Raw genomic sequence first — 72,089 nt, 5'->3', positions numbered from 1 at the left:
TGGAGGGAGAAATTCTGCAATAAACTGTCTAAAAAAAGCAAAGAGCTTCCCATTCCTAGAAATCGTTAATCATAAATTTGGTGACTGCTGTTGGAGATATTTTGGAGAGATGATGAGGTAGGATTGTAAGGCTCATAGGTTTATATGGTCTTATCCAATTGGGAGGTTTTTATGATTTTAAATTATGTGAAAAGATTGACATGTTAGACCATAGGGTCCATTGAATTTTCAATGACATACACATGGGCTGGTACCCATGTAATGCTGGCACCCAGTGTTTTACATTATCATTAGTTGGGTTTGGGTTCAGCATGACGGCATCTTCAGAAAAGCTTGTGCTAAATTTATTCTTCAACTTAAAAACTTCAGTTGCTGTTCTTCAGTCTATTTTTCTTTTTGTGGGATGTCAAACTCTGGATTTGAAGAAAAGTTGTTTAAGTTTAAACGTTGGGGATAGTGTCAAATGTGAAAATTCTTTGAAGAACATCTTATGATTCTTATGAACCATTTTGGAATCACAGATCTGTTCAGACCCTACCCAGAAAAGTGCACACTGAATTTTATAGGCTCAGGTGATTCACCCCAGAGTTAGAATACTTGTAAGGAAATATGTATACTTTCCAAAGTCTCACATTTTCACTTCTTAGGGACTGCCAGAACACACCAATTACTCCTCAAGTCATTCTCACGAGGCTCTGAATCTCTGTCTGCAAATTAAATACCTTAACAGAAGTAATAAATACCCTCTCCCATCCAACAAGAACTATGTTTACACTGAAAATCATGTCAGAATTGAAAAGGAGTTCATAAAGCCATAAAAACAATAGAAGAAATCACAAAGTAAGCCAGTGGATGACTATATAAAAATCAAAGACTGTTCATCAAAGAACACTATAAACAAGATTAAAAGGAAATGAGAAATTGGGGGAAAATAATTGCAATAAGCATCTAGTATACTTTTTAGCTTTTGGAAATTAAAACAAAGGTTAAAAACCAATGTAACAAATGGTAAGAGTGTGGGAAAATACCATTCTTTCTACAGCAGTTATTAAGTGATTACAGTATGGCAGACACGGAGGATTTTGGTACAGGAAAACACCCCTGTCCTCGAGGGGCTTAATTCCCAGTAAATGAAATACAAATAACCAGATAAGATTTGAAAAATGCCTAACTTCACCTCATCATCAAAGAAATATGCAAAATTATTGAGAAACAACTTTGGCCTGTCATTTATCAGAGACAAATAGTAATAATGCCAAGGGTTATTGAGGAGATGGGGAACAAATGCTCTTATCCATTCCAGGTAGGAAGTTCCACGGTGGTAGCTTTTTGGAAAGTATTTTTGCAGCATATATTAAAAGTTTTAAAAACTGGGTGATCTTTGATCTATTTCTTTCTCTTCTATAAACATGTTCTGAAAAAGTAGTTAAAAACTCAAATACCTATATTCAAAGTCCACCACTGCAGTATTAGTTATAACCTCAAAAAAACTGGGAGTAATCTACATTTAAAACATTTAAAAATGTATACCATGGCCCAATATATGTTAAAATAATGTATATGCTTAGGAAAAAACAATATATAAAATACTGTGATTTTCATTTTATTTTTTATTTCTAAATTTTCTATATATATTATTTTTCTAATAAAATATTATTATGATAAAATATTAGCAATAATTATCTCAGGCTGCTGAATTTGGGATGATTTTTATTTTCTTCTAAAAAATTACATATTTGCTTCCCAAATTCTCTATACTAAGCATTTTTATATTCTTTATAAATTCAGAGAAGAAATAAGCATTATTTAAAAACATATCTTGAAAGCAAGAATATGTTCAAATGCCCATCAAATTATAATAATTCTATGGAAGCAAGGATGAACTTATTCAGGTAGAAAAGACACTGGGTACAACCAGATGTCTTTAGAACCTGTAGTTATTTGCTTGATAACATTTATGGGATTTTGATTCATTTAAAAAGAAGATAGAATTGAGTATTATTCTTTGAACTTTCAAATATTCTTAAAATATACTACAATTTTTTGAAGTTTCAAAATTAGTTTACAGAGGTCCAAGTTTTACATTAAGCACTTGCAACATTTATCAAATATTGTTCTCATAGATTCATAGTAAGACATTTGAGACCACATTAAGTCTTTTTGTCTCATTTATTTATATTTTTTCACATTAAATCTTTGTTTTTTTTTCAGGAATAGAATTTAGTAATTCACCACTTACATATAACACCCAGTGCTCATCCCAGTACGTGCCCTCCTTAATGCCCATTGGCCATTTAGCCCATCCCTGCCACCCAACACCCCGTCAGCAACCCTCAGTTTATATATATATATATATATAGTCATATATATATAGTCATATGTATGTATAGTCATATGTATATATAGTCATATATATAGTCATATAGTCATATATATAGTCATATTGTCATATATATATATAGTCATATATATAGTCATATATATATATATATAAAATCTTCTTTATTCACATTAAATCTTAAGAAGTGCAAATCAGATGCCTTTTAGAAAACCCTAGCTAAAACCTAAGTAAAGGCAAAATGTCTGCAAGCATTTTAATACACAAGTCATATGCCAGTGCTTTATTGCTACATTCAAAGTAAAAAAAAATGAAAAGGAGAAGTTTAAAGAGATTTGTAAGGTATCTCAATCACAAGTCTTTTCATGGTTTATATGAGAAATCTTCCTATATGTTAACATTTAGATATATATCTTTCCATGCCCGTATATGACTATGGGTATAAATATATGTGTATATATGTGTGAATGCATATATTTATACCCATAGTCATATATAGGCATGGCAACTTCAAAAAAATATATATATATACACAACACATACACACAGACACCCCAACATCCCTTCAAAGTATTCTTTATCTTCTTTCCTTTCTGATTTATTTATTCACTCAGTTGTTACCTGGACACCTGTTACGTGATAGCTACTGAAGTTTCACCAGTACTAAGATGAGTTAGATTTGTTCTGGTTGGAGGAGCTTACAAGTGTAGTGGGTAAGACAAGTACATAAATGCTATTACTGGTTATGCTACATATAATAGAGGACACCACAGAGTAGTATGTAAGTACCCACAAAGAAATGATTAATTTGTCTTACTTTGGGAGTAGGAGTGTAAAGAAATGACATTTACATTGGGTCTGAAGAACAAGAGTTTCTTAGGTGGAGAGCAAAAGGGTATTCTAGGTAGCAGGAATGGCACATAAAAAAGCCTGGATAAGTGAATGTATATCCTATGTATATGACCAAATTTTAAGGTAAGTAGAGGGGAATGACCATTAGGATTCAATTGTGACGGGCTTTGTAGACCAGGCTATATTTAAGTCTCAATCACAGTCACCTGGGACATGACCATTATCAAACCCTTCAGGGTTAAGGGTCATTTTGTCATCTGTCTGATCCAGTTATCCCAGAAGCTTCCATTTGGGAATGCAAATAAGGCCTCCTCTGTGCAGAAAGCAATCCTCCATTCCTGCTGAGGAAGTGCTTTACCCAAACTTACTTATCTTTTCAGGTATACATTCTTCAGAAACAAATAGTAAACAACACCCACAGTGCTTTCACAAGACCTTCTCATTTGCAATGACCCAGGAAACCCAGCTTTGTTAATAAGCAGTGAACACCTACTCAGGCTGGCAACTGGGTCAAAATGTTAATTACTCTCCAATAGCCACATTTTTTTTTCTCTCTTCATTTGCTTTTTCACCTCCTCAGAGACTTTAATCAAGTTTGAATTTTCCTTACTGCTGAGACTAGTGTAGTGTTAAAAATAAGTTAGCCCTTTGCCTGTCTCCTGGGCACCTATAATCTCAGGCGTCATTAGATTCTCTCCCTTTCCAAGTTAATTATATTCAGTGTGAGCTTGAATTTTCAAATCCATCTGGTTTCTCCATCTCTGGAGATAGTTTATTTATATCTACTATTTTAAATAGAAAAGAGATGGAACAACAGTTTCCTCATAGTCTAAGCATTTTGAGTTTGATGCAACAGCCATTTCCTTTAGAATAAAATCAATGGGGAAGAATTTATTTCACAGCATCTCTGTGTCTAAGCACTGATAAAAAACTGTCCAGTAGGACTAAGGTTTGTCTCTGTTATTGTCTCCTCTAGGCACTCATCACAATTTATAATTATATATGTATTTCTGTGTTCACATTTGTGATGCTAACCAGACCATAAACTCTGTAAGGGCAGGAAAATGTTTTGTTCATCAATCCATAACTGAAACTTAATATACTATATGGAATATGCTAGATGCTCAATAAATCTTTATAGAATAAAGGAAGAAAGGAAGGAATCATAATTCATAATTATTCATAATAATTGTAATACTTTAGAGGCTTACAACTTTTTTTAATCACCAAGGCCATTTTATTTATTCATTTATTTATTTTTACATTTATTTATTTATTTTTGAGATAGAGAGAGACAGACACAAGTGGGGGATGGGCAGAGAGAGAAGGATACACAGAATCCGAAGCAGGCTCTAGGCTCTGAGCTGCCAGCACAGAGCCCGACATGGGGCGCGAACTCACGAACCGCGAGATCATGACCTGAGCTGAAGTCGGACACTCAACCGACTGAGCCACCCAGGCGCCCCATCCAAGGCCATTTTATTAATTTTTACCTTCATGGATGCTATTTCAGTTACCTATTGCTGTGGAACAAATTGCCCCAAAGCTTATGACTTAAATAACAATTTATAATTTTTCCCAATTCCCAGTTGGTTGGGTGGTTCCTCTGTTGCTTTTACCTGGGTCACTCAAGTGACTGAATGCTGGACAGTCAGCTGAACCGTAAGGTCCAAGATAGTCTCAGCCACATCTGGGAGTTGGTGTTGGCTACCAGCTGGAGTGCCTCAGTTCTCTTCCACATAGTTTCTCATCCTCTGGTAGGCTAGACTGGCTTTATAACATGGTGTCTTACGGCAGGGTTCGAGAGGGCACAGGTAGATGCTGCAAGTGCTCGTGAGAGCCTACACTTTGGAACTTACACAATGTCACTTCTGCTAGTCTGTTGGTCAAAGGCAGTCACAAGATCAACCTAGCTTAAAGGGATGGAGAAATAGACTGTACTTCTCAACAGGAGAGGTTGTAAAATATGGTTCATGTGTTTTTCAATTTCTAGAGTATTTAAAAGTGATGATGATAATGAAGATGATGATGGTACTAAAAGTACTAAATATTTACACTAACTAGTGTTCTAAGTGCACTGTTTACGGCTCACATGAAAAAGTGTGAATTAGGTGATATGATCATTCTCAGTTTATAGATGGGGAACTGAGGGTTAGAACAGTTAAAGAACTTGCTCAAAGTATTACAGCTAGTAAGCAGAAATTTAGGGATGCAAACACAGGTTGATTAACTTTATAGCCTATAGTTTCTCCCCCCTTCCCTTTCTCTGAACTCTTAATGAAATAATTAGTCCCTGCTGTCTGTGTTATGTCTTTCCATGTCAACATCAATCCTGACTTAAGTAACCAGAGATGATTGTTTTCAGTGGGTTGCCAATAAACAATAGAGTTGAATAAATAAGTTGATGTGTTAGCTACTACTGTTAGCACTGTTAGCTACTAATGGTAGCCTGATTTTCATAATTGCTAAAAGAATGGGTTCAGCCTTTTTTATTTTTAAAATTGATTTAAGAACAGACAGGCAGAAACTCTATTTAATGAATACAGATTGCAGCTGGTCTTCCTCCTGGATTATCATTTCAGCTGGTAAATTTCCCATAGGCTAGAAATCTCAAAACAATTCCTCTTCTTCAGTCTGCATAACCAACTTTATTTTTGGAAAGTTTCTCCTGTCTGTCTCCTCCTTTGCATTTCCATTGGACATAACTCCTTACAGCTCAAAGTGGGGTCTGTGCACTAGCAATATTGGCTCAACTGGGAACTTATTAGATATGCTGAACCTCAGACTGCACCTAGAACTGCTAAATCAGAATCCACATTTTTTAAAAAAGAGAGAAGGCAAATAAAATTAGAAATGAAAGAGGAGAGGTGCCTAGGGGGCTCAGTTGGTTGAGTGTCCTCTTGATTTCGGCTCAGGTCATGATTCCAAGTAATGATCTCAGGTCGTGGGATCAAGCCCCACATTGGGCTCCATGCTGAGCCTGCTTGGGATTCTCTCTCTCTCTCCCTCTGCCCCTCTCTCCTGCTCAAGCTCTCTCTCTCTCTCTCTAAAATAGAAAATGAAAAAAAAATTTAGAAATGCAAGGAGACGTTACAAATGATATCACAAAAATACAAAGAATCATAAGAACAATGAATATGAACGATCATATGCAAACAAATTAGGTAACCTAAAAGAAATTGCTAGAAACATGCAACCTATCAAGACTGAATCAAGAGAAATATAAAGCCTAAACAGACCATTGATGAGTAAAGAGACCGAGTCAATAAACAAAACAAAAAACAAACAAGCAAAAAATTCCTAACAAGGAAAAGCCCAGAACCAAATGGCTTTACTGGTGAATTCCACCAAACATTCAAAGAAGAATTAATATCAATCATCCTTAAAACAGAAGAGGAGAGAATATTTCCAAACTTATTTTATGAGGCCAGTATCCTCAGATACCAAAGATACAATAAGAAAAGTACAGGCCAATATTTCTAATAAAATTACATGCAAAAGTCCTCAATAAAATTCTAACAAACTGAATTTAACAGCACATTAAAAGGATCATGTACCATGATCAAATGGGATTTATCCCTGGGATTCAAGGATGGCTCAACACATATAAATTGATTGATGTGATATACTAAATTAACAGAATGAAAGATAAAAACCACAGGATCATTTCAATAGATACAGAAAAAGCATCTGATAATATTCAACATCCATTCAAAATAAAAACTCTAAACAAAATAGGTTTATAAGGAACTTACTGCAACACACTGAAGCCCATATATGAAAGGCTGTCAGCTAACATCATACTCAATGGTGAAAAACTAAAAGCTTTTCTTTTGAGATTTAGTAAGAGACAAGGATGCCTACTCTTGTCACTTCTATTCAACATATTACTTAAAGTCCTAGCCAGAGTAATTAGACAAGAAAATGAAATAAAAAAACACCAAATTGGAAAGGAAGAAGGAAAATTAATCACTATTTGTAAATGACATGATAATATATATATATACACGCGTGCATATATATATATGTGTGTGTATATATATATATACATATATATATATATATATGCAGAAAACCCTGACTAAGCAAAAAATTGTTACAACTAATAAATAAATTTAATAAAGTTGCAGAATATAAAATCAACATACAAAAATCAGTGGCATTTCTATACACTAAGAATAAGCCATCTGAAAAGGAAATTAATAAAATGATCTCATTTGCAATACCAACTAAAGGAATAAAATAGGAATACATTTAATCAAAGAGGTAAAGGGCTTATGCACTGAAAATATAAAATATGGATAAGTGATAATAAAGAAAACACAGATAAATAGAAATATATCCTTCATACATGGATTGGAAATAATATTGCTAAAATGTCCATACTACCCAAAGTGATCTATACATTCAGTGCAATCTCTATCAAAATCCCAATGGAATTCTTTTCAGAAATAGAAAAAAGAACTCTAAAATTCACCTGGAAATACAAATGACCCCAAATAGCCAAGGAAACATTGGGCGAGAAGAACAAAGCTGGAGGCATCATACATCCTGATTTCAAAATATATTTAAAAAGCTACAGTAATTAAAACAGTGCAGTACTTGCATAAGACAGACATGCAAACCAATGAAATGGGATATAGAAAGTCCAGAAATAAATCCATGCACTTTTGGCCAACTGATCTTTGACAAGGGTGCCACAAACGCACAATGAAGAAACAATAGTCTCTTTAATAGTGTTGGAAAAACTGAATATCCACATGCAGAAGGAAATTGGACTCATCCCACACCATGTAAAAAGTGAGATAATTGGTACAAAGTCAACTCAGTATGGATTAAGGGCTTAATGTAAGATCTGACATGTAAAACTACAAGAAGAAAACATAAGGAAAAATCTTCTTGACTTTGGTCTTGGAATTGATTTCATGGATATGACACCAAATACACAGGTAACCAAAACAAAAATAGACAAGTGGGATTGCATCAAAGTAAAAAGCTCCTGCACAGCAAGGGAAACAATAAATGGAGTCAATAAAGATCTTATAGGATGGGAGGAAATATTTTCAAACCATAAATCTTATGAGGGGTTAACATCTAAAATATATAAGGAACTCAATCAAATAGCTCAATAGCACGAAAACAAATAACCTAATTAAAACTGGGGCAAAGGATCTGAATAGACATTTCTCTGAAGAAGATACACAAATGGACAACAGGTGGGGAAAAAGCTGCTCAACTTCACCAGTCATCAGGGAAATGCAAATTGAAACCACAATTTCATATCTGTTAGAATACCTATCATCACAGAGACAAAAGATAAGCATTGGCAAGGATGTGGAGAAAGAGAACCTTTGTGAGAATGTAAATCAGTGTAGCCATTATGGAAAATGGTATGGTGGTTCTTCAAAAAATTAAAAATAGAGCTAGCATGTGATTTAGTGATCCCACGTCTTTTAAGAAAATTTTCTTTAATATTTATTTCTGAGAGAGAGACAGACAGACAGACAGACAGAGCATGAGTGGAGGAGGGGTAGAGAGAGAAGGGACACAGAATCCCAGGCAGGCTCTGGGATCTGAGCTGTCAGTACAGAACCTGGCATGGGGCTTGAACTCATGAATGGTGAGATAATGACCTGAGCCAAAGTCGGACGCTCAACCAACTGAGTCACCTAGGCGCCCCAGTGATCTCACTTCTGAGTATATGTCCAAAATAAATGAAATACTATCTTGAAGAGATATATGCACTTGCATGTTTATTGCAGCATTATTCCCAGTAATCAATACAGAAACAACCTAAATGTCCATCAACAGATGTATGGATAAAGAAAATGTGATACACACAGATCACACACACACGCGCGCACACACACACACACACACACACACACTATTCAGCCTTTAAAAAGAAGAAAATCCTTTCATTTGCGATAGCATAGATGAACTTGGAGGACCTTATGCCAACTGGAATAAGCCAGATGCAGAAGGATACATACTGCATGGTCTCATTTATGTAGAACTTAAAATAGTCAAATGCATAGAAGCAATGAATGACATGGTGATTGCCAGGGGCCAGGAGGAAGGGTGAATGGGGAAGATGTTGGTCAGAGTACAAAGTTTCAAGGTGAGTAAGTTCTGGAGATCTAATGTACAGTATGCTGATTATATTAACAATACTGTGTTGTATACCTGAAGCTTTCTAAGTGGGTAGATCTTAAGTGTTCTCACCAATAAATAAATAAATAAATAAATAAATAAATAAATAAATAAAATGAGTATGTTAATTAACTTGATTGTGGTAATCATTTCACAGTGTATACATATATCAAAACATCAAGTTGTACACCTTAAAAAATACTATCCCTATTCGTCAGTTATACTTTAATATAGCTGAGAAAAGATCCTCTTTTATTCAGTTTAGAAAGCTCTTATACTGTTCTTCCTTTCTGATTGTATACTCTAATAAACTGTTGCCTGCTGCTCATTTTATTTTGTGCCCACCTCTTCATTCTTTGAAGTGGGAATACAACAAATCCTAGGTATTAAGGTAAAAAAAATCCTGCAACAGTACAGTTTATTTCAAAATCATTTGTATATTTTTTTCTCAATCCTGTGTGTGAAAAAAAGTAAAACATTTTGTGAGGTATTTAGTTAATTTTGATCCTTCTATATGATTCATTTATGTATTTGGATTTAGGCATTTATTAGTAGGGAGGAAGTCAGTTGGTAGAGACTTGTTTCATTGAATGATAGAGATGGGTACATTTAATTTTAGAAGAAAATGCAACGATGAGTTGTCAGTGTATTTTTTCCTCAATTCAGTGATGTGCACTTTACCCACATGTTAGTTTTTATTTTTTTTATTATTATTATTATTTTTTTTAATTTTTTCAACGTTTTTTATTTATTTTTGGGACAGAGAGAGACAGAGCATGAACGGGGGAGGGGCAGAGAGAGAGGGATACACAGAATCGGAAACAGGCTCCAGGCTCTGAGCTATCAGCCCAGAGCCCAACGCGGGGCTCGAGCTCATGGACCGCGAGATCGTGACCTGGCTGAAGTCGGACGCTTAACCGACTGCGCCACCCAGGCGCCCCTACATGTTAGTTTTTAAACTAATAACTAGGATGTGCCTTACTATTAATATGAATATTTAATGTTGTATTTTTGGTTCCCAAAGGAAGTTATTACATTAATTGTGCATTTTTTAAATGTTTAATTTTGAAAGAGAGAGACAGCATGACCAGAGGAGGGGGAGAGAGAAAGAGACACAGAATCCGAAGCAGGCTCCAGGCTCTGAGCTGTCAGCACAGAGCCTGATGTGAGGCTTGAACCCACAAACTATGAGATCATGACCTGAGCTGAAGTCAGATGCTTAACCAACTGAGCCATCCAGATGCCTCTAAATTCATTGTGCATTTTACCATCAATTGTACTTTAGAATTGAGAAATCACTGGAGATTGTTTTCTGGTTCACCTAAGTAGATAGAATTGATCTATAGGAAACAGAGGAGACAATGGATTTTCAATTCTTGAGACTGGGTAATGTTTTAGGCATTAAATTTTATTTTTTCCCCCCAGTGGAGCCCAGAATAATGTCTTGGCGATATTGTTATGCAAATGTATGTTAAATAATGAATATACAAACATCAAAATTCAAGATACCAATTTAGCATAGGTTTTTGGATGGACATTGCTGTATTTGAGCTAATTACTGAAAGGGCAAATGAAACAATACTATCTCTATGGGGGTGAAGTCATAAAGGATTCATAGCTATAGGATTGTTCCTAGCCTTAGGCAAAGGAGGAGGCTATCTGTACAATGAACTAAATTTTTGGTGTAGAGAGCTGTCAACAAAAAACTGGGGATAGTAAAAAAAAATATTGTTAATTTCTATATTTTGCTTTGGGCTTGTTCCATAGAACTCTGTGAATAAAGGGATGACTGGGTGCCTCAGTTGGTTAAGTTTCTGACTTTGACTCAGATCATGATCTCAGGGTGCGAGAGCCCCACATCGGGCTCCCTGCTGTCAGCATAGAGCCCACTTTAGATCCTCTGTCGACCTCTCTTTCTGCTCCTCCCCCCTCACCTCCTCACTCTCTCTCCTGCTCTCTCTCTCAAAAATATTTTAAAACCAGAACTCTGTTAAATAAATGGAAAATTAATCTCTGCCATCCTGACAAAGAAGTCAAAGCAAATTATGAAGAATCAGCTATTTTTTTTTCTAACTACAACTTTTAAAACATATGATCTTGATTTATTCACTGAACTCTCAGGAATTTGGTATAGCCATTAAGTGTTAACTTTAATTTTCTTACTAGCAGTTTTTTACTGTCCCCACAAGGGAGGGAAGTTTGGTGGCAAGAACTCAGGGCTGGTTTCTAGCAGCCCATTGGGGTTGGGTCTCTGGACACACACTGGACTGTGTTAAAAATAACTTGGTCTTTCTGGGGATTATTTTTCTCATCTGTAACATCTGATAATCTCTAAAGCATCTTTCAAGTCCAGATTCCATGACCCCTGTGACATCATAACCCATGAAAAACAGTAAATCTAGACTTCAGGTGCCTAGATTTCTGAGAATCTGGTATGATGGGTGCCTTTTAATTATTAGCCATATTTAGGGTACATTTTACTAATTCTGAGCTCTTCATGCTTTGTTCATGAGAAACTATATTAAGGAAAAATGAAATCCTTAGGAATACATACCTATTGGGATGAGCACTGGGTGTTGTATGGAAACCAATTTGACAATAAATTTCATATAAAAAAATACAAGCTGTAGGCTAGAAGTAAATTAATATTCAAGCATTCACTGATTTATATTAATTGGTCAAAATTTAAATGAGGTACCTAAAATTGAATAAGCATAGAGGAGGGATGCAGTTATGATTGTAAGTAATAACAAATACCCAAGTATTAATTAGATATGGGAAACTGATCATTATGTTGTCTTGAAAATAAACATGTATACATATCATGGGCAAAAAATACAAGACAGAGAATCTCTGTCAAACAACCTTAGCAAATTTGCGTGTGTGTGTGTGTGTGTGTGTGTGTGTATACTTATACATAGAAAAAGTATATAAAGCACAAAAATGAATTTAATAGTTACCCTTTTTATTTTGCACTTTGATTAAATGCTAAAGTTCTTTACAACTCTTAATAAATGTAAATTAAAAGAAATCACTGACCAATTTACATATTGGAATTATTTGAGACCTATTGGAAATACTATTAGAAAAAAATGTATGTTGGTTTAAAATAATTTTAATCTTTAAAATCATAATATATTTTGTATTAAAAAAGATGATGGAGATAAACTCTTCAACTATTTTTCAATTACCAAATGACAACATCTGTTGATGACCCATGGTTTTGGGTCTTCAGATGTCAGGGTTATTCACTGAACCCTGACTGTTGCACCATAGGAAAGTGAGAATAAAGGCCCCTGGAATTGTAGCCATGATACAGCTTTTTCTGAAGTTGTAAAGGAGCATCTAGGCTCTGGGTGTAGCTCTGCAGAGCTCAGTTACAGAACTAAAATGCCTCAATGTGACCTATATGTATCACGTTGTTTATGTGAACTTTCATCGAGATATGCGTTTATATATTCCCTTGTTTCAAAATGGTCTCTAAAAGATCTAGAACCAAATACATTGGGTTAAAAGTCATATGTCTTGACAATTGAGATATAAAAATGGAAATCAGAGTGTTAAAAAAATTGGTCTCTGTGACTCTTTCATGTAAAGGGTTGAGTAAAAGTGAGTTTAAGACATTCATGGAGCAAGTGATTCTATGAATTTAGATGAAGTGGGTGGGTTTATAGATTTCATCCACAAATAAAATAGCAGTGTTTACCTTTGTTGAGAATACAGGCTTTAAAATCATTTCTTTCTTTTCTTTCTGTACAAAGTGCATGTTTTATACAAACCCAAAGAAGAAAAGGTAGCTATAATGAACATCTACACATTTAAGGGCTAATTACTTTTGTACTCTTGAGCAAACATATACTGTAACCTAAAGAGAATGCATCTGAGTGTATGCCTCACATCCTGAAGAACACTATTATTAAAACGCATGTACTGCTTTCTGTAATTCATAAGCATGAGAACAAAGCTAAATGCAAAAGAATATTCTTAAACCATCAACCAATTTCTTAATCAGTTCTTTTCTTATGGCACTGTAGGAGAAAGCAAATCCTCCCCCCTCCCAAATAATTGACACTCTCCAGTATGATAGTACAGGTTGCCAAGGTGTGCTTTAAAAGTACAGAAACAGGCAGACCTGGATTTTAGCCCAGCTGTTATGAAGCTGCTCAACATCAAGCCTATCATTTAACCTTTCTGAGCCTAAGTAAATTGGGTTGATACTTACCTCATGGGTTTGTTACATGTAACCTTACATATTGCATATGTTCAATACATGGTAACTGTTATGCTAACAGATGGAGCTGATTATTGAAGGCATTAGATTGAATCATATGAAATTTTGTAGATAAAAAATGGCCAAATTTAAGACTTCATGATAAGGTTTTCCCCTCCTAGGAATCTCAAGAGCACTATTGCTGTGAAGCCAAAGTATGGATGGCAAGGCCAGATTCCTTGGTGAATTTTCAGTCAATAGTCATGGCCCTTTTATCAGTGACTAGTTTATAATATGCTGAAGTAACACCCATAACCATGGAGCTCAGGGATCTTAGACTATCCCTTTCTATACTCCCAACGTGAACAAATATTTTACATCTTACTAAAGTTAGCATTTTAAACTCATTGCATTTGAATGGTTACACTTCCATTCCATGCTACTGAGAGTCACAAATACACAGGAAGGATGGACATAAGCACACTGTTTCACCTGCTCTTTCTAATAATACCAATAACATAGACAAGCCTATCTAGACTTTTGGTGATACGTGTGCTCTCCTAAAAGCTGGATTTCAAGGTATTTTCTATATTGTTGATTTCCTTCTCAGTCACTCTCCTTTGCACTTGAGGCAGGCGTTTCCGGAAATTTCCACTCAGCACGATGTAGAGAAAAGGATTAATGCTGCTGCTGGCATAGCTGAAACAGATGGAGAGATAATAACCCACATGGAAAGCCAGCGTGGGCTGCTCCATCTGTAAGTTCACCAGTTGTATCACGTGATAGGGAGCAGCACTTAAGATAAAGACTGCCACCAGCACCAGCACCATCTTTGTCAGCTTCATCACTCGTTGCTTTGGAACACTGGGATTATAACTACAAAGGAAGCATTAGGATAGACAGAACATAAACAACCATAGAAATTATGGGGCAATGATTTCCTAAGCTTTCATTAACAGAGATGTCATGCAGTTACCATGAGCCCCCTGATGTGTTGTGATGAGAAGAACTGATCTTTCCCCAAAACACATAACTACAGTCTAATTGTGATACAATATCAGGCAAGTCCAGATTGGGAACATTCTATGGGATACCTGACCAGTACTCCTTAATACCCTCAAGGTCATGAAAAACAAGGAAAGAGCAGGAAACTCTCATAGACTAGAGGAGACTGGGGAGACATGACAACTAAATGCAATGTGGTATTCTGCATTGAATCCTGGACCAGAAAGAGGCTTTAATGAAAAAACTGGAGAAATCCAATTAAGGGTAGAGTTTAGTTAGTAGTAATGTACCAATGACATTTTCTTTGCTTGGACAAATGCATCATGGCAGGGTAGTATATTCATGGAGGAACGAAGTGAGGACTGTATAGGAACTCTGTACTATTTATGGAACTTTTCTATTAATTTAAAATTATTCCAGATAAAATTTGAAACTTCCCAAGTTTTATCATGTTATATTTAGATATTTAATAGAAATGTCCCAGGGACGTAGTTGAAGCAGATGAAAAAGCCCAGGGAATGATTAAAAAAAAAGCACGGCAACTGAAAGTCTTTGTAAGATAATGATTCTTCTGCAGCTTATCTGAGTAGGCACCATCATTCCTCTAATTATTTGCATTTTGAGGGGTAATTGGACAGTATGAGATTTGTTTCATAAGATGCTCTTTGCATTTCTGAGGAAAGTGCTGGGAACAAAGTGATCTGTTTTGGAGAATGGTCTTAAAAGGGCTCAAGCATCCTCTCCAACTGTCAGTGTCTTAATACTCCATGTGATTCCATTTCAACTGTCTTCCCAGCTCAGCTGCCTGTGATACATTTAGAAGCTAAATTATTTTTCCATAACTGTGGCTGCTTCCCTTTCCCATTCTAAATGGGAATGCAACATTACCAGAGAATTTCAGGAAGCTAAGCGGGAAAAAATGTCATGGGTCAATAAAACACCTAAACCTTTGGCACCAGAGTTTGCCACATATTTTGACTGATGGTTAAATTGATCGCCTATTTGACTTCCAGGGAAGATGGTGGGTTAGGAGAATCCTAAACTCACCTCATCTCACAGATGCACCTAGATAACACCCATATCAGTTGTAAATAACCCAGAAAATGACCCAAAACCTGGCAGAACAGACTCTACATAGTTAATCATAGAGAAGAGGCCACATCAAAAATGGTAGGAAGGGCAAAGGTGTGGTCAGGAGCAAAACTGACATGTAAGGCTGTCCACAGGAGGGCAGGAAGCTGCAAACATGAAGAAGGCAGAAGAGCAGAGCCTACACTAGACATCCTAGGCAGGGGGGATCTGAACTGGGAAGACGAATCTCCACAACATTTGGATTTAAAAACAGAGGGGCTTAACTTCACAAGTTTTTACAATCAGTGAGGCTTAATACCTGGAACTTTAAAAATCAGCAGGCTCATCTCTGGGAGAGTTAAAGGGCGGAAGGAAACTGAGTTCCCACCCCTAAAGAGACAGCACAACCACAGTCCCTTGTAGATACAGCACAGAAGCAGCAGTTTGAAAAATATCTGTGATTTATTTATTAATCTCAGAACATGTACTGGAGGGGCAGAAATCATTAGGAGACTTATCCAAGAATAAAAGAGCATGGACACCTGGGGAACCAGCATGAACACTCTCTACCTAGCTTGCCAAAAGTGTACCCCACCCCCACGTTCTCCTGCAGACCTGCCTCCTCCAATATGCCTTTGGCTGGAACCCATCCAAAGCACTGCCACAAGCTTGGCAGTGTGTAAGCAGCCCTGACAGTGGCCAGCGTCAGTCCAAAATGACTCCTGTCTGGGGTGCCCGAGTGGCTCAGTCGGTTAAGTGTCTGACTTCGGTTCAGGTCATGGTCTTGTGGTTCGTGAGTTCTAGCCCAGTATCAGGCTCTGTGCTGACAGCTTAAAGCCTGGAGCCAGCTTTGGATTCTGTGTCTCCTTCTTTCTCTGTCCCTTGACCCCTCACACTCTGTCTCTCTGTCTTCAAAAAAAAAAAACATTAAAAAATAAAACAAAAACAAAAACAAAGTGACTCTGTCCTGGAGAGAGAAGAAGATAACCACACACAGAAGTTTCACTGTGGCTCCAGCAGTGGACTGGGGGCAGACATCTGGTCTGACTATAGTCCCTGACCACCAATGAAAGCTTCTCAGGAGACAACACAGGGAGAGTCCCCTGTAGTTTGATGTTATTGCATCTCTGGCAGATGCATGGTCTGACCCAACTCAAGCCCACAATAGCCCCATACTGATCCATTAACAATACAGGACCCAACTCTGCCCACCACCGACAGAGAGCCATTGCAAATGACTGGACTGAAGTCAAATGCAGTTCAGCCATAATAGTAGGGCACATGCAACACACATAGGAGACGCCCGTGAAGCAGCAGATTCTGATGAACAGAGAACATTGCACTGCAGGGCACTATAGAACCCCTTCTTCATTAGGACATCACTTTCAAAAGCAGGAGATGTAGCTGATTTCCCCAACACATAGAAATAGACATAGAGTGCTAGACAAGATGAGAATCAGAGGAATAGATCTCAAATGAAGGAACAGGACAAAATCACAGCAAGAGAGCCAAATGAAATGGAGATAAGCAATATGCCTGATAGAGAATTTAAAGTAATGGTTATAAAGATACTCACTGGACTTGAGAAATTACTGAAATTAAAAAAAAAACAGTAGAGGGAATTAATAGCAGAATAAAGATATTTGTGCTACCAAAGTGAGTATAAAATAGTAGAATAGAGGAAACAGAATAATGGATCAGTGATCAGGAAGATGGAATAATAGAAAGCAATCAAGCTTAATAGGAGAGAGAGAGAGAAAAAGAATAATAAAAAATGAGAATAGATTAAGGGAACTCAACGACACAGTCAAGCATACAAATAACGTTTGTATTAACAGGGATCCCAGAAAGAGAAGAGAGAGAAATGGGGGCAGAAAATTTATTTAAGAGACAATAGCTGAAAATTTCTCTAATCTGAGGAAGGAAACAGACATCCAGATATAGGAGGCACAGAGGGCTCCCAACAAAATCAACCCAAGGAGATCCACACCAAGACACATAATGATTAAAATGGCAAAAACAGTGATAAAGAGAGAATTTTAAAAGCAGCAAGAGAAAAGAAAACATTTACATATAAGGAAAGTGCCATAAGGCTATCAGTTGATTTTTTAGCAGAAACCTTGCAGGCAAGAAAGGAGTGGCATGATATATCCAAAGTGCTGAAAGAAAAAGCCCCCGCAACCAAGAATGTTCTGTCCAGTGAGGCTATCATTCAGAGTAGAAGGAGAGATAAAGCATATCTCAAACAAAAGTTAAAGAAATTCATCACCTGTAAACCAACCTCATAAGAAATATTAAAGGGGATTCTTTGAGTGGAAAGGAAAAACTGAAAGTAGGAGTAAGAAAAGTAGAAAGCAGAAAGGCAGAAAAAATAAGTATATCTATAAAAATCAGCCCAGGGATACACAAAATAAAAGAATGTAAATTATAACACCATATACCTAAAATACTGGGGAGGTGGGAGTAAAAATTTAGTGCTTTTAGAATGGGTTCAAACTTAAGTGACCATCAACTTAATATAGACTGCTATATGCGTAACATGTTATATATAAACTGATGATAACCACAAATCAAAGACCCGTAATAGATGTGCAAAATTTAAAAAAGAAAGGAATCCAAGTACATCATTAAAGAAAGCCATCAAACCATGAGAGAAGAGAGCAAGAGAAGAAAGGAACAAAGAAGTACAAAAACAACCATAAAATTAGAAAATGACAGTAAGTACATACCTATCAATAATTACTTTGGATGTAAGTGGACTAAATGCTCCAAAGATAGGGTGACTGAATGGATAAATAAGTAACACCCATCTATATGTTGCATAGAAGAGACTCATTTCATTTCTACAGACACATGCAGATTGAAAGTGAAGGGATGGAAAAACATTTACCTTGCAAATGAAAGTACAAAGAAAGCTGGGGTAGCATTATTTATATCAGACAAAATAGACTTTAAAACAAAGACTGTAACTAGACACAAACAAGGACATTACATAATCATAAAGGGAACAATCCAATAAGATATAACAATTGTTAATATTTATGCACCCAACATCGAAGCACCCAAATACATAAAGCAACTATTAACAGACATAAAGGAAGTAATTGATTGGAATACACTGATAGAGGACTTTAACACCCTACTTACATCAATGGGTAGATCAGATAGAAAATCAACAAGGAAATAGTGGCTTTAAATGACATACTGGACCAGATGGAACTAAGATATATTCAGAACATTCCATTTTAAAAGAGTGGAAAACACATTCTTTTCAAGTGCACATGGAACATTCTCCAGAATAGGCCATAAAACAAGTTTCAACAAATTCAAAAAGATCAAAGTCATATCATACATCTTTTTCTAACCATATACTTATGAAACTAGAAATCAACCATAAGAAAAAACCTGGAAAGAGCTCAAATACATGGAGGTTAAATAACATGCTACTAAATAATGAGTGGGTCAATCAAGAAATCAAACAGGAAATAAAAAAATGTGGACACAAATAAAAATGATAACACAGTGGTCCCAAATCTTTGGGATACTAGGGCACTCAGCCAGTTAAGCATCTGTCTTTTGGTTTTGGCCCCAGGTCATGATCTCACAGTTTGTGATGATCACAGTTTGTGATCTCACAGTTTGTGAGCCCCATATCAGGCCCCAAGCTGACAGTGAAAGAGCCTGCTTGGGATTCTCTCCCTCTCTCTCTGTCTCTATCCCACTTTCTCTTTCTCTCTCTGTCTCTCAAACAAGTAAACGTTTTTTTTTTAAAGGGGGAAAAAAAAACCCCAAGACTTTTAAATATAGAGAACAAACTGTTGGTTGCCAGAGAGGATGTGGGTGGGGGGATGGGTGAAATAGGATTAAGAGGGGGTGATGTGTGGGAGATCTAGTGATCTTGTCTTTCCAAAATACAGTAATCTATTCTAAAGACAAAATTTAATATTTGTCTTAAAATCCAACATGTTATGTGTTCACTGACTTATTTAACTTGATATAGACAGTTTCAAGTAGAAAATAATTTAGATTTATTCATACAGTTTTACTGACAACTATTTTTAAAGTTTCTTCCCAAGTCTATTGTCTTAAGGTAAATCTTTGGTTTTATTCAGTCCTAATTAATCTCGTCCTAAATATTCAAGTATTAATGAGATTCTTTTCCTCCAAATTAAAAAATTAAGCACAAAATTAGAAAGTTATACACGGCATCTAGGATATTTACATATGTACACAACTCTTCAAAGTGTACAAACGAAACATTTAAGTAACGTTGATAACAAATATAAGAATATTCTTTTAATAGTATATTGAGTTCTGTTTAGATTTTTATGAAACTATAACATTAGTATTGCAAGATTTATCACTGGGAGGTCCTCAAATAGCTGCTTCAGAACATATCTTATTTCAGAAAATGCCTCATATAAACATTAATGCCCGTATGTCTAAATGTGGTATGTTTCAAGTGATTGTTGTTTAAATTTCTGTTGTGGATGTCTTAGGATCTCTGAATTGTTCTTTCAACAAATAAAACAAAATAGGGTAAATACTTACCATCTGGCATCCTTATTCTGTTGGTACATCTCCCAAGTATAGCATAAAATTAAAATATAGCATACCAAAATCAAAGGCAGAGGGAAAAAAAAAGTTGTTATTGTCAAATAAAGTGTATACCTGTAAAATGAGAGAGAGAGAAGACATGGCTGTTACATTCACATTGCCAGGAACTGGCTTTTACAGTTTATGAGGCATGGTTTTCTAATTTCTCAGGGCTCAGGATAAAAGTCTTTGGGGGAAAAGTTAAAGATCTTGGCTGCTTTTATGTAGAGAAGTCTTGCTCTTCATTATTTGCCAACAATGGTGCTCATCTGTTCTCTAGCCAAGCCCAGCACTACTGAGTACAAACAGGTGAGAATACATATTATTACCATTATCTTTAGTGTTATCTACAACAATACGGAACAGCAAGTAGCATTTATTATATAGTATATGCTGATCTGAGTACTTGACATATTTTAATCCATTGAATCTGTTCAATGCCTGATTACAATTGCCATTAGTATTCTCCTGTTACAGAAGAGCAAACTAAGGCACAGAGGGGTTAAGTGGCTTGCCTGAGGGTATCCAGCTAGTAAGTAGGAGAGGTGGGATTTGAATCCACAAGAGAGTTGAGTTGCACAGCCCACCATTGTAATCAAGACCCCCGATGGCCTCTCAAAGGGCCTGTTGTGAAATGAGCCAGTCTTTTCCTTGAGATCCCCTGGGGAAAATTCTCAGGTAAGCCAATTCCATTTTTGCATGGATTCCAGGTATCCTCCTGCCTGGAAGAAGCTTGGTGTTGGTGAAAGAAGGCAGCCCACACTGGGTGGGTGTGCACAGGGTGTCGCAGGGAGAGCACCTGGGAGCAGAGGGACACTGAAAGCCACACATTGGTTCCAGTCTCAGTTCACCATAAGAACTTAATTCTGGGGAGTAACAACAGAGGCTAGAACCTCAGGATTGCCCTTATGATAACCAACCAAAACCAGCAGATGCAGCTGCTGGTGCAAAACAGTCAGTCATTATTATTTCTTTGACACAGGCTGAGTCTTCTAGACATCTCAGGTTGTGCTGCTCTGTTAGACAGGTTGGGGTTCATATTAATAATCTGTCAGCCACCAGTGATTAAATACCATTTCACCTTTAGATTGGCAGATGGTTTTTGTCTGTGAGTGCTGCCAGTGCTGGTGGGAGAAAATAATGAATTAACAATCACTCCTACTGATGTTGTGGTCCTCTGGAGATTTTTGTTACTGGATTTGTAGCCTTGCAAGGGCCTCTACCTCCATCCCTCTTGGGCTGTGACTACATGATGCAGAAATGACTCACCTATTTGACAAGTGGTAGATGGGAAAAAGGAATCTTCCAAATTGACTGGAGATAATGTATGTGAAAAGCACCTAGCATAATACGTAGCCTGTAGTAGGCGGTCAAAAAATTTTAGTCATAGACTCCAAGGATATATTCAAAATTTCGAACAAAAATTTTTGACTTAATTTTTCTTTTCAAATTAAAATGTGAGAAATAAGCTGTATTGGCTGCCTTGTTAGTTACCCAGAGCTGCTGTAACAAATGACTGGGTGGCTTAAAGCAACAGAAAGTTATTGTCTCAGTTGTGGAGGTAGAAGTTAAGGGGCACCTGGGTGGCTCAGTCAATTAAGTGTCCAACTCTTCATTTTAGCTCATGGCATGATCTCACGGTTGTGAGATCAAACCTCAAGTTGGGGTCTGCTGAGCGTAGAGCCTGCTTGGGATTCTCTTTTTTCCTCTCTCCCCAACTCTCTCTCTCTCTCAAAAAAAAAAAAGTATGAAATTAAGATGTTGGCAGGGTTGGGTTTTTTTTGGAGGCTCTGAGGAAGAATCTATGCCATGCCTCTCTGGTAGTTTCTGGCAATCCTTGGTGTTATTTCCCTTGTAGACACATCACTCCAATCCCTGCCTCTGTCTTCACAGGCTCTCTCCTCTCTGTGTCTCTTCAAACCTCACTCTCCTTCTGAGGACACCAATCACTGGATTTAAGGCACACTCGAATCCAGTATGACCTCATTTAACTTGATGATATCTGCAAAGACCCTATTTCTAAATAAGGTCACATTCATAGGTACTAAGAATTAGGACTTGAATATATCTTTTGGGAGGGAGGGCAAACTTAAACCAAACTCCAGTGGCACACTGTTAAGGTTGGAATCTTGGTAACGCCTAGACCCTTTTGGAAATTTTGCCCCTCCCTTGATTTTTGCATTCCTGCTGTGTCTGGTTGCCATGGATCTTTAAAATCCATATTTAAATATACTTGTGTCCACTGAGGCTACATAATTAAACTCCAAATCTTTTTCTAAAGGTTACCCTCTCCTTAAAATCAGGCTACCAACTTGATTGTGGAAAGCAGAAAGCGAAGCGGGGAGACTGCCCCTTAGAGGATCCCCAAGGACACTGTGTGCAGCTGCCCACGTGTTGACAAGGAGGATGAAGCACTTCACAACTTAATTCAACTCTATTTTTCTTAAGTTTTAACAACCTACCGGAGTACATCGTCAGGGGATGTTAAATCAAAAGCACAACTCTCCACGCCGTCTTTAAATTTGATGACCTTCGAGTAGACCCAGACAGGCAATGCCAGAATAAAGGAAGCTGCCCAAAGGCCCAAATTGATGCGGATGGTCTTGTACCTCGTTCTCCAACTTGTAAGTCGAAATGGTTGGACGAGAGCCAAGTACCTGCAAAGCCAGTTAAGAAGGGTTTGGGAACAATCAATAAAACGCTGAGCTGCCAGGATGAAAGGTTCATGACAAGAGTAAATTATTAGTATTATTATCTTCCCTGAAGCACACCTCTATCAGGGTAAAAGAAAGTTCTATTTTTTAAGAGCTGGCTGGTACCTGTAGAGAAAACAACTCTTGACCCTGCAAGTCTGAATAAACCACTCACTGAAATAGCTGTCACTTCCCCGAACACACTGATAATGGTAAAATTCTGCCCTGTGCAAACTCTGTCTTTACAAAAGTGCTTCCCATGTAGGCTGGGTTCTGGGAAACTTTGCTTCTGAGCGGGGATTTCCTCCAGGAGAGAGGGGCCTTCTTCCCAGTAGGATTTACTGACACGGAGGCAGGAAGGAGGCAAGTGCACTGGCTGGTAGGAGAGTCCCCAGGCAGGATGAGGTTCTGGCCCATGGGGACAGACATTCTGCCCAGATGACTTTCCAGTGGGGGCCCCAGGCTCTTGGAAAGCAGTCCATGGGAATCACAGTGAGGATAAACCAACATGACTAGTGCAGACAATGCAGATTTCCAGGAATTTAGGCTGCAGGCCAAAGAGGGGAAATGGGCTAATTTCATGGGGAAGAGGTTTTCTTTCTTTTCTTTTTCCCCCCCATTTTTAATTCAGCATAATCATTAATGAAGCTTGAAGTCCTGACATATTAAATATATTTGGTTCTCCAGCAAGTCCAAGAATGTTTCAGAGCCAACTGAAAGCTAAAAGGTGAGAAACAGCCTAGACCCAGAAGGAAGGTTATCTGTGAAAGCACAGTTTTGCTGGAGGTGGGGGTGTTGGAAGGGAGTATCCATACACATCAAATAAATGTAAAACATGTTTTGGTGGTTATTTAATTTTTGTAGAGCTACTTAAGATTTCTAAAAATAAAAAAAATTGCTTGTCCCCTGTTCTTTCAATTTTGCATGAGAGGCAGAACGTTTTAAGGGACACTTAGTTAAGGGACCCCTTGGCATTCAGGGAGACGTTTGTGGCCCAGGGTACCCCAGCTGCTCCTATCCTGCACATTGCACCTTCATTACCTGTGGCTGAGGAGAGAAGGACCCCTCCCTCCCTTGTGTACAACCACGAGGTAGTGATTGTACAGCAGCCCAACCATCATTTTGTCTGGGATGAAAGGATAATGGAGTCATGGCATCAATAGATAAGGGAATCTTCTCTGGTTATATCTTCACCCCAACACCCTCCTTCTCCCACCTGAAAACCCCTCACTGGTTTTCCATCTCCTTTCAGATAAAATTCAGAATTCTTACCATTATTTGCCAAGTCTTTCTTCACCTGGCCCTGCCTGTCACTCAGGCTGCAGCTTGTTCCAGTCTCACTATGGCCTTCCTTTAAGCTCTCTCCCCTTTCAAGGCCAGGTGCATGCTGTCTTACTTGCCTGGCAGAATCTCCCTCTGTTTCCTCTTGCTCTTCCTTTGAGTCTCCATTTAATAGTCTGTGTCTCGGAGCGCCTGGGTGGCTCAGTCGGTTGAGTGTCTGTCTTCGGCTCAGGTCGTGGTCTCATGGTCTGTGGGTCTGTGGGTTTGAGCCCACATCCGGCTCTGTGTTGACAGCTCAGAGCCTGGAGCCTGCTTCAGATTTTGTCTCCCTCTCTCTCTGCCTCTCCCCAGCTTGTGTTCTTTCTCTCTCTCAATAATAAAGAAATAAACTTAAAATATTATTTAAAAAAATAGTCTGTGTGTCTCAGAGAAGCCTCCCTTGACTACTTACTCTATACAAGGGCCCATGACTATAAATGTAGATGGTGGGGGAACTCTGCTTTTCTTTCCTAGTATGTATCACTGTGTGGAAATACACATTTGCTGTGTGACTCTTCACTTAATGTCTGTCTACATCTCGGGAATGGAAGCCCCAGGAAAGCAGGAACCTTGACTATTAGTTTAATGCTCTTGTATCATTTGTATCCAGCATAGTTCCTGACCTATGGTCATACTCAATAAATATTTGTTGAATGGGGGATTTGGCTCCTGCTTACTGACTTTTGATGTTCTAGAGAATATATTTACAAAAGTAGCCATCTATGAGAGTTTAGGCAGCTTTCATCTGGAGGTATATACATTTAATATTTTGGATGTTTACAAAATTTTTTTTGTATTGATTTTTTAATGTATCTCTCTTTTTTTTATGAAATTTTTCTGTCACATTGGTTTGCATGAAACACCCAGTGCTCATCCCAACAGGTGCCCTCCTCAATGCCCATCACCCACTTTTCCCTCCCTCCCAACTTCCATCAACTCTCAGTTTATTCTCAGTTTTTAAGAGTCTCTTATGGTTTGCCTCCCTCCCTCTCTGTAACTTTTTTTCCCCCTTTCCCTCCCCTATGGTCTTCTGTTAAGTTTCTCAGGATCCACATAAGAGTGAAAACATACGGTATCTTTCTTTCTCTGTATGACTTGTTTCACTTAGCATAACACTCTCCATTTCCATCCATGTTGCTACAAAAGGCCATATTTCATTCTTTCTCATTGCCAAGTAGTATTCCACTGTGTATATAAACCACAATTGCTTTATCCATTCATCAGTTGACAGACATTTTAGGCTCTTTCCATAATTTGGCTATTGTTGAAAGTGCTGCTATAAACATTGGGGTAGAGGTGCTCATATGCATCAGCACTCCTGTAACCCTTGGGTAAATTCCTAGCAGAGCTTTGCTGGGTCATAGGGTAGATCTATTTTTAATTTTTTGAGGAACCTCCACACTGTTTTCCAGAGTGGCTGCACCAGTTTGCACTCCCACCAACAGTGCAAGAGTGTTCCTGTTTCTCCACATCCTCTCCAGCATCTGTAGTCTCCTGATTTGTTCATTTTAGCCACTCTGACTGGCGTGAGGTGGTATCTCAGTGTGGTTTTGATTTGTATTTCCCCGATGAGGAGTGACGCTGAGCATCTTTTCATGTTCCTCTTGGCTATCTGGATGTCTTCTTTAGAGAAGTGTCTATTCATGTCTTCTGCCCATTTCTTCACTGGATTATTTGTTTTTCGAGTGTGGAGTTTGGTGAGTTCTTTATAGATTTTTGGTACTAGTCCTTTGTCCGTTATGTCATTTGCAAATATCTTTTCCCATTCCATTGGTTGCCTTTTAATTTTGTTGATTGTTTCCTTTGCCATGCAGAAGTTTTTTTTTTATCTTCATGAGGTCCCAATAGTTCATTTTTGCTTTTAATTCCCTTGCCTTTGGGGATATGTCGAGTGAGAAATTGCTGCAGCTGAGGTCAGAGGTTTTTCCTGCTTTCTCCTCTAGGGTTTTGATGGTTTCCTGTCTCACATTCAGGTCCTTTATCCATTTTGAGTTTATTTTTGTGAATGGTGTAAGAAAGTGGTCTAGTTTCATCTGCATGTTGCTGTCCAGTTCTCTCAGCACCATTTGTTAAAGAGCCGGTCTTTTTTCCATTGGATGTTCTTTCCTGCTTTGTCAAAGATTAGTTGGCCATACGTTTGTGGGTCTAGTTCTGGGGTCTCTATTCTATTCCATTGGTCTATGTGTCTGTTTTTGTGCCATTACCATGCTGTCTTGATGATGACAGCTTTGTAGTAGAGGCTAACGTCTGGGATTGTGATGCCTCCCACTTTTGTCTTCCTTCTTCAATATTACTTTGGCTATTCGGGGTCTTTTGTGGTTCCATAAAAATTTTAGGATTGCTTGTTATAGCTTTGAGAAGAATGCTGGTGCAATTTTGATTGGGATTGCATTGAATGTGTAGATAGCTTTGGGTAGTATTGACATTTTAACAATATCCCTGATGAATATGGATGCAAAAATTCTCAATAAGATACTAACAAATCGAATTCAACACCATATAAAAAGAATTATTCACCATGATCAAGTGGGATTCATTCCTGGGCTGCAGGGCTGGTTGAATATTCGCAAATCAATCAATGTGATACATCACATTAATAAAAGAAAAGACAAGAATCATATGATCCTGTCAATCGATGCAGAAAAAGCATTTGACAAAATTCAGCATTCTTTCTTAATAAAAACCCTCAAGAAAGTTGGGTTAGAAGGAACATACTTAAACATCCTAAAAGGCATTTATGAAAAGACCACAGCTAATATCATCCTCAATGGGGAAAAACAGAGCTTTTTCCCTGAGATCAGGAACACGACAGGGATGTCCACTCTCACCGCTGTTGTTTCACAGAGTGTTGGAAGTTCTAGCATCAGCAATCAGACAACAAAAGGAAATCAAAGGCATCAAAATTGGCAAAGATGAAGTCAAGCTTTCACTTTTTGAAGATGACGTGATATTATACATGGAAAACAGGATAGAGTCCACCAAAAGTCTGCTAGAATTGATACATGAATTCAGCACAGTCACAGGATACAAAATTAATGTACAGAAATCAGTTTCATTCTTATATACTAATAATGAAGCAACAGAAAGACAAATAAGGAAACTGATCCCATTCACAATTGCACCAAGAATCATAAAATATCTAGGAATAAACCTAATCAAAGATGTAAAAGATCTGTATGCTGAAAACTATAGAAAGTTTATGAAGGAAATTGAAGAAGATATAAAGAAATGGAAAAAAATTCTGTGCTCATGGATTGGAAGAATAAATATGGGTATTGTTTGGAGGTAGGAACCTACTATTGAAATATTCCACACACCTGTAGTTATTATTAATCAGAGAAAGAAGGAGAGAAATTTTCAAATGCATTTTAAATTTCTGATCTGTTAAATTGGCAATGCTTGAATGGCTTAAATGTTCCCTGCTTGCATGTACATATGTATGTGCTTTCTCTCTCTCTCAAAAAATAAATAAACATTTAAAATGACTTAAATGTGTAAGTGATAAGGCTTACTCTTGGCACTGACATGGCCAATGCCATGGTTATGGCCTTGCAAAGAAAACTCCATTTCTGTTTTACAAAATCTCAGATTTTGTTGAAGTTTTATGCATTTAGTACAGTTGGAACTGTAAGAAATGCCAAGAAGGAAAAGGTTCAGTTTTACAGACTCTTAATTTCTCTCTGGCCATGTAATCTCTAGAGTGAGGACAGAGAGAAGGATAAGTATTGAAGTGCCTTACTTCTAAAATAAAATTTTAGCATACTGTGTCCATTAAACTAAAAAAGTGACATTAAGGGGTGCCTGGTGGCTCGGTCAGTTTAGTGTCAACTCTTGGTTTTGGCTTAGGTCATGATCTCATGGTCATGAAATTGAGCCCCATGTTGGGCTCTGTGCTGAGCATGGAGCCTGCTTGGGATTGTCTTTCTCTCTCTCTCTCTGCCCCTCACCACTTGCTCTCTCTCTCTCTCACTCTCTAAGTAAACATTAAAAAAAGAATGAAAAAATTAAAAAGTGACATTCATATATATGACACACATGCACATGTACACATACACTCACAGAATAGAACCGGTGAACATTAGGGAATGTATACAGTTGGTCTGTTTCAGTGCAGACCACGTCCATTCACTTTATTTGCAGTAAGAGGTTTACAGAAGAGGTACAATTTCCTTTCTTTAAAGAAAAACTCCTGCCTTCAGGGTACAGGGTATGAATAAGCTTTTATTATCTCTGAGAATGGGATTATGATTGGTAATACCTGTGCTTATGACTGGTAATACCTGTGCTTTAGATTGCTTTCTTTCAGTGGGCCTGTCCTCTGCTGAGCCCTCACCCTGTGTTGGAACACCGGCCAAGCTCACCAGGCTTTACCTAAGACATTGTCAGCAATGGCTGGCATCAGATGAACCAAACAGACCTACAATGATTTTTAAATGTGCTGTTAATTATAAATTGAGAAGCACAGTCTATATTTTGAGAATTCTTTTGCAGAAAAGCAGTAGGATATAAAAAATGCATTAAACATCACCATCATTATTCATGTCTGAATAATGATCCACTGAATGATTTCTATGAACCTCACTATTCCTTTGTTTTTTCATTTGAAAAACTGATCATCACGTCCTCACCCCAAAGACACACATGGAGTGGAAAAAGAGGCAGAGCTCAGGAAGAGGTCCTGGAAGGACCCAGGGAAATTTAACATAGCACTCAAGACTGACAGTCATTCATTTGTCAGTATTTTTTGAGCACCTATATGCCAGGCACTGTCACATAGACACTTGGGATTTATTAGTGATCAAAGACCCTGACTTCATGGAATTTACATTTGAGGGGTAGGGGAAACTGAACAATAAACAGTACACACACACATCCAAACAAAAAGCAAATTATACTATATAATATATTGGAAACAAAGGAGAAAGAAAAAGTAGATCAGAGCAAGAGGGGGTCAAGTATGCTGGGTTGGGGTTGGTATGGGAAGAAGATGGATGGAGATTTTAAGTGAGTTGTTCTCTGAGACCATACCTGTTTTGCATGTTACTGTATCTTTAGGGCTTGTTTCTATTTGGGGAATGTTGCTAAGACCTAGTCTGGAGGTCCTTGCATCTAGATAATGCAGGGACATCCTAGCTTGCCTGCTTCCTGAAGAGGTCAGATGATAAAGTTGTTATGAGCCATCTGCCATCTCTAGAGACAGCTTGGAACTGGGCTCCACCACTCCCTGGCTCCATAAGTACTCACCATCACTGTCATTTCCTCGAATAACATTAGCTTATATGGTTGGTGAATACGGCTATGGTACATTCCAGGTCACAGTCTAATGCATTTCTAATGATGTTAATTAAATATCAGCATTTGTGTTAACTCATATAATGATGAGTGTAAAAGGTGTAAAATATGGTCTTCCCGGTACTGCAATGTCTCTTCATAGCTATCCAGGAGCCCAAATTTACTTCCCAGATTCCTTCAAACTGCCAAGTGATAACAAGAGTCTGTGAGACATTGAACATACCAAAAATAGCCCTGGACAGAGAGTAAGGAGACATACTTCAGTTCTCAGTTCTGCCATTGACTTCCTGTGTGCCTTCAGAACATACCCTCACTTCTTGGGGCCTCAGTTTCCTTAATGCAAGAATGATGGGGGACACTCATTCTTGTCTCTAACATTTCATTATTTCAAGATATCTTTATCTTGCAGTGAATTAGAAATAATACTGAAGTAAAGAATGAATAGGAAAAAGATTTTAGTGTTTTAAAATTTCCATTAAAAATATAATTCTATGAAAGTTGGAAAAAATATTCTGAAGTCCTACAATGAAGTAAGCAAAGTAAGAGGAACTTTGCTGTTACAAACCAGCAGATGTTGCTTAAACTGGGATAAACATGGGAAAGCACAAGCACTTCTGAATTATGTTAAGCCATTTCAGAGTTTCATCACTTACCTGTCCACACTCATTACAGTCATGATGGAAGTACAGGCAAACTGGTTGCAAGTATCCAGGGATGTGATAATGGTGCAGAGAGGCCCCCCAAACACCCACTCTCCTCCCCGTGCCCACTGATGAATAAGAAAAGGCATTCCAATGATGTGGACCAGATCAGCCACAGCCAGGTTGCAGATATAAATGTCAGGAATAGTTTTTTTCCTGGACCTGAAAGAAAAGCAGGGAAACTGAGGATTGATATTGAAATTATGCACCTTGTTCAATTTATGCCACCTGTTACAAATTTTTAATTGTCTAAATGAATTTTAAAAGAAATTAAAGGAAAACCTACACAAATTCATGTATGAATGTCTAGTCTTGTGTGTACTTAAACATTTTGAACTATATACCTGATAACTTTCTGTGGTGGCTTAAAGATATGTCCACAAATTCTTTGATACTGCTTTCAAAAGATGGAGCCTAATCATCTCCTTTTGAGTGTGGTTAAACTTAGTAACCAACTGTTCACAAATGGAATATGGTGGAAATGACAATGTGTGACATAAGAGCATACAGGCATTATAGGCCTTCTCCTTGCTCTCTCTTGGATCACTTTCTGGGGTAGCCAGCTACCATCTTGGGAGGATACTCAAGCAACTCTGGAGAGATCCACATGGAGAGGAACTGAGGCCCCCTGCCTACAACCAGCATCAGTCTTCCAGGTATGTGAGTAGGCTACTTTGGAAGTAGATGCTTCAGCTCCCACCAAGATGACTGTTGCCTTGGAGAACAGCTAACTGCAACTTTATGAGAAACCCTGAGCCAGAGCCACCCAGCTAAGCTGCTTCTGGATTCTTGACCCTTGAAACTGTGTGGGATAAAAAATGTTGATTGTTTCAAACCACTAAGTTTTGGGGGGTAATTTCTACATAGAAACAAATTATACCAGTTCCAAGCTCCATCAGGCAAAAGGCTTACTCCTTACTTATCCCTGCCACCAAAAACAGCTGAACAGGGAAAATAAGTGGTTTGCATTATACAATGCATTTTTCCCCACTGAAGCTTAAGTCATATACTAACAGATCATTGTTAAAAAGTTTCAACCATTACTTAGAAATATTCCAATAATATCTAACCCAATGGCAAAGACTATGAATTAAGATCATGAAATCCAGACAGTGTGGAGAAGAAATCTGAAGAGTAAACTGTTAGAGGGCATGGAGAATAATCTCATGACCCCTGCTGGGGGGAGTGCATTCGATGCTGTCTAGATGTGGCTCTCTTCTCTGTAGGCAAAAGAATTTTCTAAGGGCAGAAATTTAAATTTAAAATTTAGTTGGTTCCATGGGACATCTGGGTGGCTCAGTCAGTTAAGGCTCTGACTCTTGATTTTGGCTCAGGTCATGATCTCACAGTTCATGAGATGGAGCCCCATATCGGACTCCAAGCTGATGACGCAAGAGCCTGCTTGGGATTCTCTCTCCCTCTCTCTGCCCCTCCCATATGTGTGTGCATTCTCTTGCTCTCAAAATAAATAAAATAAACATTGAAAAAATTCATTTGGTCCCTATCTTCAAGGCGTTAGGACATTCAGTAATAAAAAGGTAACATCTTTATTTGGGAGATGCTATTCATTACTTCAACGAAGATTTTATTGAGCACCAATTATGTATCAGGCATCATATTGTGCTCTGGGGCTGCAAAGCTAAATAATCTATAAACTCTAACATCAAGGAGCTTGTAGTCTAGATGTGTATAAATAAAGATCACTGCAGTGTGGTGAGAGAAAGCTAGAGCAAGCGCAAGGAGCACACAAAAGGGGCCCCTGCACCCTCCCCTGGAGACAGTCAAAGCAGATTTCTTGGCAGAAGTGGCATCTGAACTGAGGACAAATAAGACTGTACAGAGCACATAAAAATTAGCCCTAAGATTATGCCACAATTGCTAGTTCACTCTGAATACACGGCTTTGCTCTGTGGTTTGGAAGCTAATGTGTGTCTTTATTATCCATGAGCTGAAAATTCTACAGCCTGTGAACTTTATTTCTAAGCCATAAAATCCTTGTGTGAAACAAATCAGAGAGGATGCTTTCTCCAGATCCTGGCAAGCACACACTGTGTGGGAAGTTACTGCCATCGAATACTTACTCAGCAACCACACTTCGGGCATGGTTGATGACACTATAAAGCATGTTGGTTCCCTGTCCCCAGCAGGTTGGTGACTCATATCAGAAAGATCCAGAATGAGAAGAGATTTGAGGAAAAGATGTCAACCAAAAGATCAGCCAAGTGACTGTCCTTGGTCTCTCATCCTCTGTCCTCACCAGGCCACTGGCAGTGGGAGATGGGGAGGGGACAGGGGAGGAGAATAGCTCCCAGAGGTCAGGTAGAAAGAGTTCCACATTAAAAAAACAAAAAACAAAGCAAAACACCATAAAATCCCCCATAAATTTTAGCCTATAAACAGATGTTATTTCCACTTGAATTAGGATATAAACTCTAAGTGGTTGCTTAGGGTCTAATTGCAGCAATTAGATTCACAGCCCTGGCTCTTCTCTAGACAGGTACCCATCATCAACTGATAATGAATTATGTTAGTACCATTGTGGAGGACAGTGCAAGCCATTAAGTGGCAATTAAAATGAATTAAATAAAGTGTTTCTAGGTGATATTCTGTATAGAAAAGGAGAATTCTGAAGCAAATGATGATCTGGGCAAAAGATGATAGATAGGGCAATAAAAATAACACATATTATATTTATCATTGCTTTCTGTGGTAAGAGTGACAGCATAGAAATTTTAAAAAAATTAAGGAGAAATTTTAAAATTTCTACCTATACAACTTGCATTCTTTTTTTTAGGTCTAATTCATCTCCAGATTTTCTGTTGCCAGACTTCATTAAATTTCTCTCATGACTCAAACATTTAAAATAAAAAATGTAGACTAGTGATCCTTTTAGCTAACATGTTTTCCATATGGTTAACATGGCCGTATCTAATGCTCACTAATTTGGAGAATGATAAAATAAATTATGGTATTGCACAGTACCTTACAATAAATTATGTAGTTGTTACAAATCATAGTTTGTGAGAATATTTAATCAAACGGGAAACATACTGATTAAGTAAAAAAGTCCCAATTATGTATATAGCATACATTTATTTAACATTTAAATAATTTATTTCAACATTTGTTTAGAAATATGCTGGAATCATGCCAAGTGATTACAATGATTATCTACTGGATAATAGTAGTATAACTATTATTTGTGTTTAAACAGTAGTATGACTGTTAATAACATGTTTACATTTTATGGTCATAAATAACAACATATGCTATGGATTAAATAAAACACATAACACCACACATGCGGGAGGCTGCTTTGCTGATCAACTCGCTTTCAGATCCTTTTCCCACTCTTCTCCAGCTTTGTTCCTAGGTGTCCTAGCCAACTGGCTTTTGGTTGGTTTTGGCCAGTAGGAAGCACTGTTGGAGGGAAATTGGAGGGTGGGAGGAGAGGAGGGGTCAAGGCATTTTCTTATCCTTTTAAGCTATTGGCATCTCTGGCAGTGGGTGCACATCTTCCATGGCTCCATCTTCCTCCTATAGCCTCAATTCCATGATCCCAGATCCCTTTATGGCTACAGCTCCCACGAGGCAGTCTAGATTCCTGGGGTCTATAAAACTACCTATTTTCTTTTCTCCATCCAGCTCAGGGCTGGGAGAGGGGTGGTGGTGTTAGGGTGGGAGATGGTGGTAGGACATGGTAGAAGCTTCCTGATTTTTAAAAATTTTATTTTAAAATGTTTATTTATTTTGAGAGAGAGTAAGAGCTAGCAGGGGAAGGGCAGAGAGAGAGAGAGAGAGAGAGAGAGAGAGAGAGAGAATCCAAGCAGGTTCCATGCTGTCAGTGCAGAGCCTGACTCAGGGCTTGGTTCCAGGACCCTGGGATCATGACCTAAGCCGAAATCAAGAGTTGGATGCTCAACTGACTGAGCCACCCAGGTATCCCCAAAGGTTCCTGCTTTTGTGTATCTTTGGGTTGATGTCTGACATTTGACTCTAGTTGAATTAAATCCCACTTGTGGAAAAACCCCAATGGATTAGTAGTGATTTTGTGAAGCACTGTGATGAGAAGAATTCTGAATCTTTGCACGGTCACTACTTACGGGACAGATTTGTGCACAGATTAGAGATGACTGGTATGGATGGGAGAGTTTGGAATGGGAGAGTAGAATGACATACTTGCCAATGCTGCTCTAGATACATAGTGGGATACAGTTGAAAGAGAACCTAACTGGCAATTCCATTTTCATTTCTATGCCCTCCTTATGTCCTAGGAAAAGACATTCAATTCCTTTAGATTCCAGAGTTTTCTTGGCTCATTGGACCATTGCAATGAGGCTCTTCCAACAACTTTCCACGTCGGGTGAACAGATGTGGCTGAAAGGTTCTATAGCATCTGAAATATAGGATATGTGTGCAGCAAGAGGATGGTTAACTCCAACAAGAACTTACATATGGCTGACACTCTGAGAATGGCTGAGGGCTGGGTCAGAGGGAACCAGTAGTTATGATTTAAGCTGGGTAGAAAAAATGAAGGGGTCTTATTCTAACTTTTTAATCTTCCTGTCTGTTTTAGCAACTGGTATTCCACCATTAGATCATTTGTGTTCCTGGGGCACCTGGGTGGCTCAGTGGGTTGAGCGTCAGACTTTGGCTCAGGTCATGATGTCTTGTGAGTTTGAACCCTACATTGGGCTCACTGCTGTCATTGTAGAGCCTGCTTTGGATCCTCTGTCCCCCTTCTCTCTTTGCCCCTTCCCCACTCATGTGCATGTGCTCTTGCTCTCTCTCAAAAATAAATAAACATTAAAAAAAGAGTATTAGATTCTTAATATTGCTTCAGGTTAATGTACTGACCCTCTTGTAATCTCTGTATAAAATGTAGATACCACTGGGAGGGCTAAAAGTAAGGTGTTTCAGAATTCATGGTTTAGTGTGAATTCATTGACTTGACAGTGTCAGGGAATGACAGAACAAGGACTTTTTATTTATCAGGAAACAGGGCATCCCTTGGAGAGTCTCTGTCAGTAGACTGTCAGTCGACAGGTGAAAGATGTGTTCAGGAGGTGGGGGTAGGGATCTGATGGAGAAGAACATCCTCCCCTTTATGGAAGTAGCTTCCCAGGGCCCACTATGACTGTGGAGCAGAGTTGTGTAATGGGATTGTGTAACTAGTCTCCCACTGAAGAATAAAAGGGGGAAATGATTGTGTTATAATTGGCCCAGTTTCCCTCCTACATTTTCTAATCTGGCTTTCTTTTGACCTGCTGTGAATTTAAAGTGTGACCAACTAATAATGATCTGGCTTCACTACTTTATAGTCACCTTCCTAATGCACAATTTGCTTCTTACTCTTTAAAATGGCCACATAGAACCTCTTATTCTGGAAACTCCATATTTCTTAAACTTATTTTTTTTCTTATATGTTTTTAGTCTTCCTTTGGCAAAGTCAGAAGTTAGTTCATTTCTTGTTTCCTAGTATCACTAATGATCTTACTGACTTTCAGTTCTGTTCATCCTCTTCTGATACAAATATTCATCGTAAATGGAACTTCTCCTTATTTTTAGTGTAATCTTAATATTTTAATTAAGCCACCCATCTGTTAAGAAGGTAACAAATAAAAGATCATGGCAAGGCATGATGAAAATATTAATACAAATTGCCTTAAAATTTTTAGAGAGCAATTTTCCAAAAACAAAGTGTTAGATAAATTCCAAGCCAAAAAAAAATTAAAATTAATTTACTTTCAAATGATTTTTGAAAGACTAATACATTTTTGGACAGCAATTTACAATGAAAAATATTAAAGTCCTAGTAATAAAAATTAAAATTAAGTTGCTCCCAAATTTTTTTTGAAAGATTAAAAGATTCATCTTAAAAGCTCCATTAACGTATCTTCTCACATATTATCTATAAAATGGTAATGATAAGAAGAAAGGACAGATTTTTCACAACCATTGCAAATAAATTGGTCAGTATGATGGCTCAGGTTTTCTTTTTTTTTTCCAGTTAAATGATTACTTGCTTTATGTTGAGAATCTGTTTCCAGGAATTATAGCTCAAGTACTGACTTTTAGAAGAGTTCACATTCCACATTTATTCTTTTTTCCAGCTTTGTCTCCAGCTAAGTAGATAAGATCAGGCCATTGTCTATTGGTGTAATTAGAGGGGAACAAAGAATTTTTTCCAGCCCCAAATATCTCTTCAACAGCTTGTCACAGGGCCTGAAATCTAACACTGAAGAGTCTCTGCATATAAAAATTGCCTGTAAAAAATGCAACCATTTCTGTAGGGCCAACACATGATAACTTGATTTCTCACCAGTGGGGCTCTATGGATGTGAGACATCCTATATGTATCTCCGGGAGAAGACAGTAAAGATCCTGAGGGGTATGAGGGAAGATGGAAGGAGAAGTGGGCAGGAGCAACAGGCAAACAGGGGAGAGCAAGAAACATTCCCGTTTCTGACTATAAACTCTCTACTTGGCACTATTGCTTCCTTGATGCTTCCGGAGAATATCTGATTACTTCTGTTTTCCTTCCTGGAACTTAATATTTGAAGCATCTTTTTTTTTTTTTTTTCACTTGATTGTTTTTAATGTCTTGTATTATTTTTCAAATTATTTTATGTGTTTAAATCTTAGCTTTTCTACTAGTCTTTGAACTTTTTAGAGTCAGATGCTACCGCATTTCTTTGGTATTTGTATAACACTTAGTGCTGGGTTTGCAATAGGTATTAGCAATATGTATTGAGTTGAACTACTTACAGCACTTAAAAAAATATTTTAAAATGCTTGATGTTCACAAATGGCTTTACAGGATGCAATAAGAAATGCTTGAATTCATTAAGAGTAGAATGCTAATATACCAAATAAATCTTCAATTATGGATGGTGTAAATACCGTTGATGTGCTACACTTAACTGCAGAGATAATGACAATAAAAATTTGAGAGGTGCCTGGGTGGCTCCGTTGGTAAACATCTGACCCTTGATTTCGGCTCAGGTCATGATCTTGCACTTCATGAGTTCAAGCCCTGTGTCAGGCTCCACACTGCTGACAGAGCCGAACCTGCTTGGGATTCTCTCTGTCTCCCTCTCTCTCTGTCCCTTCCCTACTTGCACTCTCTCTCTCACTCTCTCTCTCTCAAAATAAGTAAATAGAGTTAAAAAAAAAAAAGGCAATCATTAAAAAAAATTTGCAAGTGGGCTGGCTGATAGGAAGCCACCTGGGGAATGTGACCAGTTATGAACTTTCTCCGGAATGGTGAAAGTCATCTGCATCACCATCCTCTGGGTTGCTTTTGCTCTTAATTGATTCTGTGATTCTTCTATGTACATAGTAAATCCAACCATCTTCCTAGTTTTGATGACTTGTTTATTTGTTTTCATTTATTTTTTAATATTTATTCGTTTTTGAAAGAGAGACAGAGCGCGAGCAGGGGAGGGGCAGAGAGAGAGGAAGATAGAATCCACAGCAGACTCCAGGCTTTGAGCTGTCAGCATAGAGCCCAGTGGAGCTCAAACTCACAAGCCTCGAGATCATGACCTGAGCTGAAGTTGGATGCTCAATGGACTGAGCCACCCAGCAGCCCCTTTTTGTTTTTATTTTTATATATATTTATAGCACCCAAGTTGGGGAGAGGGGCAGAGGGAGAGAGAGAGAGAATCTTAAACAGGTCCACACTCAGCATGGAACCCGACACGGCGCTCCATTCATGGCCCTGGGAACATGGCCTGAGCCAAAATCAAGAGTCAGATGCTCAACTAACTGAGCCACCCAGGCTCCTCTGTTTGTTTTTATTAATGTGGAGAAAATAACCTAGAATTTGGAATCCGAGTTCATGGGAATTCTGAATCTTGGGATCTGAGTTCAATGCCAGGACTGTCATTAACTGTGTGATGCTGGGCAAGTTATTTTCTCTCCTAAGTCTCTTTGCCTAAATGGGTATAGTAATTGTACTGCTATTTTGGATTAAGTGGGTTTACAACTGTGCTTTGTAAGTGTAATATGCTACACAAAAGATTGGTGTAATTATGTGTTAATATGCTGAAAACACTATTATTAAGTGGTACTCTCAAAAGTGTTTTCTTATATAGAAACATGGACAATTTTTTTTATGATGGTTATAAGCATGATTGGAGACCAGGATAATTACATTTAACATCTTATATTGATTAAAAGAAGTAAAACTTAAATGTGAAAATAATCAGGATAGCAAAAATATCAAGTAGTGATGGGGCACATGTACACTAACTCCGAATCCATGTGTCAAAACCCATAGGAAATAGGTAACCTATTCCTATTTTCCAGGCTGAACCTTATGCCCTGGGTTTGAGAGGAACAAGGAAATTACCTGAAGGAGGTGGGAGATGAGAAGCAAAGGCAGGAGGTACTAGGGAGCAGATGTCTCTCAGTTTGGCCTACATGGGGGTAGTCTACGCTGAAGGGAAGAGCCTACCATCTATGACTGCCTGAATCTTTGGGTGATCAGGGAGAGTATCTCTCTTGCTCAAATGAGTGAAATAGAGTCTCTTTCATCAACCGACCAGGGCAACTTGTTAGGATAACTCTTATTGCCAGAAAATAGAATGGTTGCATTGAAGTTTTATTCCATGCCTGGGCTCCACCTCTAGAGATTCTGAATTAGTTAGTCTAGGATGAAACTATGTATTGAAGTTTTTTTTTTTAAGTTTATTTATTTTGAGAGAGGGAGGGAATGAGGGAGAGAGAGAGAGAGAGAGAGAGAGAAAGAGAGGGAGAATGAGCAGGGGAGGGTCAGAGAGAGAGAGAATCCCAAGCAGGCTCCATGATGTCAGCATGGAGCCCGACATGGGGATTGAACCCATGAACCAGGAGATCATGATCTGAGCTGAAACCGAGTCAGATGCTTAACTGACTGAGGCACCCAGGCGCCCCTGTATTAAGATTTTTAAAAGCTCCTCAGGTGATCTGATATGGTGCTAAGATTGAGAAAATTCCCTAACCCAGCAGGAAGCATTGGCTTAGGCCTTTTCATTTTGAGTTTTACAACTCAGATGTTACTTAATACATGATGAAAATATCTGTAGAGTCCTGTTTAATTATCTTAACCAAATATTTCCAAACCAATTTCATTAAGAAAAATCCTATAGAGGGAAAGAGATTCATTTAGGGAGTATAGAATGTGCCTAAATTACAGAAAAGAATAAGAAGATCTTACCTTATTATAGTGAATACAATGAGGATGTTGCCAACCAGCCCCAGTGAACAGATAACCCCAATCATAGAAGGGAGGATAATTGTATCCACAATGCTGAGGGTTTGATAAGCAGTCTCTTTATTGCAGGATTTGTTCAAAAGTTCAGCAGAGGTGTTCCAACAGGATGAGTAAAGTGAATTCATTGTTCATGAATTTCCAGTGGTTAAACCTGTGAAGGAATAGGATGTGATTTATTTAATGAATTGTTGAGGCAGTTCTGTGAACACAGCTTTTCTTTAACTTAATTTAAAAAAATTTATTGGGGCCTTCTTTGCAACAAGAATTGATGCACCATAAGATTTCAGGTGAATATTACTACTCCCTGTCCATAATGGCCTCACAGATTACCAGAGGGGATATGTAAATAGGAAATTACAGAACAGTGTACTGTGATAGTATGCATATGTTATCATGCCTTATTGTGGTGCATTCTTTGAACATTGCTGATATTTACTCAGTATTCCCTGGTACTGGTTGTTTACAGCTGGTATCTGTTCTTATTGGTCTGTGTATCTACTCGTATTGGCTAGAACCCCTGCAATACTTAAGTTGTTAAATACATCGTCTCTGCAATAAAGTGCATGGGGAACACCAACTCTGATTATTTATGAATGGAATGCAATAAGACTTACTGAGATGATTCTTGGACTATCTGAAAGGATGAATAAGAGTTAGCTCAGTAAGGGACAATGTAGGAAGGGAAAGTACTGTAGCTAGTAGGGGATGATGTCTCAAGTCTGAGAGTTTCAAGTGTTGGTGAGGATTTGGAGCCCAGAAAAAACCCCTGCTGGTGGGAGTGTAAATTGATATACCACTGTGGAACACGGGGAGGCATTATTTATTACAGTTGAATAGAATACATATTATCCCATGACCCACAGACTTCCCCCAAGATGGGATATACCTGGAGATATATGCTTATATGTACCAGGATGAGTGCTCCTGAGTGTTCACAGAAATGTTTATTTTAAATGTCTTAAGCTGAAAATAGTCAAAATGCCCATTAACAATGGGATGGATAAATCAATTGTGATATAGTTATACAACGAAATGCTTCACAATACTAGATCACAAGTACATAGAGTAACGTGGATGAATCTAATGACTTAAGGTTAGGCAAAAGCAACACTTCATACAGTATGACTACATTTACACGGAATTTAAAAACACAGGCAAAACTAATCTATATTATTAGGGATAGATTTAATCATGGTAAAAATAGAAAGAAAAGCAAAAGAGTGATAAGTGGAAAAGTCAGAAGATGGGAGGCTTTTATGTATGGTTCTGCCAGTTATATTAACAGTAAAAATTTTAAAAATGCAGTCCAATATCTAATCATATGGTTTGAAGACAATTATCCAAATCTCTGTTCTTTCTTCTTTAGTAATTCTTACCTTATGCTTAATTTTCCTACTTTGCTTCTGTTCTCTTTTATTTTTCATCCAGTTATTTCAAACATTAAAAATCAGCTAATATAAATGTTAAATTTGATTGTGATTCTGTTATGCTGAAATTCGATGTCAAAATATATGCAAAAATCTTGCAAAAGAGCCATTTTCAGGCAAAACAGTTATATATGACTGGCTGAAGTCACTGAATAATCTCATACAGAGAAACATATTCACAGTCAGGCACCTCGTGTTGTTTTAAAAACAACAAATGTGGCTATTTGAAAAAGCCAATATGACTAATTTATTTCAGTTTTCATTCTGTTATTTAGATCATGAAAAACCAATGCTTAATAAAGATTTTGGGGGATACACAAAAATAGTGTTTAATAGGTAAAAATGAACTTTTATGACAATTGCTTTTTAAGCATTTCCACAAGGTCAATAAGGAAAATATGGATTACATATTCAGAATAATAGGTTTGGGCACATATATGCATTTTTGGAAATGATAATTTAAGTTTAAGACATAGGTAAACATTTTTCAATGAATTATGTATAGCAATATCTGTTACCTCCCAAATCATTTATGTATTTAAATATCTCTTCTCCAAATATAATCTATAGGTATATGACTCCCTAAGTTTTAGTCAACAGTCATGCTAATAAGTATGTTTCTAAGACTAATGGCCTTACGTCTAAGATTGGGAGTATAATTGATAAGGCTAAATATTATTTTTTTTAACACTTAACAAAAAAAAATTTGCTAAGTCAGAAGGCTCGCCTGTGATTGACAACTCCTAGGCTATTAAAGTTTTAACCCAAATCTCTTCAGCTCCACCTTTCCATCTCCCTGTACCTTTTCCTTTATTCATCTCCTGGCTCTTGAATTCTCTGAAGAAGATAGGAACTTCAGAGTGGGAAAAGGAGTTATCTGTAAAAGAATACGATGTGTGGAAAGAACCCTGAAAGTAAACTGTAAACTTTAATCTAAAACCTTTGTTCATGTTGTTACAAACCAGACAAGGTAAGAACCCTGTGACCTTGGCAGTTACTGTTTTTCTCCCGAGGTCGATTAAAACCTTTATTGAGCATCTCCCGTAAATGTTGCAATTTAAAGTAAAGGCAAATGGGTGTATTTGTAAAAATTCTATACAATTGAAATTTTATGAATCCTTTGGTCATATTTATAAGAAGTTTCTTGCTTTACTAATTCGCCTACTTTCCAATTTGAGAAATTCACCCATTGAATAATAAATTCCTATCAATGAAAATAACCTTCTTGTCCTTTACCTTGTCTTGTTAGCTGTGGCAGGTAGCTGCCTTCCTTCCCTCTAGGTATATGAACATGAAAAAAGGTAAACATGAAAAGCTACTGTTAACAATATTTTGTGCTTCATAAGGCTTAGAAAATACCATAATCTTATCTTTCTCATTCTTATTTCTTATTCTTATACCTTAGTAGACACTGCTTGTTGGTTAAATATACAGAAACAAAATATTAATTCACTGAACATTGATAAATATTAGCTGTTAGAAATTTTAAGCATTATTTATTTAAATTATGTTCATATTTTAAATATTGTTAATATTTACATAGGAAGTTTTTTTTACAATCTTTCATACAAAGAATCTCTCAATTCTTTTCTTTTTTTAATGTTTATTTATTTATTTATTTTTCAACGTTTATTTATTTTTTTGGGACAGAGAGAGACAGAGCATGAACTGGGGAGGGCCAGAGAGAGAGGGAGACACAGAATCGGAAACAGGCTCCAGGCTCTGAGCCATCAGCCCAGAGCCCGACGCGGGGCTCGAACTCCCGGACCGCGAGATCGTGACCTGGCTGAAGTCGGACGCTGAACCGACTGCGCCACCCAGGCGAACCCTAGTTATTTATTTTTAAAAATTTTTTAACATTTATTCATTATTGAAAGGCAGAGAGAGACAGAGCGCGAACAGGGGAGGGGCAGAGAGAGAAGGAGACACAGAATCTGAAGCAGACTCCAGCCTCCAAGCTGTCAACACAGAGCCTGACATGGGGCTCAAACCCACAAACCATGAGACCATAACCTAAGCTGGAGTTAGACACTTCACCGATTGTGCCACCCAGGTGCCCCAAGAATCTCTCAATTCTTAGGTGACATTTCATTATATCTAAGCGCCATTTTCATCCAGGACAACTCCCTCTAATGGTTATAATGAGAATCAGTGCTTTCTCTGACTTATTTCACTTAGCATAAAACTTTCTAGGTCTATCCATGTTGCAAATGGCAGGATTTCATTCTTTATCTAATATTCTATTGTACATGTATACATGTTCTTTATCCATTGATCAGTTGGTGGACATTTGGGCTCTTTCCATAATTTGGCTATTGTAGATAATGCTTTTATAAACATTGGGGTGCATTTCACTCATATATGGAATTTAATAAACAAAACAATCATAGGGGGAAAAAAGAGAGGCAAATCAAGAAGCTGACTCTTAACTATAGAGAATAAACTGATGGTTACCAGAGGGGAGGTGGGTGAGGGGATGGGTGAAATAGGAATGGGGATTCAGTAGGGCACTTGTCGTGATGAGCACTGGGTATTGTATATGTAAGTGTTGAATCACTAAATTGTGCACGTGAAACTAACATTGCACTGTATGTTAACTAACTGGAATTTAAATAAAAATTAAAAAAAGAAAACCAGTGTTAAATAAGATTAACTTAATAAATACTCCTTTGCAGAAAACTATCTACATTATCTCTATCAACCCTCATGGTACCTCTGGGGTGAACCCATCCACCCAGGTATTACATGAAAGTACTTCCCCCTTGAAATTTCTAGGCATAAAACTCTTTTTCATTTACTAAATTGCAAGTTTTGACGCTTATTTGAAATGTAACTCCAGAAAACTGGTCCTAAATAGTTGAAGACATCTTTTTGTAGGAAGATTTTCTTCTTAAGAAAAAAAAAAGGAAATTTATGCTTGTGAGGTTGGTGTTGAGAGAAGACTGACAGTGTCAGTTTAATGTATTCTGATTCACATTGTTCATCTATATACACTGACATCTTCATACATACACAATTTATTCATGATGGGTAGGACAAGCAAATGGAGGAATGAATATAAAGGAAATCAGATGTTTTTTTTAAAGAAAAAGAGTGTTAAGAAGTCTGAAAAGTGATAAGAAAACGTACATGGCAAAGAAGAGCATGATGTAGAGAATAAATCAAAAGAACAGATGATGAGTTCACTTACATTGCAGCAATATTTCACACAAGTTTTAAAAAAATCCTAATATAATAATCCTCAACTATTTTTCAATGAACATAATCATGTTGATGGGATTAAGTGGATCTAATGAGCCAGCTTTATGGCTACTTGTCTCATTACTACTTTCAAGTTAAATATCAGGAAAAAATTATATGGGGAAAAATCCTGCTAATACCTAGCAAAATTAATAAGGATGTTTCAATAGCCATAAAGCACAAAATGTAACACTTACATTTGCCTGCTATACCCCTGCTCCACACCCCCCACACTGATGAGTAAGAAATACACTATATATGTATTTTTAATGTTTATTTATTTTTGAGAGAGAGACACACAGAGTGCTAGTGGGGGAGGGTCAGAAAGGGAGGGAGACACAGAATCTGAAACAGGCTTCAGGCTCTGAGCTGTCACCACAGAGCCTGATGCGGGGCTCGAACTTACAGACTGCGAGTTCATGACCTGAGCCGAAGTCAAACGCTTAACTGATGGAGCCACCCAGGCGCCCCTCCACTTAATCTTTAATCTACAGTGAGCACCTTTGGAAACTGTTAAAAGGTAAACTGAGGCACATTAAAATTTTTTTCAAGAGTTTGAATGAACATCGATTGAAATCAAGTAACACCAAACTGAAAGTGGTTGGGAGTGCCCCATCGACAGGGACAAGGGGAAAAGTTTTTATAGAGAAGGTGCAGAAGCAACACAAGAAAATTATTTGATTGGCTTAGCTTACACTTGTCCTATTTGGGAAAGCCTAGTTGGCTGTTTGTGACTGGTTGTTCTTAAGTGTTATTTTTCTCAGATTCAAGGGCATAGACTTCAGCATAGGGTTTCATTTGCTTACATAGGGTACCAAAACATTAGGGGCACTTCGGTCTAATGGCCTCCTTGTTTAATTACTTGAACAAAACATAGTACCAGTTTTAGCTCAAAACACTTCAGACCGTAAAGAGAAGCAGAAGAAAGGGGATCACTCCCATGACCCCGTCTCTATCTGTTGACTATCTAGACAGCAGCTACAATGACCTGATCTAACCATGGCAAACCAGGCTTCGTCACCATTTACAGCTAGAAAGAAAACCTTCTAGGGATTACTCTCACTTGTCAGCTTCCCATATATCTCTAAGTGACAAAGGAAGCTGGAGAGAAGGGACTAACAGAGTTTATCCTAATGAATATACCATGAGTTGGTGATGATGATGAAAAAGTATGGTCAGATAGGCTGGGGGTATGTTTTAAACATACCTGCCTCTATATTTCTGCCTCTCATCTACTTTGAATAAGTAGAGCTGAACACTGTAATCAACGTAGCCTAAACAACTGAACTTTATGTTCAAAGTTGAATGATACAAAGGCATTTCACTTTTTGTCTCAAACATTCATACCATCTTTCATCTGAATTCTTTTTCTAGGTAACCAGAGAGAATCTTCTCTTCATTGGAATGATGAAGGAATTGGATCTCACATTTAGTGGTCTGACAGTCAGGAGCAGATGCAGATTTGTGGGTCCATTAGCTTATACAGTGGGGAGGGGTGCTCTTTAAGAAAAAAACAAGTCACAAATACAAATTTCAGTGCAAATGTTTCTTTAGAATGAGAAAAGACATGACACATTACAAATGTTAAAAAGCTAAAAATACCCTAAACACAAAATCCAGGAAAATAACATAATATTTTATTAATTGCCTAACAAGTACTTTTCTCCTACATGTTTTGGTTGCATAATCTTTAATTATCTCTTCAAATGACAACACATATGAAATATCATCTGTGTCACAGTTCAGAATCTATAGCCTTAGGAAACTATGTGATTTTGCATAAGCCTCAACTTTTTATGTCTGAATTTTTTTTTAAGTTTATTTATTTACTTAGAGAGAGACCTAGTGTGAGTGGGGGGGGGCAGAGAGAGAGAGAGAGAGAGAGAGAGAAGGAGAGAGAGAGAATCCCAAGCAGGCTCTACACCGTCAGCACAGCGCCTGATGCAAGGCTTGAACCCACAAAACCACGAGATCATGACCTGAAACGAAATTGAGAGTTGGATGCTAAACCAATTTAGCCACCCCAGCACCCCTGTCTGATGTTTTTTTTTCAGCCTAGGAAAAACCAGTTATCATCTGGTGGGCACCAACTGTGCACGGATTTGGGGCATCTCTGGTTGGCCTCAGGGCTCTAGGAGATGCAGCCACTAATGGTGGTGACTGGGTGTGGGAGGCTGGCTTCTGGAGGTGCTGCTCGTGTAGCCCAGCTGCTCCACAGCTCAGTCCTTCAAACCAGCACCTACTCATGCTTTTGTTCCAAAACACTACCCCAGGTGTGGCTGCTACAAGCCAGCCAAGGCTTTCATCTTTCATGAAGCATCACCTGTAACTCTTTGACAGCACTCCCCACCTACCTCATGTTTACCGATGCCCCTACCTGACCTCCAGCTGCCTTCAAGCTCCTGGGTCCTACCTGAGCTCACTTTCTGGCAGCTTCTTTTGCACCAGCACCTTTCAGTCTCTGCATCTGGACTGCTCAAGCCTGGCCAAGGTAAGGAGTGCTGGCTGGGATCCAAGACCTGCTGCTCAAATTTGTTTTACCTTTAATTTAAGGGATTTGCTTTCTTTGCTAGTGTTCTCGCCTCATACACTTGCTGGCCCCTTGCCACACACATTTCTTTGTCAGCTACTCACATATTCCATATCAAAAGCGATCTTAGGCTTATAGAGACCATAACGCTAATCATTAACTGACTTACTGATTTTAAGTTTAATTTCACTTTTATTATGGAGTTACATTTAGTGAACTTGGTTTGATGTAAGTAAATGCTTAACTTTTGATAAGTGATTAAGGTCTGGGATGCATTCTGACATGTTATCCCACTCATTCATGAATCACTCCAAATGTGTGAATAAAAATTAGCCTTCCTCTGCTCAAGCATTGTCTAACATTTTAATTAGCACGTTCACAATCTCCTTTGACCTTGAACTGTATAAGCTGGAAGGGAATGTTCTTTGCAGATTTCAAAACAGGTTAGAAAGTCCGGACTCTTACATTCTAGCCCTTCATTTTATAAACTCTTTAGATTCTTTGGAAAACTCCAGTTTATCATTTTGCCAGAGAAGGTTTTTTTTTTCTTTTTTTTTTAAACAATTGTTGGAAATACATTTTGAAGGAAATTTACTCTTTGCTTAGGAGGAACAGAGTATCTATGACATTGTTGGCAGTTGTAGTGTGGGATCAGCCAGAGTAGGGCTCTGTCAATACTTTCATGGGACCTAGTTTTGCTTTCATGAGCCCCTTCCTCCATAAAAACTTAAAATTATACCTTATAATTGTATTGGTATAAATACAAATATAATCCAGTTTGGATTCTATTTATTTTTCCCTTTTGAATTTATAAGAAATAAAAACATTTTCATTGGCCTGTAAAAGTTTTGTGGGCCCTGGGCATTGTGGCTTCTGTGCCTAATGGATGAGTCATTTCTACTTATCTTTACATTAAAAAAAAAATACAACAAAGTATTGACTTAGAAACTCAAAATGTCATGCTATTCCCTCAGCTTTGAATGAAGACGACTCACTTAAAAGCAAGGCTATAACCAGTCCATGGAGCCACCATGAAGCTTACTAGATGATGAGTGTAATTTATAATGCTAACATTCAGTCTTGGGCCATATCATAGGTTTATTTCTGGAAATAAATATAAACTGAATGTAAACACTTCTAATATGTGGTGAACTCAATAATTAGAGCCAAAAATTGAGTGGGCAGGGAAAAAAACACACTCTGAGAATCAACTTCAGCAGATTCCAGTGTTATGTGACAAAGGTATGGAGGTTTGTGAAGGAAGAAAGAGCAATGGGACAGCCTGTCTGATGAGCCACAACCAAAGGCAACGTTTCAGCAGCCTCAGGAAGATGACCCTCCACCTACTTGCTTGATGATGCTGGAAACTAATTTAACTGAGAATGCAGACTTTCAAATCCATAGTTAAAATATTGCTTATAATGTGAAAACTCCTGAGAAAATGAAGTATTGTACTAAATGCATGATGCAGAATTAAAGATCGCCACCTGAACTTTCTCTGAAAGCAGGTTGTGTTGAGGGGAAATGTTCTGGTTTTGCCTAGCTTTTAGAATCTAGAAGAGGCTATGGGAGCTCAAGATGGTTCGTTAGAAGCATAGGTCATCCACTGGCCTTCCCTGAAGGAAGAAGATAGCATGGTGGGGGTGGGATGGGGAAGATGCAAAGGGGGACAAGTACCCTTCTTCACAACTGATACTATAATCAGAGTAAGAGGGCAGTGGACTTTCTAAAGCAGTGTTAGAGAGTCCTGGTCTTTTGATGTTGGTTGGAGTGTAGACTGGGATAGGACTGTGGAGACGAGAAGGTGCCATGACTAAAATTAGGCCAAGAGAACCAGCAGGGCTCCTGGTACAATTGTGCAGGTTGTGCACAGCTCAAGGGTGCCACATCTAAGGGAGGGCGGTTTATTTATTTGTAGACATCATAAGTTTGTATATTTATTAAAACAGTTTTCTGGCTGATGGTAGTAGAGTACTTTGTTTTAATTAAATTGGCATATTTTGTCCCTTTTCTGACAGATGGGAAGAAGAGAGTCTCTAAATTGCAGAAAGGCACATTTTGTTTAGTATCCTTGTACCCCTTCAGGAAGTTCCTTAGCTTGAAAAAATTCCTGCATTTTGTTCTCATTGAGGACAGGAGTCCTGTTTTGTTTTGTTCCCCGCCCCCATGATTTTTTTCCTATCACATAATATAGGAGCACAGTTTACCGACGAAATTGAACTTTCCCCAAGCTTTGTGCAGTGGCAGTATTGTAGCCAATGAGGTCTATCTGAGGCGTGATTATTGCTAATTGAAATTGAACTTTCCCAAGAACCATCGTAGTCACCAGCCAAATGTGACTGTTGAGCATTTGAAATATGGCTTGTTTGGATGGAGATGCACTGTATGTGTAAAACACGCTGGATTTTTAAGACAAAGTGTGAAAAATATAAAATAGTTCCTCAATGACAAGTTTATATTGAAAATACATGGGAATGATAATTTTTAATATAATGGGTTAAGTGAAATACATTAAAATTAATTTCACCTGTTTATTTTTAGTTTTTAAATGTGCCTACTAGAGGGGCACCTGGGTGGCTCAGTCAGTTGAGCATCAGACTCTTGATTTCCGCTTAGGTTGTGAACCCAGTGCACTGGGATCGAGCCCCATGTTGGCTCTGGCTAGGCATGGAGACTGCTTGACATTCTCTGTCTCGCTCTCTCGCCCTCTTGCTCTCTCACTCTCGCTCTCTCCCCCCCGCCTTACTTCCTGTGTGTGTACTTGTGTGCTCTGTTTCTCTAAAAAATAAAAAGATTGTTAAATGTGGCTACAAGAAACTTAAGTTACATATGTGGCTTGTGTTGGTGGCTCATATTTCTGCTGTACAGAGCTCTGCCTTAGAAGGCTGACTAGAAAAAAAATCCTTGGTAATAATTTATACAATAATCATTTACATTATCTCCAATTTAGTACCCTTTAGTTAATAGTATTCTGATCCACTTCATATTATTTTTAAGAGTTACATGAGGCATAATCTTAAATAGGGTTAAAGAAGAACATTTCTGAAAAATGTATGTTTCTTCGTGGCAAAGATGTTAAGTTGAAAAGAAAAAAAATCATTTTTTTATGGCTTGGCACTTTGCCCAGATAATTACAAGCTTTTATTTGGAGAAGAGTGTTGTTTGTTCCTGAAAATCTGCTAGCGTTATTTAAGTAGCCTCATATGAACATAGTGACTCATGTTTGGTATAAGATTTTTGTTTAATTTGATCATTTCAATTTATATACTGATTATGGTTTTACAGTTGTATTATTTTGTAATAGTTTGTTTTGTAGTTTATCTATAAGATGAGAAAGTAAGCATTGTAAAAGCATACTAGCCAGGTTTACTCAACCAACTAGGGATCTTTGTTCAATAGTAGCTTCTAGATATGTGACTTTTCCTCAGCACCACAGCTTTTCCTAAGGGCATGAGTGAGATGGACCAAAGGAAGGTCAATATACTCCATTGAATCTGGACTGGTCTCATGCTAAGTAGAGATAACCTTGCCTGGGAGTATCTGGTTGCCAGGCCAGGCCAGGTCAGGCTGAGATTGAAGCTGCTTTTGTGTGGAAGTTGTGTGTGTGTGTGTGTGTGTGTGTGTGTGTGTGTGTGTGAGAGAGAGAGAGAGAGAGAGAGAGAGAGGAACTGGATGAGGAAAACAGAAGAGAGGGAGAGGGAGAGAGGGAGAGAAAGAGAACTTTCTGATATAATCTTTCTAAGGACTATCTATTAGCACCAATAAAACATCATCTATATTGGGACTTTCAGGGTTGAATCAAACCCTGGCTTGTCCTAAAAATTGGGAGTGACGTGTGTAGCAGAAATGACAATGTAGAAGAATTCTTTATTGTGTCAGTATTCAGTGTTCCACATATAGGTACTGCTCACATAAAACTAATTTCCAAAACATCAAAGAAAAGATAGGTTCATTCAGATGGTACAATCCCAGAAGGGATGCATGAAATATTTAGTATTCGTTTCTGCTTTAGGTTTTAGGATAAAAAGTTATTACGTATTTGAGTAGATGTCAAGATGGGGTTGTGAATTTAACAAAAGAAACCCTTAGATAATTTACACTTCTTTCATTGTGGTTTATATACACAATGGAGTACTACGTGGAAATGAGAAAGAATGAAATACGGCCCTTTGTAGCAACTTGGATGGAACTGGAGAGTGTTATGCTAAGTGAAATAAGCCATACAGAGGAAGACAGATACCATATGTTTTCACTCTTATGTGGATCCTGAGAAACTTAACAGAAACCCATGGGGGAGGGGAAGGAAAAAAAAAAAGAGGTTAGAGTGGGAGAGAGCCAAAGCATAAGAGACTCTTAAAAACTGAGAACAAACTGAGGGTTGATGGTTGGTGGGAGGGAAGGGAGGGTAGGTGATGGGCATTGAAGAGGGCATCTTTTGGGATGAGCACTGGGTGTTGTATGGAAACCAATTTGACAATAAATTTCATATATTAAAAAAAATTTACACTTCTTTCAAATAGGTCAAGTGCTCATAGAAGAAGAGACATTTTAGTCTGACAATCGGAAATCTACTACAGTACAACCAAGGGTCTTCCTAACTGCTGATCCTTACTTGGTCATCAAAGGTAATGCTTCATCTGCTTGTTTATTTTTATTATTGTTATTATTTTTAATTTCAAAAGTACAGACTCCCCTAAGATGTGGTCCAAATAAAAAGGTAGCAGTTCATATATCTATCACACATTATTCTATATTGAAGGCAGAAAACAAAGATATTTTATTTAACAATAAAATAATAACCATGAGCACCTAACCTCCCCATCTCAGGCACCTGAGCCCTCATCCTGGAAAGAAAAAAAAAAAAGTTGCTTGTTGCTAAAAATCTGCTAGCATTATTTAAGTAGATTCATATGAACATAGTGGTTGTTGTTGTTGTTGTTGTTGTTTGTTGTTGTTTAGCACACACTTGATTTTCATCCCCACTTTTTAAGACTTGGACCGTTCTCTCTCTAGAGTGAGTTGAATGGTGCCCCCCTGATAAGGGGTGTTTATGGGAAAGAATTCCTGATATGAACCCAGTCACAGCCTAGGAAACATTTCTGAAGCCTGAAGCCACTGACCTATTAAAATAATTTCACAAAGGATAAGAGGATTTAGAGTCTTGTGTCATGATTAAAAGTTCTGGAGCCTGAATGCCTGAGACTGAACCTGACTCTGACACTATCTGTGACCTTGGACAGGTCATTTTACTTTTCTATGCCTTAGAATTTTCATCTGTAAGTTGGGGAATAATAATAGTACCTACCTCATAAGGGTTGTTTTGAGGATTGAGTGAAATAATGCATGTAAAGCCCCATGCCAGATGTAGAGTAAGTGCTCATGAATATTAGCTATAATTTAATTCTTCTCACTGCTCTATGCCCAAGTCTTTAAAGTATTTGTGCAGAAAATGAAATTGACAACTATTTGTTTCTTTAATATATTTCCGTAACATGTTCTTAATCTGCTGCATTTCCAATGATGTGAAAATATCTGTTGTTATAGTGGCCCCCTCTTTTCTCCAAACTTTGAGGTTCTGCCTTCCTTTTGCTGTCACCATCACTGCCTCCTCTCTTACTCAGTCACACTTGCCCCTACACAAGTCCACTGTGTTGCTTTAAGATTTCAGAGGGCAAAAAGGGACTAGTCAATTAAATAAGCATCTCCTGCCCCATCACCATCTTCTGTAATTCCTTCTTCTGTGTATCTAGGAAATTGCTGGGGAATGATATTTAGGAGGTTTGATAGTTGTTTTATTTACTAGAGTTGAGATGAAATTGATTGGTATTTTTCTGCTAAACACTCCCCTGCAGAGGGAAGAGTTTCAAGAACAAAGAGGGTGGCCATAAAGAAAAGATGTTTTAATGCTGGGTGTTAGCCTGTGACTGGAGTGGTTTTCCTCAAAACAGTGGTCTGGCCTCTGGAAAAATCCTTGTCCTCGATGGGGACCTGGCCAGTGGCTGGGGTTATAAGACTGGGGATGCTGGGACTGAATCCAGGTTCTGCCCTGCCAGGAGTGAGAACATGGGCAAATTACTTAACTCCTTTTAATTTTAGATTCCTACCTGTTCAATGAGAATAATACAGCCCATCTTATCAGATTGTTTTGAGAAAATGAGATGTACAGATGAAGCACCTGGCAGACAGTAACCGTGAAATAAGTGCTGGTTCTTGCTGTTGTTACTATTAATTCTCTACCTATGCCTTTGCTCATGTTCTCTCTGCATGAATGTACCTTTTCCTCCTGGATGATGTGGAGGACTCTTCTTTTTAGGAACGGCTCACCTTCTTGGAGAACTATCCTCTGATTTTTTTCCAGTGCTGTGAGTCTCACCTGCCTCCATGCTGTCAGGTTTTGTACGTGCTCATGATTTTTAGTGCTGTGTTCACATGTCCCTCCCCCCCAAACTGTAAGTTACTGTAAACACATGGCATATGTTCAACATCCACTCTTCACTGAATTAACAGTTTCTCTCTCCAACCCTTATTCCTCCTGACCACTTCCCATATACCTTGCATCTATTTTCATATTCTGGACTCTTAATTTCATGGCCCCTGAGACCCCTAGCTCCCCGCCCATCTTTGTGTTCTATTCAGATGGGCCTTCTTTGGGTTCTCTTTCTCATAGCCCCACTGCTTCCTTCAGTTAGGGCAGCTTCCTCTGAACCACCTCAGCAGAATCCCTCCTCAGTCTTTCATAGTCCATGTCAAGGCTGCCTCCTAAGTTAAGTCTTAGTTTCTGACTCACCCCAACTCACCTTTCTTCAACTGTACTCAGGATGGCTGTCTAAAAATGTAACAGTACCAATGCATATTACAAATGTGACATCTCAAAAGGTTCTTTGTGGTGACAGTGGTCCTTCTCAAGGTGTATGTAGCATTATGTAGATGTTAGCAACCCTGCTTGGTAAAAGGATTTCTCTCGCTCCTGGGTCCTCATGCTTAGATGTTGTTCATAGAGGATGTCATGAGTAGAGAATTATGTCTCAAAGCACCATCTGAGCCAGCAGAATATGCATGGCACCCAACCTTCCTGTAATTAGGACCCTCTCCTCTTTTATTACACAGCTGTGTCTGCTACTCTGTACTTCTAGAAGCAAGCCTTCTCCTAGTTGTTCCAAAAAAGAGAATTTGAGATCCTCATTCTAGCTTTTGCATCATCACTCCAATGAAACCATGCTTGTCAGGCTTACATGATCTGATGGTTGGCTAAATACAGTGAATTCTTATTTTAGTTGAGTTCCAGGCAATAGCTAGCATCATTGCATAGTTCCTCCTTAAAACAATTTTTGCTCTTGACTTTCTTAATATCACTTAGTTCTCTTTTTACTGGCTGAATGTCCTGCTCAGTCTCCTTTGCTGGTTTCTCTTTGCTTGCCAGTCCTTGAAGTGTTGACACTCCCTAATGTTGGGTCCTAAGCCACTACCTCTTAGCCCTCCTCATCCCCTGCAAGGTCTTATCTCTTCCTGATGTCAGTGACTGTGTGCGTTTGTGTCTGTGTTGCTGCCCAAATGATAATCATGGTGTTGATGAAGACGATATGTACTGAGTTCTTATTATATGCACTTTAAGGATTTCATTTGCATGAAGTCATTTAATCATCACAGTAAGACTATGAGGTAGAAGGATTATTAATCCTGTTTTACAGGTAAGTGCAGAGTTAGGAGCTGACCAAACCGTCTGGCCTTGGATCATGCGCTGTTATTCAGTACCCTGCACTGCCTCTTTCAGTTTTACGCTTCTGTCCTTATTCCAGAATATCACTCTTGGATTTCACCCAGGCACCTCAAATAAGTAATATATATTAAGAACTAAACTTACCATCCTGCACGTACTGCTCCTGCTCCTGTGTCCCCTATGGCAAGGATGGCACCAGTTCCCCCCATTTGGCCGAGCTGCACAGCTGGCCTTCTCTTTGCCTTCATTCTCACCTGCTCTTTAATCAGACAGCAGATTCTCTCCATTCTCTTCCTTTCCCCAGATCCAACCATCTTTTCCTAGCTTCATTGCTACCACCTTGATTGATGCTACTTTCGTCTATGTCACTGTAATAGCTTCATAACTGATCTCCCTGCTTCTTGTCTTGCTCCCTCTGCAGCCGGTACTAAACAGATGATATGCTTTGCTTAAATACCCTTCAGTGCCTCCACGCTGACTGCAGGCCAGAGACTTACCGCCTCAGTGTGGCTACATGACACACATGTGCTTCTCTCTTCTGCCTCAGCGTGTGCACCTGTTCCTCACACAGTGTTTGTGCAGTTCCCGGAGCCTTCCACAAACGGCTTCATCTTTGTCTCTTCACACTCTCCCTTCCCTTTGCCTTTAAGTATCTGGCCTCTCCTCTTTACTCCATTTTGGTCCACATATTATACTCTTAGTTTTTAGCTTTGTACGTTTTAGTGTTTTTATACTTTGGATTCTCGTTTTGTCCCACTTGAGTATATTACCCTTTGACTCACATGTATCACACGTGAAACCTCCCATTTTCTCTCCCCCTTCCTCTTCCAATTTTTGATAGGTGTGCAATTAAAAATTTTCAGGCCATACAGTGTGCCATTCTTTTTTTTTTTTTTTAATTTTTTTTTCAACGTTTATTTTATTTTTGGGACAGAGAGAGACAGAGCATGAACGGGCGAGGGGCAGAGAGAGAGGGAGACACAGAATCGGAAACAGGCTCCAGGCTCTGAGCCATCAGCCCAGGGCCCGACGCGGGGCTCAAACTCACGGACCGCGAGATCGTGACCTGGCTGAAGTCGGACGCTTAACCGACTGCGCCACCCAGGCGCCCCATACAGTGTGCCATTCTAATCCTTATACTCAACTTTAGGATTGGTTCTACAGTTTAACACGTTCTGGGCCTCCTGCCATTCCTTTGCTGTAGGTGAGGAATTTGCCAAGAGCCCTACAAAAAGTAGATGGCAGGGCTAGTATTTAAACCAAAGTTTGACACAAATTTTTGTGTTTTTTTTTTTTTCCTACTACATCCCGCTTCTTTTGAAAAGAGAAACACATATATATTTAAAAGATAAACAGGGGTGCTTGGGTGGCTCAATTGGTTAAGCGTCCAACATCAGCTCAGGTCATGATCTTGTGGTTCCTGAGTTCGATCCCCGCGTCGGGCTCTGTGCTGGCAACTAGGAGCCTGGAGCCTTCTTCAGATTCTGTTTCTCCCTCTTTCTCTGCTCCTCCCTTGCTCACACTCTGCCTCTCTCAAAAATAAGCACACAATAAAAAAATAAAGGATAAACTATACTGAAAGCAAAAGAGATCAACATAGTACATGGGAAAAGTAAGCAAAAATATAAAAAGATAAACAAGAAACATGATAGAATAGAAATAGATATATGAAAGAGATTAAAATTCACTTCACTGGCATAAAACATGTAAAAATAAAAATTATTAAAAAATTATATGTGGGTACATATGATTATATATATATATATATACATATATATATATATATTTTGATAAGATATTCACAAGCCAATAATAAAGTAAAATAAAATCAACCAAGAGATTAATAAGCCTAGAGAGGGTTAATATTTTAAAGGCATTAAAATAGGTTAAAAATCATTACAGGTAATCTACAGTCCTTGAACAAAGGCAGCTATAGACTCTAGCCAAGTATTTAACCTATTTTATCTCATTTGACATCAGGTTCTGGGTCCTTTCCATCTTTCTCCCCTGCAGCCCCCTCATCAGGTGAGCTTTTCTCCAAGGCTCGTCCCTTCAGGGATACAAGAAGGAGGCAGTATCTCCAAACACCATATCCTCACATAACCACAAAGACCAGAAAAGAAACCATGTCTTTTTTGTGGACATGTTGGTGAATGTGCAGTCCTTTCCAAGCAACCTCTCCTGCAGACTTCCCCACAAGTATCAATGGCTGGAAATGTGCCATTTGCTCATTGATAAACTCATACATAGTAAGAGGAGTCCAATTACAGTGATTGGTCTAAAATAATCTAAGTTTCCCTCTGTCCACCCTGGGTCTAGGGATGGACATAAACTCACCAGAAGCACACAGCCATGCAAACCCAATGCAAGGAGAAGAGCATAATCAACCAACAGCATTTGTCATAGGTAGAAACACTAGAAAGACTTTCCCCTTTCCTTTTGACCTGTCTGCCTCTCATTTTTGACTCTCAAGTACCAGTGAGGATCAGGATGGGCTGGGTGAAGACATACAACTTCATGTTTTTTTTTTTTTTTTTTTTTTTTGCTTGCAACAGCTGATTGGGGCACAAGTTCCTATTATTAGGTCTATAATTCTATAATTTTTTTATATAATGAATGACATACTGATTTGTCTCCAAGAATGGCCATAATAAATATTTACCCATGACTAATGTGAAATTCTTTTTTTTAATGTTTATTTATCTTGGGAGGGAGGGAGGAAGGGAGGGAGAGAGAGAGAGAGAGAGAGAGAGCGTGAGCATGTGGGGGAGGGGCAGAGAGAGAGGGAGACAGAGAATCCCAAGCAGGCTCTGTGCTGTCAGCACAAAAGCTGACATGGGGCTCAAACTGATGAACTGTGAGATCACGACCTGAGCCGAAATCAAGAGTTGGATACTCAACCAACTGGGCCACCCAGGCATCCCTAATGTGAAATTATCAAGGTATTTATGAGTCAGTGAAGAGACCAAGCTTAGTGTCTGCATGATCTAAATGGATATTTACAAATACACGCATGTGTGGTCATATTTACAAACACACCTATGACTCCAGTGAGAAAAAATAAATATAAGGTACATGTTAAAAACAAGTATTTCCAATGGCTGAAGAGGGTCCAATATTGTATGTACAGAAATACACCCCAAATTTAAAATTACTGCCTAGATTTTCATGAAAATGAACACAGAGAAGTGAAGTGTCAATTATAATAATAAGCAAATGTATAGAATATGTATAATGTGCCATATATTGTACTTAGCTCCTTATATATATTATCTCACTTAATTCTTATAGTCACATTCATGGCAGATACTACTATTACCTTCATTTTGCAAATGGGACTACTGACACTAAGAGGACAAGGACATTACTCAGTTCACCCTGATAATGAGTGGTAGGGCCAAAAATTAAACCTATTTCTGTTGGCTTCCACAGCTGTGTGGTTGGTCTTTGACCTCTACTGAAAAGATGGTGAACAATAGACACACTTCCCCTGAAATGTTCCCTTCTTGTTAGGAGCCCATACTGCTCCCAAGAGCCTCTGGGACATTGGGTTAATAGCTTATCATGATCATTGCTGCTTGAAAAGAATCAAGAAACACTTTGAGAAAATTACACATATCTCATATAGAAGCTCTATATAAAGAACAAACTGTATAAATTCCCTTCTAGATTTTGAAAATATAAAATATTTTAGGTAAAATTTATACAATGAAATGCTTTAGTAGTAAATAATTTTATGCCATTTTCTATTTGAAAAGATGTTGTTTTTATATGTGTTCTATGAAATAATCTCCACCAAAGAGTGCAGCCTTTCTTTTAAGTTTATGAATAGTTTTGTTGGAGGAAAATATTCACCTGGACTTTAAAAAGAGCTTCAATACATGAATTTATTTTAAAAAATTTTAAGATTAAAAGGCATTTTTATGCCAGTTTATTTGCAAGTTCATAGGCTTAAAAAACCCCAAACTACCATCTTAATGAACTTGAGTGATCAGAGGATTGTAAAATGAGTAGCTCAACTTTTTTAGAAGGCTTGGGACATCAGGTACATTTAGGACAAAGTGGGAACTAGTTGATGAGACTTCCTGTATTTGATGGCTTTGCAACCCAATAGTACTCACATTACATGCTTTAAAATTGTGGCAATGAGCTGCTAAATGTATGTGACTAGAGTTCACATACTCTAAGCAAAAGCTTTGCCAGTGTTTTACATGCTTTATATAAATTCCTAAGGATAAAACTTCTTAGGAAGCATGATTTCCATCTAGGTCTCTCAGAATGTTAGAGTCACAAAATAAACACACTATCATATGTATAAATTTATTGTAATGGATGATCATGCCAAATATTTGGATTCGTGAGCAATTCTCTTAGACTTGAATATATAGATCACCAGCATTTTTCACAGAACTAGAACAAATAATCCTAAAATTTGTCTAGAACCACAAAAAACCCTGAATAGCCAAAGCAAACTTGAAATAGAAAAGCAAAGTTGGAAACATCACAATACCAGACTTCAAGTTATATTACAAAGCTGTAACAATCAAAACAGTATGTTACTGGCACAAAGATGGACACAGATCAAAGGAACCAAATAGAAAGCCCAGAAATGAACCCACAACTACATGGTCAATTAACCTTTGACAAAACAGGAAGGAATATCCAGTGGGAAAAAGACAGTCTCTTCAACAAATGGTATTGGGAAAACTGGACAGCAACATGCAAAATAATGAAACCGGGCCACTTGATTACACCATTCACAAAAATAAATTCAAAATGGATTAAAGACCTAAGTGTGATACATGAAACCATAAAAATCCTAGAAGAGCACACAGGCAGTAACTTCTTTGACATTGGCCATAGAAACTTCTTTCTAGATATGTCTTCTGAGGCAAGAGAAACAAAAGCAAAAATAAACTATTGGGACTTCATCAAAATAAAAAACAAAGAATCAATAATACTAAAAAGCAGCCTATGAATGGGAGATGATATTTGCAAATGACATATCTGATAATGGGTTAGTATCCAAAATATATAAAGAACTTATAAAACTCAACACTCAAAAAATGAATAATCCAATTAAAAAGTGGGCAGAAGAGGTGAATAGATGTTTTTTCAAGTAAGATATACAGATGGCTGGCAGACACATAAAAAATGCTCAACATCACTCATCACCAGGGAAATGCAAATGAAAGCTACAATGAGATATGACCTTATACCTGTCAGAATGCCTAAAATCAAAAACGCAATAGACAACAGATATTGGTGAACTCTCCCTCCGTTACTAGGAATGCAGACTGGCATAGCCACTCTGGACAACAGTATGGAGTTTTCTCAAAAGTTAAAAATAGAACTACCCTACCATCCAGCAGTCACACTTCTAGCTATTTACCCAAGGAATACAAAAATACTAATTCAAAGGGATAAAAGTAGCCTGATGTTTATAAAAGCATTATCTACAATAGCTAAATTATGGAAACAGTCCAACTGCCCATCAATAGATGAATGAATAAAGAAGAAGTGGTGTATATGTATACAATAGAATATTGCTCAGCCATAACAAAGAATGAAATCTTGCCATTTGCCATGACATGGATGGAACTACAGCATATTATGCTAAGTGAAATAAGTCAGAGAAAGACAAATACCATATGGTTTTGCTCATGTGGAATTTAAGAAACAAAACAAATGAGCAAAGGGGGGGGGGGGGAAAGAGGGCAAACCAAGGAACAGACTCTGAACTCCAGAAAACAAACTGATGCTTCCCAGAGGGGAGGTTGGTGGGGGATGGGGGAGATACGTGATGGGGATGAAGAGCACACTTGTCTTGATGATCACTGAGTAATATACACAATTGTTGAATCACTGTACTCTACACCCTTCGCTAATATTACACTGTGTGTTAACTAACTGGAATTTAAATGAAAACATAAAAAATACTTGAGTATAGAGAGAGTTAAGAATTGTATTATTTTAATGAAATAAAATGTACCAAAGTTACTTTGATGTGTACTTAACGCAATACACAATTGTTACTGTGCTGCATGGTAATTAGCTGCAAGTCATAAGAAATTTTAAAATGACTGTCATTTTGCCAGCATGAATTTTTTGTCGGCACTAATTTTACACAGTCAAATCTAGTTTCTAAAAGCTTCTCTATGATCATACAATTTTCCCTGGATAAGAATCATTCTCTCCCTTCTTCTCTGTCTCCTTTTGCTTTTTCTACTGCCCTTTCCTAAGGTGAAGGGTCCCCCAATGCTGACCCCCAATTCAGCATTCCCACTCATCATTCCCCCCCCCTTCCCATCCTCATCCAGGGATCCAGCTGCTTGGAAATGCCAGGCCCTGGATTCTGCAGATCTTGAAGCTGTGCCTAGTTTGGGCCCTTAAATGTACATCTCCTGCTTTATTAGAGGGATCTTTATGACATCCCCATATTTTGGTGTGGGACAGAAAGAAGAAACCTCTCACGGGGTGAGAACGTGGTACAACAGGGAGAGAGAGGGTATGTGCCAACGCATTTGACAGTTTGGCGCAAGAGGAATGAGCACAGTGATGGAGATAAAGGATGGGGGAAGGGAGGTGAGTAGAGCAGCCTCTGGGGTCCACTACCTCTGTGAGAGACCCTGTGTCCATACATGTCCCTGGGGCATAACTCTTCCTCTTGGAGAAAGCTGGGAGATGGATAGGCCAGGAGAACAGAGCCACTTGAGTTTTTCTCACCAGCCCTCACATGCTCACCTTTCTGGAGGAATCAGGCAGATTAGGGCCCAGTCTAGTCCTATCACTTCCTACCTGTGTAACTCCCACTAGTCACCACCCTCTCCAAACCTCATTTTCCCCAATGATGGTTTCCCCATTGGTAAACAGGGATACTCTCTATCTTACACAGTTCTTGTGAAGATTTAATGAAATGAAGCATCCAGACATTGTTTAACACAAAGTTGGCTCTTGACAAAAGTTATTTTCTTTTTTCCTCCCCTGAAGTACTAAGAAGGCTTCCCACCCTGCCCCACCGTGATCTTTCACCATCTCCAGCTTTCCTCAGTTTTCCCCACCTATATGTATAACATTTCACTTCTGAGGATCAGAATGTTAAAAATAAGTGTGCAAAGCTTTGGGGGTGAGTACGTATGAGACAGAAGATAAGTGACAGCCTCTGGTTCCTTCCCTGTGGGCTGCAGAAGGGAGTGTTACAGTGCTGGAGAGGCTGTCATGGTGAAAGGTAGGGTGTCTTCAGGGCACAGGACCATTTTCCATCTTCTGTCCTTTGTGGAGTGGGTGCCATGGATGCCGTCCTTCCCAAGGCACCTATGGCCTCTGCCCCATCCATGAGATCTAATGTGCTTCCAAAAGTTCTGTCTAGGGAAAGCCTTGTGTCCTACCCTATGACTAACATAGTAGGCTGGGGAGTTTGGGGTGTCTGAGAGGACCATTGCTGTGCCTTATGCATTTAGCTCATCACTTGTGTTAAGTGCTATAGGCTCACTTCTTGATTGAGCCTGTACTCAGCACTATACTGCAGTAGACCTTCTCCCCAAATCCATTTCTGGTGTTTGGGAAAAGCCGAGCTGATACTAAAAATGAAATCGGTTCTGTCATAGCCTCTTGGACCCACAGGACTATTCCTGGCTTCTCTTTAAACTGCCTGGTGGTTTACCTTCCCAACTTGATCTTTGTTTAACAACCTACATTAACATTCCAGAAACATTAGGTGGCCTGTGTGTCGATGGTACTTTATTCCCTAGGCTAGAAAAACTCTTTTCTTGGAATGAGATTGCTCTGGGCAGTTTAACAACCAGTGCCAGGCTAAGAGTCAAACAATATTGCCTTTGTAATTATCTTGTCATGGCATGAGACAATAGATGAGGGCATGTCTGCTCTGCAAAAGGCCGTTTCAATTGTGACATTTAAACAGATGTCATGATCCAAATGAAATACAAATAATGGGTTACCAACCCAACCCAGTCATAACCAGCCAGTCAGCGCCCCCCTCCCCACATCTCTACCCACTATATTATACTAACAAACATATTTAGGTAGAAAACACCCCACCCCCAAATCTATGCTGAGCTAAATTCAGTGAAATTTCTGTGCATACCTCAAGTGAAAACAATTTCATGTTTATGTCAGATTCTAGTAGTTTCAGGGGCATTTTAATAAGATTCCACTACACATGTAGATACCAGACTTTGGGGCAAAACCTTATTAAGAAGCATAAGAAAGCACATAGCTCTCTCAATTGCTAAAGAAAGAACTTTCAGAAAGAATTTCTCAACGGCTCTAAGAAGCCCCAGGCTGATGTGCAAAAGTCCACGCTACCTCCTTCCCTCTCACCCCAGTTCCCTGATAACCTGGAGGCCATCAGAGGAGTTCAGATGACCCTGCATGCCTCATGTGACCAATGAGTAATATAAAGTTAACCAAGTGAGGCGGGGACTTCACAGAAGGCTGCCCAAAGGGGCGAGTGAACATGGACACAGAGGCAGAGAGGGAGATCCACCAAGGGTGTGGAATTGTACTTGGCTTTTCTAGTTCAGAAAAGGCATGCCTGAACTCCTGGTTAGGAAAACAACCCAGTGATCAATTCCTCACCGTCGCCACTCTATTCCATCTTTTTTACTGCCGGAAAGGCAGGTGCACAAATTCCTTGCACTCCATCCCTCTGAGCTGAGTCTGACGCTTCCCTGAAAGCCATACTGCATTTCTTTTCCCATTTTTGTTTCCATTTTCTTTACCGAGTATGAAACTAGTCGCCGCCCGCCCCCTCTGTCCCGCAGATGCCTCCGTAGAAGCACACTCTGTACCTTCCGCCAAGAGAAGATGCTCACAGAGATCCGACACCTGTAGGTGAACCCTCCCCTTGGGAGGAGCAGCGGGTGGGTGGAGCCGGCAGGGACCGCCCCCCCACCCCCCACCCCCAACGCAGATGGCTGCACCCTGGGCGCTCCCACTTTCGGCACCTGTGCCTTCGAGCTCCGGCCAGCTGAAACGTCACCTGAGTGCTCACTGTCCTCCCCATGGAGTGACAAGCCGTCAAGCGGCCCGAGCGCCCTTCTGTGCGGGACTGGAGACCTCGCAGACAAGTCCTTGATGCAAAGCCGCCAGCAGCCAGCGGTCCAGCTGGGGGAAGGTGGGGAGGAGTGGGAGGGAGCGCGGTCCAAGACAGGTCTGGAGCCAAACCCACCTCTACTTCCAAAGGGCGTGTCAGGAGAAAAACAGCCGCAGCCCCAAACGGGGGTTTACTTTACCACTTAATGCCATTTTATTCAATCAGCACCTTTACTGAGCACCTTTGGTGTGCCTTGAGAGCTTATAGGAGCTTGGGAGGCCCTAACAAAGTTAAAACGCCTCTGCTCTTCACGGAGCTGTTGTTGTTTCTAGTGACCGGTAATCACATAGGTTCCTGTGAACATTTGTAGGTGTTTTCAGCTAAGGAGTGAAAGAATAGAATTCTGACTTTGTATTTCAACAAATGTTTATTGATGTCCCAAAGATTCAGAGGGAAGGAGGGAGAAGAAACCTACAATATCACCAAGGAGCTAGTTTCTTTTCAGGAACTTTGGCTTAGCCTGATTAAATCTCTCTGGTATCCCCCAAACTGTAAACCCAACCCAACAAAGCTGCTTGATAGTAACCAGGAACATCATGCTTTCCTATTGATCAAATCTGACCAGTTGCTACTTAGCAAATAAGGTGACATTTATACAGCTGGACCTGGATCACTTCTTACCCAAGAGAGTCACACAGGGTCGTGAAGAGAGAGCCCTGATTCTGTCCCAGCCTTATCATTGACTATTAGGCATATGACCTTGGGCAGATTTGTTAATGTCCTCAATCCTCAGTCGCCCCTTGGGTGGAATGAGGGTTGTAAGTACCTCCCTCCTAGGCATGCTGGGAGGCTTCATTGTGATGGCATATGCAAAGTACTTAAACCATGCCTGGCAGGTAGTAAGTGTTGAATAAATAGTCCCAATGATAATTTATGGTGATTACAGCACCTTTCTGAATCCCCCTTCCTTCTATAACCTGAGTGGTGAGTGTCCCGTGGTGAAGGTCATGTATTTACATATTAGAAAAATTAAGAAACCTTGAAAGATTAAAAAATTCAACAGACCAGCATTTTTAAAAGCAAGTATGGAGTCATTGATCATAAAGTTTAGAACTGGAAGTTACCTTAGTATTTATGCAAAAAGATACTGCCTCTAAATGAGTATGTGCTCTAAAATCTTTTGCACAAAAGCCGAGAGGATGAGTATGGGAAATGAAATTTAAAGAGAACTTAAAGAGAGTGCAGAGCGGGAGACTTCGCAGCCAAGATCCTAGAAAGGTGTGTGATTATTAGCAAATGTGACACCTGAGATTTTATCACAGCACCGTTGAGGAAAGAGGGAAAAAAATCCCACCCCACCTGTCTCTTAGTCTGATTCTTACCTGTTAGGGAAACTTCCACTGCAATGCCCTTGTCTCAAAGCCTTTACTATTTCTCTGTTAATATAACAACACAGTCTACTGAGTTCATACACGTTAAGTGTTCTCCACATTAAATTCTTGAAGCTTTTTTCCCTGTGCAACATTATTATCCCAGACCAGGTTTTGAGTCTTTTCCAAGTAAACTCAAGGGGGAGCTTGTCTTGCCATTCTTACCTTGAAGGCATCCATTTAAAGAAGGCAGGGCTCTCTGCAGTAATAATTTTTGCCACTTCAATCCTTTGTTCCAGTGACTGAGAATGATGACAACAGTCAAATCCTATCTACTTGTGTACACGCTACAGGAGGGCTGAATAAATCTCTTTTTGTTGTTGCCATATTGTAAAAGCGAAGAAACCAGTTTTTGTGTTCCTAACTCCAGCATGTTGCATTGTGTCACCTAGGCATAGGTAGTGGAAAGGCCTGTGCTAGAGATCACTATTCAGGAAAATGTCACCAGATGAGATCGAATTGAATCGTTGTCTGTGTTTGACAGTTTTCATAGACATTGAGGGAGGATATGTTGCCTCCTCTCCTATTGTGGTGGCACTTTTATATATACTTTAAAAAGTGTCATCACATGCTTATAACAACTTTGGAAGATGTATAGGATGATTTTAATCCAATTTCAATGATACAAAGCTGAGGTCAGAGTGGGGATAAACGACAGGCAGTGGCGTAGAGGCATAATCCAGGAACAGAATCCCATCCAGTTCTTACCCTAAATCATGAGTTCTTTCCAAGATGTCACCTGCTTTAGGGAGCACCAGGGGAGCTAGAATTCAGAGTTAAAGCCCAATCTCTGAAACATCTGTGCCCTTTTCTCTCAGCTGCAAACTGAACTGGGGGGAGGGCAAGGGTGAGACAAGCTACTTCCGTGTTACTGGTGTGTGGGGGGGAAGCTTCTGCTGGCCTGGTTTTTCTCACACTGGACACAGATTTCTGACTGTGCTTATCAGATAAACTTTCGTCTCGTTCAAGAATTTTTGGTAGGGTTCATTGATTCTGGTCTTATAAAAGCAACTAAAGGAATGAATGAGATGACTGACCATACCTGCTGATGTGAACGAGGTCTGTTGTGGTCCACATACGTGCACAGATGTGGCAAGGGTATGCCCTGTGGGTGGCAAGGGCATGCAGTGCATCCTGGTGTCTATTCTTCCTCATTAAGGGAATGTTCAGGGATGTCTCTGTACCGACCTGCCATGGCTTTCTTCTGAGGACCCTGGCCGGGACTGGGATGTCACTTCTCTCCATAATCCACTTGCTGTCAGCTTGGTCTTTGGCTCTACACTTATTCAAAGCACAGGCTCTGAGAGCTGAGTTCTCATCATTCACTCCCAGAGAAGGATCTGCCTCCCTCCAAGAAACTTAATGGTATTCTGGCTGAGGCTAGGGAGAAGTGCTGTCTTCCCAAACTGAACTCACTGTGCTCACATTCACTCCAGAGGTTGAATCCTCTTTTTTTTTTAATGTTTATTCATTTTTGAGAGAAAGATAGAGAGAGCATGAGCAGGGGAGGGGAAGAGAGAGAGAGGGGGACAGAGGATATGAAGTGGGCTCTGTGCTGACAGCAGCAAACCCTATGCAAGACTCAAACTCACGAACCATGAGATCATGACCCAAAGTCGGATGCTCAACTGATTGAGCCACCCAGGCACCCCTAGAGGTTGAATTCTTAGTGAGCTATGACAGTAAGAAGGATCTTAAAGTCCCATTAACAGGAAGACTCTTCCTTTGCTAAGAATCTAGTAGTGGATGCTCGTGTAGATTCTGATGTTTTAAAACTCCCAGACTGCTGCACCTCCGGATGTTACCATTTTATGTAATTTTGTACCTACTAACATGACCATTGCATAAACACCAATGACATATGGTGATATTTCTGGAAGCGTGTTCCGTACAAAACTAATGCCATTACATGATCTATAAACAAAGGGTTTTATGGTTGTGATAGATTGAGTTATTGGTCCCAGGTCTTTTACCCCTCTCCGGATCCACTCCATCTTAATGCCTCATCATGGAGAGAACAGATTTCATCACGCCTTTACTTTTGGCCTGGCCATGTTACTTGCTTTGTCCAGTTGATTTTGGATTAGAGACAGTGTAACAGTTCTCAGACTGGAACTTAAGAGATACGGCCTGAGAACATGTTCTGGCTAACCCTCTAGGCTGAGGAGGGTGAGAGAAGTGTGGAGCACCCAGATCCACAGATGTATAGCTTGAAGCAGAGCTCTTTTGGCCAAACTGTAAATCTGTGAGAGTAAATGATTGTTTTAACCTACTGAATTTGGGATGGTTTGCCATCCAGAATTACTGCGGCAATAGGTAACTGATGTAGTGGTCAGAAGGGCTTGGGACACAATGTGTGCTATATAACTCCTCACTCCCTTTTTAAGAGTCATAATGCACATTGACATATTAAAGGCTCTGAGAAGGACTGCAGTAATGATCACTCCTCAAACTCATTTCATTTCTGTACCTTTGAATCATAATAATATCCTTTAGAATATACACTTTGAAATTTTTTAAAATTATTAAGGGTAATCTATATAAATCCTAAACTTGCTATTAAGAAACCTGAAATGAACTCTTAGAACAATTGTTAATGATTTACAAGCCTTACCAATCAATCAGAGTCTCTAAAATTTTGCTTATTAGTAAGTTCCCATTTACCTTGTCATGGCTGCTGAATTTCACATCAATGACTTGTATGGCTCCAAATTTCTAAATGATTAAAAGCTATTTTCCACTGCTGTTGCCAGCCATATTTCAGAATGATTTTATAATCAGTATAAGAACATTTATTTTTAAATAAATGACCAATGAGTTAAATTGATCAATTTTAATTACTTCCATTTGTGTTTTTCCCCCCAAACTATATATCTAATATTTACTATTAAAGTTACTATTAAAGCTATGTTTGAGTCAAAAATGAGAATGAGTTACCTGAAATACTGGTTAATCCCTGTTTCTTCTCATTTTTGAGACATGTGGAGCATGTATAGGAGAGCTCTTTTTCAAGCCTAGCCACAATGCCAAGCACCAAAGAAAACACAGGGTTTCAGGAAACATGTAAGTAACAACTCCCTTTTTATTTATTTCAGTAACTATGTGCCATTGTCAATATCTGTTTATATTTTTTAAGAGGCTTTGGCATAAGTATTCATTTCAAACACTCACGAGTGCTTATGTTCAAAACTTATCATTGGCAATGAGGTACATGCAATGATTTATAGTTTATTTTATTCCAACTTTTTGAAGAATGGTCATAGATTTTCAAGTATGCTATTTTAGAAACCATAAATCACTATGACCTAGAATGTTTTAAAACAAAGTGAAAAGTCAGTTGACCTTTTACGCCTTTTCCTTCTCTAAGGTGAACTTCTTTCTTTACTGTATTTGTCCATGGCTGGTTGGTCTATAGTAAGGTGTTATATAAACTGAAGTGTGTTAGTAAAGCTTCATTATTCTTCTTTAGACATTTAAGTGGTACTTTTTAAGGGCATGCTTAAAGACACCCATATCCAATGATAAAATGATCAGAGACTTGAAGAACTTAGTCTATAAGGGTAGAAAGACAAGTGATGAACTTGACCATATTCTGTTCAATAATCTCTCAATAATATCTTGTGTGCAGTTGGAAATTCCTGGGAAATACTTTTAGGGATAGGCTAATGATAAAATGGGGATTTCACATCTTGAAGTGATTATAATTTGCTGCTTAAGGGGATTATAATTAGTGACTTAACCTTAATTTGCTTTTCTTGGCATTTTGTGGTATAATAAAGTTGCGTCAATATAAACTTTTGGAAATTTTTGAATAGAAAATTGCAAAGGTGATCAAACAACCAGTTAGGTAGCTACACATCAGCTAACCTGCCATTCACCCACACAACCAACCCACTCATCTGCTATGTAGCTGACCAGCCAACCAGTCAACCAACCAACTAATTAGCTAATTAGCCAACTGACCAGCTAACCAACTAGTTGGAAATCAACCAACCAGCCAAGCAACTAACTAGAAAATCAACCAAGCAGCCAAACAGCAATTCAGCTAACAAGCCAACCCATCTACCACACACCAGTAATTATTCTAGGCACTGGGGGTACGGAGATGAATAAGATATCATCCCTGCCAATGAAGGTAGATATTTGTAATCTTATTGAAAAATAAACAATAATTACAGAACAGCATGAGATGGAGGTATGATATGCATTTCCAGACAGAAGTAAAACGTGTTAATTCGGTATTCTTGAAAGAGGTCTACTGTAATGAGTTTGCTCATTTTTAGGGATCAGAATTTTGACTGGTTAGTGAGATAGAGAATACTCAGCCACACTTTTGTCATTTGAAAAAACATAAGAGGTGCTTTAATTTGAGTTTCAAAAAGGACAACTACAAAGACTCACTGTGAATCACTGCCTTTAATCTTTGGAATGATAACCACATACTGTCACTAATCAGTTACCCTAAACATAGCTGTACAAGACAAACCACATACAATATATAAAGAGGGGGTAGATGTTAATATACAACTCTATCCTCAAGAAATTGTGAAAAACTCTGACCAGCAAGTTTAAAGCAAACTGACCCTGGTCTAATCCAGTTGATATTTCTACTGTTGCATCAGGTTCAATAACCCCCTGCCAGGTCTCCAGCCTTGCTGGGCTGAGATAGAAATGCCAGGACCTCATTTTCAGTCTCAGCTAATTCACTTGTTCAAGTTTCACTTCGAGTCCAGAGTTTATGGGGATAATTGACTTCCAAATTGCTCTAAGAAGTGCATACTACTTACTACTCAACTTCCTATATATTTCAGTTTGCTTGAGACAATTCCAGTCAATGCCTTTGTTCTAGTGTGATCATAATAGTGTCTAATGGCAGTGTGGTGAGTGTCTGGGATAGCTACCTATGTGTCCTACTTATCCTATGGGGAAGGGATGGTAGTGTTAGCCTTCAAGATTAGGTGTATGTAAACTAGGAACAGAGAAGAAATGTGGATACCATGGTACTTCCTGTAGAGCATCATTAGTATATTCCTTGGGGGCAGTAGCTTAGAATTCTAAGGTTTTACCATTTCATAACCCCATCACATGAGCTTCATGAACACACATACACACAAATGCACACACACAAACACGCACACACACATTCTCTGAGAGTACAGAAGAAGTATGACTAACTGTGTGGGAGGGCTCTTCAAAGACTCAGCAGTGGTGGTTTGAGTTTGGTTTTGGAAAATGAGCAGAGAAGCAGGTAGAAAAATCATGTCATCCCACAGTACAAATGTATGCAAGATGGCCATTTGGTTGTATGTTACTGCTTATGAGTTATAAACGTGCAAATTTACAACTGGTTATACATAAATCTACTAGCAGACATGTGCTCATTGGAAAAGTTAGGAGTCCGGATACACAAAAGGATCTTTGGCAAAGGGATCTACCTTAGTAAGTCCATTACCAACAGGAGCAACCCTACTTCATCCAGCTTTGGTTAGAAAATTGGAGTGATTATTTTGCATGTGCTCCATTGAGTGATACCTCTGCAGTCTTTGGTTAATGATTTTATTCTTAAAAAGATCCAATTCTTTAAACATTTTTTTTAATGTTTATTTATTTTTGAAAGAGAGACAGATTGCGAGTAGGGGAGGGGCAGAGAGAGGAAGACACAGAATCCAAAGCAGGCTCCAGGCTCTGAGCTGAAAATACAGCTCAGAAAAGTACACAGCTCAAAGTACACACTCATGAACTGTGAAATCATGACCTGAGCCAAAGTCAGATGCTTAACCGACTGAACTACCCAGGTGTCCTAGAAAGATCCAATTCTTAATTCCATTGCTGTAATCTATACTGAGTTCATTTTTAGGAGAAATTATGAAATGTTTAAAGGCTCACCTTTTTATATTTATTGCATTTATATTTTCAAATTGTTTTAATAATTTATAAATACTCTTCATTTTACTAACACAGATACTCAGAAAGTGATTTAACTTATCCCAGTTTTAGTAAAGAGTCACAGAAATCCAAAGCGGAAATTGAGGAGAATTCACTGGCTTACTGTTTGTTTCTCAATTCTGGCAAATTTCATCTCTCTTTGTTTCAAAGGTATAAGGTATCCTTGTGTACCGAGCAAAAATAACTACACCAAACAGTAAAAGAGACATGAGGCATTTGACAAATTCCGGATTACAAAACGTGTTTATAGCAGAATTAACATTAAAATTTAGAGGAACATTTCATACCAGTCTTACTAAATATAATTTTTAAAAAATTAGAGGGACAACATGGTAAGGAAGACAGATCTGGGTATGAGTCTAAGTATGAATTGGAATCAAGTCTAAGGACTCATTTTATAAATTTTATGCTGTGTGGAAAGTCATTTAGTGTTTCTGGAGTTTCAACTTCATCATGGATAAAATAGAATAACCTTGCGTTACCCACTCTACAAGGTAAGCAAATGTTAAATATAACTTATTATTAGTATAGATTAAATATAAGAACATACTTTATCAAGTGGTAGTTGAGGTGTTTGTCTTTAAGTCTATTTGGAGGTATTGTACTTGTGGAAATAACAAATATATCTACCTGCAAGGTTGAGCTTCTTAGTCTGGCTCTATTTCCTTTAGCAACTACACTCCCTCTTTGCAGACTAAATCAAACAAGTTCAGGTCAACAAGAATTAATAAAAGAAATCTGTCAGGGTTAGTAATGGGGGTGAGGGGGGCAGAGGGTACTAGTCAATGGGCACTTCAAAGATGCTAGTCTTTGTAAATTCTCTACCATTGGTTCCCGCTCTTGCCAGTGCCTGAGCTTATTGTCGGGCATAAAGATAAATATGACATAGTTCCTGCACTGAAGGGCTCATAATCCAGTGAGGGGACAGACACATACATAGATTAGTTTCAATATAATGCTATGAATAGTATAATAAAAAGACAGTCACAGAGGAATGTGGAGACCCTTAGGTAAGTCTGACTCTCATAAGGTTTAAAGAGATATTTTAGGCATCAAGGATACTGTGTGTATCAGAAAGCCTCTGTAAGGACCATTATGGTAGAATTTGTGGGATTTACAAATGGATCAGAGGTATTTGCTTGTAGCATAGCGATACAAGCACAGGTTTTTATTGTAGAACAGACATGTAGAACAGACCTCATTGTAGACATGTAGAACAGACCTCATTATGTCAGTTACTTGCTCTACAGTATT

General features: G+C 38.6%; 1 protein-coding gene and 1 non-coding gene across 2 annotated transcripts; one reads left to right on the top strand and one right to left on the bottom strand.

The window, feature by feature from the left end:
- Positions 1 to 14,113: 14,113 nt before the first annotated feature.
- Positions 14,114 to 39,615, bottom strand: MCHR2 (melanin concentrating hormone receptor 2). The gene is made up of 5 exons (XM_047101658.1): positions 39,434 to 39,615; positions 30,184 to 30,393; positions 22,688 to 22,882; positions 20,181 to 20,300; positions 14,114 to 14,429 (listed from the first exon to the last, which is right to left on the bottom strand). The coding sequence occupies exons 1-5, from the start codon at positions 39,613 to 39,615 to the stop codon at positions 14,114 to 14,116; spliced, it is 1,023 nt and encodes a 340-aa protein (XP_046957614.1).
- Positions 39,616 to 48,916: 9,301 nt separating this feature from the next.
- On the top strand, positions 48,917 to 49,056 carry LOC124529555 (U4 spliceosomal RNA). Its single transcript, XR_006966423.1, has one exon. It is a non-coding gene; the product is annotated as a U4 spliceosomal RNA (small nuclear RNA).
- Positions 49,057 to 72,089: the final 23,033 nt, after the last annotated feature.

The sequence above is a fragment of the Lynx rufus genome, unplaced genomic scaffold (assembly GCF_022079265.1).
Source record: "Lynx rufus isolate CCGP_SWC_20201006 ecotype Redwood Valley unplaced genomic scaffold, mLynRuf1.p SCAF_6, whole genome shotgun sequence".
NCBI classification, from domain to species: domain Eukaryota; kingdom Metazoa; phylum Chordata; class Mammalia; order Carnivora; family Felidae; genus Lynx; species Lynx rufus.
The sequence above is the reverse complement of the archived record's forward strand: the minus strand, read 5'-3'. Positions and strand labels throughout refer to the sequence as shown.

Excerpts from the sequence above, each read along its gene's own strand:
- MCHR2 (XM_047101658.1), bottom strand. The coding sequence starts at position 39,615 with ATGAATTCACTTTACTCATCCTGTTGGAACACCTCTGCTGAACTTTTG. Across the intron at positions 22,883-30,183 it reads ACTGTAATGAGTGTGGACAG|GTACTTGGCTCTCGTCCAAC; the intron begins GTAAGTGATGAA and ends CTGGCTTTGCAG. Across the intron at positions 20,301-22,687 it reads TCCCCTGACGATGTACTCCG|GTATACACTTTATTTGACAA; the intron begins GTAGGTTGTTAA and ends CTCATTTTACAG.